Consider the following 69,518-nt stretch of genomic DNA (forward strand, 5'->3'; position numbering starts at 1 on the left):
ACGCCCGGAGGTCATGTGAGCACACCACTACACACACACACACACACACACGGGCGCGTGCAAGGCCACACGCAGGTAAGGGTACACTGAGGGATGTGCACACAAGATCCCTAGTAACATACGAATCAACGTGTATCCACAGCCTGTAACACACGTGTGCACGCATGGAGGCACAGACAGCCGAGCCAGGGGAGGAAAGCAGACACCGTCCCCGCCTAGGGACATTATCCTTAGCCGGACAGACAGACGGGCAGCTTCAGGAGCACACACACGCATGCAGATGTGCACAAACAGATTCCGGCCCCAAGGCACTGAGAGGCAAAGAGAGGCCCTGGGGACGGCCCCGCCCACATCCCAGCCCCCGACACCATGCACACGCCAGATGGTGCGCGGCCACCTTCCTCCACGCTGCTTCTCTGTCCTTCAGCTTCCCACCTGCACACCCGGGGCCCAGGTTCCTTATGTCCTCGGGGCCTCTGGGACCTGTCCCATTGCCCTCTGAGCTGGGCTGGGCACTATTCTTTGCTGAGATAAGTCACAGGGGCAGGGCTATTTTCTGCCCTGGCAGGAAGTGAGAATGGAGGATAAAAGTGGCCAGGAGGCTACATCATGATCTTTCCCTTCCTCTCCTCCACACAGCTGGCCCGTGGTGTCCACCCTTCCGGCGCCTGACCAGGGATGCAGAGGGGAGCGGAACAGAAAGGGATGGGTGATCTGGGACAGAAAGGGAGGGGAGAGAGGCACCCCATCTCTGTACAGCTTCCTCCTGTCTGCCACCCTCTCCATGTGCTTCCTGCCCCCCTACTCCCCACCTCCTCTCCTCAGGAATCCACATCCTTCAGAAGTTTGGAAAGTGGGAATGTCAATCCTCACCCTCCTTGACCCAGAAGACCAGCTCTGGAATAGCTCCCACCTTCTTTTAGGTTCTGGTGGCCAGGCGCCAGGGAGCGTGTCCACCCTCCACCTCCCCCGCACGGCGCGCGCTCCCTGACCTGCGACCTGAGCGGTGCTGGCTGAGCCCACTTCCTCTGCCGCTACACCTCGGCAGCCACGGGAAGATGCGCCCTTTATCAGCAGACGCTGGTAACTGTGTAACGCCTGTAGGTTCAGACTCCCCAAACAGATCCAAACTGTGCTGAGCCTTCAGCGGCAGCTTCAAGAAGTCTCAAGGCTTTGTGAAAAGCTCTGTCCCAGGGCTGCTCTGGGTACACATGAATCCTGCCCATCAGCTTGTCCTGGGTCTGGAGAGCCTGTGGGGTGGAGATAGTACCAGGTCACCGGGCTGAGTGGATGGCTTCCTCCTGCCCTCGGGGCCACGTTCTCCCCCGCTGCTTCCATCCTCCTTCCTCCCTGATCCAGCCTGCTCCAGCTTTCTCCAGCCCAGATTCCTGCTCCAGCCTCTCCCCACCCTTCCCCACCTGAGCCTCTCTTCCTGCCTTTCCAGCACCATCCCTGGGTATTCTCATCTCATCCCTCCCGAAATTTTTTCTAGGAAAAGGCAGAAAGCAAAGGCGACCTACAGCTCCATACTTAAGTCTCCCCAGTGCATGGCTGTCACCTCCCCACCTGCAGACATTTCTCCACCCTGCTGTCAAGAGCTGAAAAACACAGGAAACGTAGTCCCAGTCAAGACTCAGATGGGCTCAAGCCACCCTCCGCAGCCCTGTGCTCTGGGTGGTCCTTGCTTTGGGGCCTGGCTGGGTCCCGCTGCCTCAGAGAAACCTCCTGGAGCCTTTGGCTTCATGGACCTCACCCTGACCTCGGGCAGCACTGAGTGTGCTCCACACGTAGCCCTCACGCCTCTGCTGCCCCCTTCCCCGCGGGCCTGGGCACGCAAGGCTTCCGTGTTGCAGGGGTACACGCTGGGGGCATCAGACAGAGGCACAGCTGGGCTCTGGGGTCTCTGGGTGGCCAGGAGGTGAGGCTTGCGGGTCGAATGAGTTTCTGCTTCCTCCTCAAGCCTTGCTGCCATCTCCCCTTTGGCGACAACTTCAGCTCATCCTGAAGGGACTGCAGATGTGACCTGATGGGAGGGCCCCTTCCCATCAGAGAGGCCCCCATAGACCCAGGAACAGGTGGGCAGCTGCCCTCAGTGGTGTGAGGCAGAGGTATCAGAAGGCCTCACCCGCCCTCCAATATCACCCCCCCAACCCCATGGTCAGTATCTGAAATTTTATCCACTTCATGACACCCATGGGCCACATTCTACCATAGCTGTAGGAACATGGGAGACAGCTGGTCTAATCCTCTATTTCTTTTCTTTTTTTTTAAACTAATTTTACCAACACTTTATTTTTTATCTTTTATATATATTTTTTTGGCCGCGCTGCACAGCATGCGGGATCCTAGTTCCCCAACCAGGGATCAAACCCACACCCCCTGCAGTGGAAGCGCGGAGTCCTAACCACTGGACCGCCAGGGAAGTCCCTAATCTTCTTGTAAAGAAAACGCACTGGGTGAAGGCAGTATCTCTCTAAGGCACCACTAGAACACTTTGGTTCGCTGGGAAGGATAACTGTGAGAGCAGATCTGTGCCTTGAACCCGCCTGTGGAGTTTAATCAGATCAGTTCATTGTCACCAGCAGAGGTCCAGCCCTGGGGTGAGAGGGTCAGGGGTTGTCTCATCTGAGAGTGGGAAAGGGCTGGAAACCATCCCCAGAGGGCCCTCCCTCCCCAGTGGCCTGGGATCCGGGGTTCAGCGTGACAGCGGGGGCCTGACGGGTGAAGGGGCAGACGCAGCCCCCAGGCATACGGGCCCCAGGGTGCGTTGGTGCTTCAGGCCTAGGGGGCATCACCCTCTTGTCTGAGGTCTGCCTGTCTGAGGCCATCCTTTTGAATTCTTCATTCAAAAAGGTTTCCCAGGGCCCAGGGCCCCCTCTCACCTCCATCCCCACCCATGTCTCCCGTTTCTAAAGAAGGGGTGCTGCCCCACGTGCCCCTGTGAGGTTCAACCGCAGCTGGGACGCCCCCATACCTGTGCTCGCCGCGGTGGCTCAGCCGCTGCTCCACGCCGGCTCCTGCCTGCTCTGGGCCGGGCTGGGCTGGTAGGACTTGTTCCCGGTGGGTGGGACACACACACACCTCAGCAGCTCTCGGCAGATCCCAGCTCCCTGCACGCACCCAACCCCGGGCAGGGCAGGGAGAGAGAGAGAGGAGGAAGCAGTGCCCTCAGTGGCCTCCACGGACCGGCCAGAGAAGAAACCCCAGCAGATCATGACACTTAACGCAGCCCCGACTCTCCCCCAGTAATGCCCCCCACCCACCCACCCACCCATGGCTCGCACACTCCCTGCAGTTTCCCGGAAGCCTAACTGGCACACCCACCCACAGATGCCAGATGACTAACCCCCAGCCTCCCGCTGTCCTCGGCAGTTCCCCCTGGCTGTCTCCGTCTCTTCTGGGTTCCGGCAGGTGGTTTCGTTCTTGCCACATGTGGTTTTTACCTCCCTCTGTGTGTGGGGTGGCAGCCCCTAGTCTCTGAACCCTGGGCTGAGCCCCTTGTCTTCCGGATCAGTAGGGCTGGGCAGGTTGTCTGCGCTCAGTACTCGAAAACAAGCTTTGAGTGGTAGGTGAAAAAGGACAGTGCGGTCGAACGAGTATGGGAAACACTAAGTCGAACAGGTTTCTCTGTTTCAGCGCTTCTCAGAGCCTTTGACATGCCTTTAAGAGGTTGACTGCGTGTTGGTAATTGAAGCTGGGTGAAGGGTGCATGGGAGTGCCTTACACTATTCTCTACGTGTGCGTGTTTGAGCTTTTCCATAATAAATGCTTTCTTTTAAACGCTGTATAGCTCCCCACACGTGTGTCCTCCGAACACGTCTGGGGAGATCCCAGGTTATTAAAGGCCGATGCTTCCAGATGCAGCTCCTCCCCACATTCAGGCCGTCGGGCCCATGACTGGACGTCACAGCAAAGGTTTCCTGAGCTCCAGCCCAGTTGTTTCCTTCCTCCTATAAAGAGCAAGTCCTACCCTACTGTCTGGGATTGGTCCCCCTGGACACAATCTCATTCAGCTTGTCCTCCAGAGGGACAGTCCTACATTCACATCTGAGATCATGGGATCAGGGCTTCAGAAATGGAGACACCCACGGCCTCAGGGCCCACATGGTCCCCAAGACACCCACCGGCTGTGACCTTCTTCAATCCAACTCTGATTTCTCAGGGCTTCTCCTCTTGGCAGAGGGCTGCTTCCCTGAGTACCATCCCCATGGTTCCCTCGCCTGCAGATGGATCCAGGGGTTGGAGGGTTGACTCCCCCGGGGCAGGGCCAACGAGGGGGTCAGAACCAAAACAGCCCACACAGGTTGAAAATAAACATTTTATGTAAAGACATCTTTAAGGGAGGTGGAGCTCCCATCGCAGACCTCTCCGGGACGGCTGCCCCAACCCAAGGGAAACGTTGAGTCTGGGCCAAGTAAGAGACAACCTGGGGTCTGAGAGCAATGGAGGGTGTGGAAAGTGGGTGGGGAGAGGGCACAGTCCAGCTCAGCCGGCTTGGCCGAGAGTCAAGGTGCTAAACTCCTGGCTCCATCGAAGCACGAGGTCCTCGCTCTTGGCCGGGGTCAGGACGGTGTACGTCTCATTCTGCAGACATCTCATGCGGGACACCTGCACGGGGATTGGGTGCACGTGGTCCAGCTAGGAAAGCCAGGAGCCCGAGGTGTCGGAAATTCAAGAACAGGAGGTGGGCGGGCGTAGGCACAGGGAGCAGAGGGAAGGAGGAAACTCAGATGTGGGTTTTTAAAGCGGGGAGGCACACCACGTAGCCCGACTCCCCCTTTCAGAAATGAGGAGCCTGAGGCTGGAGAGGAAGTGACTTGGCTCAGACGACTTGGTGAGTAACAGCAAGAGCCAAGACTGAGGCCTCAGCCTCTCAGGCCCAACCCGGCTGGGGGTTCGTCCCTCCTGGCGCATCCACAGGGCCCCTGCTCTGCTGCCTCCCTCCCTCCTGGAACCCTCTGCCTGGGGGCCTGGGAGAGCTGCTCACCCCAAGGCGGGAGGAGTGGGGACAGAGCTCCACGGAGGAGGCTCTGCCCGGAGATGCACCCAGTCTCCACACCCCTGATGCTCGGACGCCACGGGGGGCCCAGAACGGACCAGCCCGTGGGGCTGATGGGAGGCAGCAGGGGCGGGGGGGGCGGGGGGCGGCGGCAGAGGGAGGGGCTCACCTTCCGGTTCCGGTTTCTCATCATGCACTGCTGGCTTTTGAAGGCACAATAGTTCGGGTACTGCACGTATTCTGTGTCACAAATCTAAGCCAGGAGCGGGGGATGGGAGGTGGGAAGACATCAGAAGCCTCACAGACACCAGCCCTGCAGAGTGCGCCCACGATGGCAGGACCAGGGCACAGAACCAGACCCTCTGCACCTGGGGTGTCCCCTCTGCCCTTCCCGTCCCACCCTCAGCCATGGTTCAGTTGCTGGGAAGAAGCCAGGAGCTGGAGCTGAGAAGGGGGTGCCCTGCTGGTCACCTAGCTGGGAAAGCAGCCGAGCGACGAGGGCCAGGGAAGGGGCACTGAGGGCCCATATGCGGGAAGGGGCCCAAGCAGCGGTCCCATCTCAGGGAGCTTCCTAGGGACTGTTCAGTGCGGAAGAGGTCAGAAGTGCCTCTAATGTATGACCCTGGGCCAGTCACTTCCCTCTGTGAACCTCGCCTGCCCATCTATAAATCCAGGGGAGCAGCTGAGGCAGTCCGAGACCCCTTCCAGATCTAGGGGCCCAGGGAGAAGAGCTGGGCGGAGACCTCTCGGCTCAGATAAGAGCCCTCTCTTAAGCTGCCTCTGCTTTTCCTGGTCTTGATTTTTCCTGCTAAACCACAGAAGGGAGGGGCCGGGCTCTCAGCTACGGCAGCTAGTTCCGTGGGGGGAGGTAACTCCGGAGGCGGGGAGCAAAGTTGATCCCATTGAGAGGGAAAGCACTAGAAGATTTGGGAAGGAGCCTCCAGACTTAGGCAGGGAAGCACTGGGTCACCGTCAGCAGCCGTTTGGGGCAGAGATGAAGTCCCCCACCCCACCCCCTGCAGGTAACTGGCAGAGCTGGGACCAGACCTGTCTCATGCCCCCATGGCCTGTGCCCGCCCGGCCCTCCAGGTTTCTACGCCTTTGCTAAGCGCAATCCTGCTCTCTTGGGGGTCTGGAGGGTCTACTGGGGAGAGGCAGGAGGCTCAGTGAGGCCAGGGGCCCAAGCCCCCCTCCACATCCTAGGGTTCCCCAGAGCAGGGGACCAGAGGGAACCGGGGTGAGCAGGGTGGGGCTGAGCTTTGGGGAAGGCGCTGACCTTGGTGGGGAAGTCCCCATCCTGGAAGCTGAGGAACTCAGTCTGGAGCCAGCTGGCGACTCGATTGTCTTCGCAGCCCTTGGTGGCCAGCCGGGCACACCAGAAGTCCATGCGCAGCCCGCCGTACAAATCCAGCGCGTAAAAGCGGCCCGATTTTAGGGTCCCTACCTGTGGCACGGGGCACAGGGGAGAGGTGGGCGTCCTGGCCCCCCTGCTGCCCCATCCTGCCTGGGGCCTGAGGCCCCCGGCCGCTGCAGGCCACCCTCCTCGGTACCTGGGTGCCGACGGACATGCTCTGGGACGCGAGCAGGGGGCTGACGAAGGGCGTCTTGTGGGAGCTGTCACACTGCTGCCGCTGCAGGCTGGCCTCCGAGCGGCACTGCTCCAGCTTGAGGGAGCAGAACTCACAGAGGGCACATGTAGCCACGTGGCGCCGCCCAAGGCTGTCACAGACCTGAGGAGGAGCGCGGCTGGGGGACTGAGGCTCCCCCGCTTCCGCCCTCCAGAGCCGCTCCGCAGAATGTCTCCGCATTAAGTCTTTTCCAGAAGCTCCTGTGGCTTTTCCCTGCCCCCCTCCCCAAGGGTCCTCAAGGACCTCCCGTCGGCTCTCTGTTTCTTCACCCTTTTCCTGGATTATTTATCTACGCACAGGTAATATTCATCTCCCTGCTGGTGACACCCAAACCTTTACCATCACTTCTGATCTCTTTCCTGAGCTCCAAATCTCCACGGCCAAGTGCCTGACAGACATGTAACTTAGCCCGTCTGAAAAAGACCCATAACCCTCCCTTCCTCTCCGCTAATGATAACGCTAACATTCACAAAGAGTCGGCACAGTGCTGCGCACCATGGCGCTAAGTACCGTCATCTCCTTGGGTCTCCACAGGAAGCTTCTACTAGCATAGGTACTAAGCAGGCCTCCGTTGTGTGCCTGACGAGGAAGCCGAGGCTCCGTGGGGCTGGGTCAACTGCTCAAACCCACGTCTAGTGTGTGTGGAGCTGAGGCACTGGTCCTGGTGCTTCCAACTCCAAAACCTGTCCTCTGCCCGAGCACCTAGGCTCAGAACCTCCAAGTTCTTGGATGACATTTTGTATGTGGAGCCCGGTGGGGCTCTCTGCCCTGAGCAAGTCTCCCCAGCCTTCCAGGAGGAAGGAGGATCTCGCCCTGCAGCATCGCCAGTCCAACCCGTCAGCGTGTCACAGTCACAAAATCTCTTACGTCGCCTTCCTTGCTCCTCCTAACAGCACACGGGGGACGCATCATCATGTCCCTGACCCCAAATCATGACTGAATTCTCTTTTCTTACCAAATTAAATACAAATGCTTCAGACTGCCATTCGGGATTATTCACATCATGACCCTTATTACCTCTTTGACTCTAAAAATCCAGTGAGCCCTCCACCACTCCTGAACTTCCTACACTCCAAAACAAAAACAAAAAGACCCAGAAGAACTCTCTCTCCAGCACCTACCACACTCCTTTTGTAACGCTACTGAATCCCTGCTCCCTGCGGGCCGAGAACAGCAGTGTGTTCGTTTTTTTTTTTGGTTCCACGTGGAATTTCTTCTCTTTCTTGCCTCAGAGACTTTGCACAAATTGATACTAACCCCTCTAGCAGGAACCTCTACCAACCCCTTCTTTTGCCTGGTTAACTTCTTTTAGCTCCGGGTCTCAGTTTACACATCAGTTCCTCCAAGAGGCAATTCTCCGATCCAGCCCAACGCGACGTTTGTGCTCTCCATCTGCTCTCTGCACTTTGTGCTTGTCCGTCATGCATTGATCCTGCCACACCGTTCTCCGTTTCCACGTCTGTCTCTCCCACCGGACTCCAGGAGGAGAGGGAATGGGATCTGTTGTACTCATTGCTAAAATACCTAGGACAGAGTTGCTAACATCTCAAATACCTAGCCCGATCAATATTTGAACAAACAGATGAATGGGTGGCATACCAGCTCTCAACAAACATTTGCTAACTTGCACTTTTTGAAAGCCCTGTTTCCTGGGAATAGGACCTGCTGGGTGCTGAGGACACGTCGAGGCTGGGATCTCTCTACAGATCCCTGGAAACGGTTCTATGATCCCTCTGGAAAGAAGAGCTACATCTAAGGTAAAGCCAAGTCCTGCCGGTGGTGAACTGGCTCAGGAGATGACTCAAACCCAACGAGGCGCCGCCACAGCATGAATTCTGGACTGAAATGGATTCCAGACTCCGTCCTGTGACCTCCTCCTTTAAGGGGAGCTGGAGATACCCTTCCAAAGAAGGGATTCTCACTTGGAGAGAATCTCCAATGATGCCTCGGGCTTTATGTAGCCCCGCCCATTAACCGCTCCTGAGGCCCAGAGGATGCCCGGTGAGCATGGAGCCATTAAACAGCATGGTGGGCATACCGACTTCCCGAAACCGAGGATCTCATCCTCCAAGTGCTGCCAGGCCTTGGCTGTAGGGGTTATGACACAGGTGTTCTCCACAATCGAGTAGCACAGTGCCAGCAAGGCCTCCACGTGAGGCAGCTGCAGGAGACTGCAAGAAGACGGCACCGGCTGGGGCAGAAAGCCCACCCACTCTCTTCCCCTCCCCTTAGCGTCTAGTCCTAGTCACACACATTTAGCATGCTGGATGGGGCCCCGGAAGCCTCCAGGCCAACTGCCTCCTTTTACAAATGAGGAACTGAGATCCAGAAAGGAGAAGTAGAAGTTGCAGTGCTCATCAGGGTCAGAGACAACCCCAGAACCCAAGTCTGGTAGCTCTAGGTTCAGGGCGCACCCCACTACTTCATGTAGAGACGGACGTCTAGGGCAGTGCTTAAGCCCATGACGGCCACACAGCAGGCGAGGCAGGCAGCGGCTAGGTGCACCTGAAGCCCAGGCAGATGTGAATGGGTCTGGAGGCCGAAGCTGGCAAAGGGGGCTTCTCATTCCCAAAGACAGCGGGGAAGGTAGGGCCGGTGGGGCAGACAGAACTTCCTGTACCTGCCGGCGCTCTGGGCTTTCCAGATATTCTCCTCATATACATCATTCATTTCATTCATTTCATCCATTTCCTGCACGGATCGGATGACCTCTTGGATGTTCTCCATCGTCATGGGAGTAGACTCCACTTCCCGCACTCGGGGAGTGAAGGAGAAAGGGTTGGAAGTTACAAATTCAGACTGGGTCTTGGGCTCCGGGTCTGCCTGCAACCCAGACGTCACCTCCAGCGCCTGCTTTGTGCCCTGTCCTTCCTCCCACTCCTCCTCTTGTCCCTCCCGCTCCTGCCCTTGATCCTGGCCGCCCAGGGACAGGGAGGATTGTAGCAGCTCCTCCACGCTGCTGTTAAGCCTCTCGGGCCAGGGCTGGAAGGCCTGTTGTTCTGTGGCTGCAGCAGGGTTTGGGAGGGACCAAGAGAGAGAAGGGAAAGGGATGGTCAGGTTTCTGACCCCCCATGTCTTTGTTCGCAGAGGGACACACATAAACGCAGACAAAAACACATAAACAAACACATACATAAACACAAAGGCAGAGAAAGGCAGCGCAAATTGCACATATTCATTCAGTTGAGCATAAAAAACACAGAAGAAAATACAAATATCAAAATAAAAGAACATTACCAGGGCGACAGTGGAGGCAGCGTCACCGGTCCCCTTTCCACCTCCCTTACAAGTGGTCCTCTCCCCTAAGCCACCTCAAATACCACCTTTTGTCCCCCTCACTTAGGAAACACCAGTATTCTGAATACCTAGCAACCAATCCTTTCTAGAGTGAAGATTTTAGCTGGGAAAAGTCCCAGAGCACTTCTTAATGTAGGAAGGTTTTGGGAAGCTAGGGAACATCGGTTCAGGGCAGAGATGTACGTAATGTCAGAAAACATCCTGGGACAGGAAAGCCCTAACTTGTATTCAGAAAAAGCAGGCTCTCCCTTACGTAAACAGCTGCCCATGGCCACCTCCACTGGCTCATCTCCCCACGTCCCTCCCACTGATGCCTTAAACCCTGGGCTCTGGGACTCGTGGGAGGAGAGGCTGGGAGTCTCCCAGGGGCTGGGAGGGTCTCACCTGTGATGTGGGAGGACTTGGGGGAGGTCATCGTCGTGAGCGGCACTTCAGGGGAAGTGTCCACCTTCTTGAGAGTGTTTGGTGAGAGGATTGAGACTGGCTGGGAGCACCCGACCCGCTGCAAGGAGAGAAGCAAAGTGGGAACGCCTTTCCCAAAGGGCGGACTTCTACTCCTGCTTATCCTCCGTCCCTGTCCCTCGGGTCTCCTCTCTCACAGTTCCTGGGCGGGAATGAGGGCACATGGCCCCCGGTGGAACTCTCTAGACCTGAGAAAGGTCCCCTGCAAGATCAGACTCCCGTCTGGCCCACACTCCTGCCTTCAGTCTTTTGCATTTGACTTGAATGACATCACTGACCTGCTGGAAGGGCTTATCTCTGCCTCCTCCCATCCCTCTTCCCTACTTTTCTTGCAGTAACAGGACTGTTCTGACAGTCTGAATGCCCAAGGTGAGACTGTATGCACGTATAATCTGGGTAAATGATGGCAAAGTGGCAGGTAGGGAGGACCTAAGGCTGGCTTGGAGCCACTGCCACCACCTGTCCCTTGATCCTTGACACCAGATCCAACCTCTGTCCCGGCCTCACCTTGGCGTAGTAGACGTGGTTGGAGCAACGGTACTGAGTAAACTGGCAGAAGGACTCAAACCGGGAGGCATGAGGGAGGTCGGAGCAGACAGCGCCTGGGGAAGGGCGTGCGGCGGAAGTGAACACACCAGGGGGACGCCCTCTGGGAGGGGGCACGCCCTCTGGGAGGGGGCGGGACGGGGCGGTGGGCTCCCGGGGTCTGGAGAGCCCAGCGCGCGGGCTCAGTGTGAGGCGACAGCCACCCCCTCGCCCCGGGTCCAGCGAGCACAGGTCTGGCCCTCGAGGCGGGCCCTCACCTTCCGGCACCAGGCCGTGGTTTTCATACTGGTCCAGCTGGACGAGGGTGGGGTTCCGGCAGCCGTGGGTTGCGCGGAGCCGGCAGGTGGTCTCTGCCTTCCAGGTTGGGGTCAGCAGCGCAAAGAAGCGCTCATACTCGGTGGGAGAGAGGGGGCTGCCCGGAGTGGAGGTCGAGAGGGTATCCTGGGCGGGGGCCGGTGCCGGAGGCAGGAGCAGCACTGCGGGGCGGGAAACAGAGCACGGATGGACCCAACTCCGACACCGGGCGAGCCGGCCCGTGCACACGGGGACCGGGGTGTCTGGCCGCCGAGCCCGCGGGCGAGGGCGAGAGGGCTGGGGCGGGGGGAGGGGCTGGAAGCGGCCGGCCCAGGGGAAGGCGGTTCAGAGACGGTGCAGGGAGGGCTCCGGGGGCGGACGCGCGCTCACCCCTCAGGAGTGAGAGAAGGGAGGCGGCGGCGAGCTGCCTCATGGCCCCGGACGGTCGCCCGTGTTCCCGGGACCGAGCGGCCTCTAACGGGCCGAGCCAGGGCTAGCCGGCGGGCGGGGGCCGCGGGTGCGAGGCCGCCGACGTCACAAAGGGCGGGGCGGGCCACGCGGGGGGTGGGGGACGGGGAAACGGACGTTTGGCCGGGCTCGGTCGGAGGGCGGGTGCGGGTCCCCGCGTGTCACGCTCCAACACGAGAGGACAAGGAGGGCAGGAGTGATCACTGACTCGGTGCCTTGGACGGCGGAGCTCCTGTGTTGTTCCTTACGCGTGACGTTTTTTCATCTCAAGGTGATCCCATAAAGTGGATACTGTTACTAGCCCTATTTTACAATCTGCCCAAGAAGGGGTGAGGCCTGGAAGTGAGGCGCGCAGAGATGGCACGTACAACACCAAGTCTGGAGAGGGCGCCTCCAGGTAAGGAGCCGAAGGAGAAGCAAGAGGGGGTTCGGGTGAGGAGGAGATGGGGCATAAGGGGGCTCAGTCTAAGGAGGTGGTTTCCTGGTGGAGGCGGGCCAGACAGCTCACTGGTGTAGGGCAAACTACGTGTTTTTCTGTTTTGTGTTTAAAATAAGTCAGCCTGATACTTAGTCAAGTATAAAGCACAAAATACACATTTACTGGAAATTAAGTGAAAGGTATCTAAGGGAGAAAAGATGCAGAATCGTAAAGGTTTTGGAAACCCTGGTCTGAGGCACAGTCCCCAGGCAGCTCGGGTGGTTCCAGAGAAGTTGACAAGTTGTGGATTCTGGGGCAGAGGTACCACTTCTGGTTCCACATCTTGTCCCACTTCTGGCATGTCATCCTCCCACCTTTTAGCCAACTCAGAGGATGCAAAATATGCTTAGCACATGCACTGAAATAGTGTCTCTACAATAAACACAGCAGGCCAACATGTACAGCTTTTATTCACCGACCCAATTCCTTTCCATATGAGATATCTGCACTCCACCCTGCCCCTCCCACTCACAAACCAGGACGAATCCTCTTGGCACAGAGGAAGGGGTGACCCTTCAGCCAGGGCCACAGCCCAGATGATCTGGAGGAGCCCCCGCTGGAAAAGCAGGAAGAGACTGAAGAAAGTTTATCACGCCATGGCCCCCCACGAGGGGAGGGGATCAGGAGGCTGGGGGAGGGCCCCATGCTACTGCCCCAGTCCTTAAATACAAAGCAAGGAGAGTAAAGAGGACCATCCCTCAAAAATACAGCACCAACCTCAGCATGGAGGCAAAAGGACAGTGGGCAAGGCCCCTTCCCTCTGAAGGGGGCGGGCTGAATGGGAGCACATACCGTTAGTGGCTGCAGCAAGCCCCGTACCAGGGTCTGGGTGCAGCCTCAGCACCAGGAGTGGGGAGGGGAGGAGAGGGGATGACAACTCTGCGCCACCCACCGCTCCCTGACCCCAGCCAGGCATCCCTCGCCCCACTAGCCCGGGTCAGGGGATGTGGAAGAAACTGTTGGGATCCAAGGCCCTTGTCTATTTCTTCTTCCGTTCTTGGGAGCAGCGTGGGCAAAACCTACAGAGGCGCGCGACGGGGGGGGGGGGGTGGGGGGGGGGGGGTGAGCGAGAGGGCGCGCGGGCGCCCTCTGCCGCCCACCCAGCTCGCGGCAGCCCAGCCCCCGCAGCCCTCACTCACCACTTCCCCCGAGGCTTGGTGGTCAGCCCCACACAGGCAAAATGGAACCACTCGATGGAACACTAGGAGAGGAAAAGGATGGGAGAAGCAGAACTCAGGGCCCGGGGGGGCAGAGGAAAGAAAAGAACCCCCCACCCTCCATTCCCCTCCCCTATTCCATCCCTTGGGAGAATTCTTGAAGGGTCCAAGGCCAACCAACTCCAGCTACCTTTCTCCTATCCCGAAGTCCCCCTATTCAACCGTCACCCCCCTTCTTGTACCCAACTCCCTTCATGTCCACCAGAACCCCCCCCATCCTGAGGCAAAACAGTTCTTACATCAGGGTTGTCACAGCCAATCATCTCTCCATAGGAGACCTGGTGACAAAGGCAATAGGTGGGTTCGTTGGGATCCACAGGCATATCCAACACATCAGAGGGGTGGACACTGCCAAAGGTCACTGAGGGCATCCCATACTCAGGGCTTCTGCGTGCCAAGAGGGAGAGAAAGTGTCATCTGCAGGAAGGGAAGCTACAGCTTGAGATGCTCAGAGCCAGCAGAGGAGGAGGTCCTTGTGGGGCTAGTGATCTGTGGCTTCTCCTCTGTATCCAGCAGATACCAAAATGGCAAGGAGAGTTGTTGGCACAGGACACAGCAAAGTGGCAAGGGGCATTGTGGCTGGGGTGAGGTGGCGGGAAAGAGGAGTCTGTCCCTTGGCAAAATGCTCCCTGACACACTCACGTGCGCACAAGTTTTAACTTCTTCTGGGCAGCCTTGGGGGCTTCTTCGTCGGAGTTTTTCCCTTTGGAACGAGCACGGGCCGCCTTCTTCTCCTTTTGAGTCCGGCCTTCTAGGCAAAAGGGGGGGAAGCCAGAAGGCAGGGAGACAGAAGGATGGGTTAAGCCCCCCTCCCCCTGCCCCTCCTCCAAGCCGGTGGCCCTCCCTCGGAGCTGAGGAGCAGGCTGGCTTCTCCCTCGGGGTCCTCGCCCCACCTCTCACAGCCCCGCCCCCCTCCTCACTCTTTTTGCCTTTGCTGGAAGAGCTGTCATAGTCACTTGACTCAATCTGCTTCTCCTTCAGATCAGCCTCAAAACGGGCCAGGTCTGTGTCCAGTCGCCGAATGTGTTTGTCCACCTGGGTGGGAAGGAAGGAGAAGGAAGAGCTACAGGGCTGGTTCCAGTTAAAGAAAACAGGCGGAGGCAGATTCTATGGATCTCCCAGACCCAAAACAGATCCCAACACGGCTGAAGGAGGGGGTCTAGGACCCCGAGGAATAGACGGGAGGCAGGTGGGGAGCCATGAACAGGGCCATACCATCTCATAGGTCTGCATGGCAAGCTGCACCTTGTCGTCACCAAATCCCTTGCACTTGCCATAGGCTTCCTGGATCTGTCTGAGAAGGGCCAATTTCTCCTCGGAGCTCAGGCTGCGGGCGCTACTCATATACTCAGTGGCCAACTTGTCAATTTCAGCCTTCAGGTCTACAACAGAGACAGAGGCCTGGTCACAATGGCCCCTGAGTGGCTAGGTGGAACACACTTCTTCCTCTTGCTCCTTGGACCTTTTCCATTGACCATCATAACCTTCCAATTAAAACGTACTGAACATTACTAGGTACTGTGCCACGTACTCAAGTAATGCAACATGTTCACAATATTTGTTTCAAAGGTGCCTTCGGGTGCTGAAAACATTGCTATCATAGTTGGAACTGAATTTATTGAACCATAATGAGGGATTCCTGGCACCCGGCACTAACACGAAGTGTGTTTTTGTCGCTGTCTGAAAATGCTTCTTTGCAGGGCTTGCTGCCTCTTGAACCATGAACTTTGTCTCAAAAGCCATCTGGTTTCTCGTCTCGAAAACATCCCACGACAGCTCTGAGTGCTACAAACCAGGCTGGGTCATCTGCTGCTGCTGGCTTCCAGGTCTGTACATCTATATCTCATCATTTAAAATTAGGCCCTGGTCCATTCACGGCACAGTTCTTCTACTTACTGCCCACCCTGTTTTGCTCATCGTTTGCAACTTGCTTATATTTCCCATCACTTTTTTTCTGTTTGTTCATTTTAGATATTGCTCCAAACGTTTCTGCAAGGCTGGTGACGTCCCAAGACACTGAGACTTTAATGCCCACTGCCCAATATTTGGTAGTGCTCACAAAACATGTCGATGGAGAAAAAAGTATGACTGCAACACGGGGCAGCAACAGGTAACAGGGAAGACCTGCGCGCACACTAGGTTTACGCCCCGCTTCATTTGAGGCCCTTGGAGGAAGCTGGAAAAGCATGTATGTAGTTCAGTAATCTCCAACTGGTCTTTCTGTGCATGAACTCAAGAGCTGGAACTGTATTACAAAGCAAGGAGCTGGTGCTCAGCATTCAGCAGGGAGTTCTCAGGGGCCTACGTCCAGGATTTTAGATGATGTTCACCTTTTCATGAGTGAACTTACCAAGAGTAACTTAAATCACAGCTTTAGGTATTCTAACAACAGCTTGTTACATCCTTGGGCACAGTTACATGAGGATGCACCTACATATCCATCAGCAGGTGCGGGGGGATAGCTCCAACAAATACCTTTGACCTTGAAGAGACAAACCTGACCACTGTAGTGTGGCCTCAGGCTCTAAATGCATGCCTCAGTGCAGCCAGACTTGCTTAACGCCCAGGCAAGGCCACAGATGGTACCCAGTGCTTCTGTGCGGCTGAAGAATATAGTGTAGAGATCCTGATGTTTGTTAATTGCTGCTCTTCCTTCTTTTTTCCTTTCTTTTTAAGATCTTCTCATGCAGCAAAGTTCCTGTCTACCAACATGAGTTGCAGTCTAAAGCCACAGTGAATTTTGTGACAGTAACATTAACAATCCAATGGAATAGAAACATTCTAGTCTTCCTATAAACGTACTGAACATGGAGAACAGAAATGATTCTAGGCATGACTTTGGTTTTTTTAATTCTTCTTGAGGGAGATATAAAGAGCACAGCATCTTTGAATTCTTGAGGCACTGTCACAATACGCCATGTGTTATGGAAAAGCTGACACACAAATATGGGTCATTATTACTCTCCTTCTAAGAACTGCAAGAGAGAGAGTGAGAGAGAGAGAGAGAGAGAAGCTGCAGCAATCCAGACCAGATGATATGCTAACACCAAACAGAAGAAGAAACGATCATATACACACTCACTATACACTGGACTCCTTACTCTGTACGTACCCTCTGTTCTTTGGTCCAGGTCCCTCATGAGCTGGAAGTTTCTCTGCAGTTCAAATGGGAGGTTTTCAATACCTGGGGAGAAGAGGAGAAATTGAGCCTCCCTGGACGTCCTAGGCCCTACCGCTGCTTTTAAAGAACAGGTCCAAAACAACACTCGGTTTTCCCTCCTTCAAACCGCTGGATTATCTGTTACAGCACTCATCGTTCTGCTCTCAGGAGAGGTCACGTCCGCCTCTTTCCACAACTAACCCCTCCATCTCTACACAGCTTTCCCACCCTTCCTCCCTTCAGTGACTTTACAAATCAGCCTTTCCCTTTCCTTTCTTTCAATCTCTGTCTCCAAGCTCCTTGCCCTCAACTTACAAATACCCTCCTGGCATCCTCCACCACTCATCACACACACACTTCCAACCTGCTCTCCATACAGTAGCCAGAATTGTTCTTTAAAAAATGCAGATCTGGGCTTCCCTGGTGGCGCAGTGGTTGGGGGTCCGCCTGCCGATGCAGGGGACACGGGTTCGTGCCCCGGTCCGGGAAGATCCCACATGCCGTGGAGCGGCTGGGCCCATGAGCCATGGCCGCTGAGCCTGAGCGTCCGGAGCCTGTGCTCCGCAACGGGAGAGGCCACAACGGTGAGAGGCCCGCGTACCGCAAAAAAAAAAAAAAAAAAAAAAGCAGATCTGCTCAAGTCACTGTCCTGTTTATAACCCTCGAGTAACCTCCTACTGCAATATTCCTATTGCTATTCTGCACTTTCTGGCCCTTGCTTCCCTCACACCAGCCCTAACTCACATCAGTCCCTGTCTGTGCTCTCTCTCTGCTGTATCATACTGGCCTCCACTGAGTGCCTTGAACTTGCCAGTGCTCTTCATGACACTTGGCTTTTCACACGCTACTCTCTCTGCCCAGAATGCCCTGCCCAGTCTTCTTCATCCCACCTCCACCATACCTCTTGGACTTCAAATTCCTGTTCATTCTTCAAAGTTCAGCTCAACCCTGACTGCCCCAAACTCCAACAAGTGCCCTGGATTATGCTGTCATGCTATTTTTTTTTTTAAATACGTATTTCGCTGCGCGGGGTCTTAGTTGCAGTACACGGGATCTTTGTTGCTGCGTGCGGGACCTTTTAGTTGTGGCATGTGGGATCTTGTATTTGCAGCGTGTGGGACCTAGCTCCCTCCCTGACCACGGATCGAACCCAGGCCCCCTGCATTGGGAGTGCGGAGTCTTAACCACTGGACCACCAGGGAAGTCCCTGTCGTGGTATTCTGTGTCTACCCTTTTGGGCTCTTATCCAATGTACTTACATAAGTAATTGTGTAATTAGTTATTTGGTATGTCTCCCCAGCTCTCCAGAAGGGTTAGATGCATCTGTCTTCTTCCCTATTTCTCTAGAGTTTAGAACTATGATGTGCATACAGAGGATCCTCAGTAAATACTTGAATAAATGCATGAATACTTAAGTCTCTCTCATAAAAGAAAAATCTCTTCCCATGACTCCACTTCCAACTTTTAAAATGCCTCCACTGCTTTAACCTATACACTCAGGTTCACCACTACCAGTTTACTGAGACTAAGCCATCAGTGACTTACCAAGTCAAACGATGGGTTACTAGTCCCATCCTAAAAAAATTACCTTCGCAGGATCTGGCACCATCTTCTCGTCTTCGAATAACTTTCTTCCTCTTAAGATTCCAAATCTCATCACATACTTTCTAGCAATTCCGTCACTGACATTTCCTTAGCCTGTCCCTTAAATGTTAATATTTTCTTGAGCTTACACTTAATTTAAGCCTCTAATTTTCTCACTTGCTTTCTCTGAACGATCTCCATCTTATTTACTCTTACAGATACAATTACCATTCCTATGCTTAAATCTAAGTTGAATAAATATGTTACTGTTACTCCTGAATTTCCTATCTTGTTGATGATTTACTGTCTACCTCACTTCCCAAACAGGAAATAGAGAAGTCACCTTAGATTCCTCCTTCTCTCTCAACCAGTCAGTCAGTCAATCCTGTCATATTTAACTCCTAAACACTTCTGTCACTCCCTGAGATCAGGTCCTCATCTCTGACCAGGACTGTTATCCCTAACTGATCCCTATTACCAATGTCATCATGCTCCAATTTATCATGCAACATTTATTTTCCTTTATATAAAAAAATCACTCTATTTAGAAAATCTGTTGGTTCCTCGCTATTTAAAGTGCACGCTGGTGGACTTCCCTGGTGGTGCAGTGGTTAAGAATCCGCCCACCCGCACTGGTTGAGAGTCCGCCTGCCGATGCGGGGGACGCGGGTTCGGGCCCTGATCCAGGAAGATCGCACATGCTGCGGAGCAACTAAGCCCGTGTGCCACAACTACTGAGCCTGCGCTCTAGAGCCCACGAGCCACAACTACTGAGCCCGCGTGCCACAACTACTGAAGCCGGCGCGCCTCGAGCCCGTGCTCCGCAACAAGAGAAACCACCGCAATGAGAAGCCCGCGCACTGCAACAAAGAGTAGCCCCCGCTCACCGCAACTAGAGAAAGCCTGCGGGCAGCAACGAAGACCCAATGCAGCTAAAACAAACAAACAAACAAATAAATAAATATAACGTGCAAGCTTCTTAGCTTGGCTTAAACGACCTTGCACAACCTAGCCCCAGCTACCTTCTCCAGTCTCGTTTCCCAATCTTGCACCTCGGAGTCCTATACATCAAACACTCTGGCCTCACTTTTCCCTGGCTTTGCCACAAACCCATCATAACACCTTTGCTGATGCTTTCCCCAACCTGCAATTCCCTCTCCCTCTCCGCACTCAACCTTCAAGTTTCTACACATCACATCCTCTGTAAAGCTTTACCTACACCCCCAGGTAATGAGCCCCTCCTTCTCCAGTGTTACCTACTGTCCTTTTAATGTATTTCTGTTATTTCATTTGTCACACTGTTTTATAAATACTAGCAGAACCTGTGTTCTACTAGACTATGAGCACTTGAGGGCAAGAGCCGGGTCTTATTCATTCTTGTATATCGCCAGTACCTGCCATTATGTCTGACCCATAGCAGAACCTCAAAAAACGAATGAATGACTCTCAACGGTAAGGCAAATGTAAGGGCATAGGGTGACGGACTCTGTGAAGAGGTAGGTTACACAAATAGCATAAACATAACACCAGATTTCCATTTGATGGGAACTGGATCTTTACTCCAAGAGGAGAAGCTTTCCGGTTCATCATGTGACAGTGGTCACTCGTAACCCCCCATCCCCACGAGAAGCCGCTTCTTCGAAAGAACTGGTTGGAGGAGCCGCGAGCAGATCTTCATCGCTGCTCCAAATGGCAGTGGATGATATATTAATACGAAAACGACCGATTCGGAACGATTTTAAGAAAATGATATATGCTGAGGCCAGAGACTCTGCAGACGGGGGCAGCAAATATCTTCCCGGCTATGCCCACCAGCCCTTCAAGAGCCGTCCCCCAGCCCTGCCGCGCAGCCCCTCCCCCGTCTACACCCCAGAGCGAGGCCTCGACCCCGGTGCCCCGCCCCCTATTTCTTCACACCCTCCAGTATTTTCTCTCGCTCAACCTTTCACGACTGTCACTTTCTGACCACCGAGACTTCGGAGCCGTGAAGCTCCTCAGCCCCGATCCCCCCGACCCGTCTGTGACCCCTGACCCCCTCCTCCAGCCTGCTCTTACTGTCCAGATAATGTTCCAAATACATCCCCGCAGCCATCTTGAAGCAAAACAAAGCAACTTCCGCTCCGCCCCGGAAGTGACTGAACGCGAAGGGAGCCGAAGAGCTCCTACCCGGCCTGGAGCCCTTCCGCCCTCACGAGGGGAACTTTCCGCCCTCACGACGAGAACTTCCGCCCTCACGAGACGAACTTCCGGTCTGAGTACAGGGCCCGCCGAGTTGCCTTCGCCTGGCGCAGACACTGGTCCGTGGCGGGTCGGCCGGGTGCGGGGCCGGCGGCGGTGGCCGCCGCGGCCGAGGGCGCCATTTTGCGTCCTCGCTCAAACTTCCATCCCCTCCAGGACGGGGACGTGCGGGCGTGAGAGCAAGGAAACCTGTCTCTTTGGGCTTTCAGTCCACAGAGAGTCCGTCTCAGCAGCTGGGGAATGTGAATCGGCCCCTTTGGCTGAATGCGAAGCTGGCGACCGGAGCAGGTGCCTTCTTCCGCGTCGCTAGTTTCTTAGGAAGTTGAGGAGGCGCCTGGCGATGCGAGGTTTAAATCCTCCCCGTTTCTGTTCACTCGCGCGAACACCAACTCCCCAGGATTATGTTTTAACGTGGAAACAGTTGATTATTTATAAACTCTACTTATAAATACAAAGAACTACTCACACAATAAAGCTGCGGCTCTCCACACCTTTTGTCAGGGTTCCTGTCACTTGAGGACGTTCTCGCTTGTAAAGTGACAGAGTGCTGCTGGCCTTGCCCTCCTGTTTGTCTCCCTTTTTATTCGAGTTTGGGTACGATGTTAACTGGCACCATAATTCTGAAAGGATTGGGGCACGGAGCTGTCACAACGGGGCCAGTTGGATGCCGACCATCACCCTGGTCCGCGACATCACAGCGACAGCTACGCTCCTCGTCCGGATGGAAAGCCACCAAGTGCACGACAGGCCGCCACCACACCAGGGACGCAGAACTCAACGCCCAGAGCCGGAGAGTGTTAGGAAGACAGTTTTGGAGATCTTTGTCACCCCAAATCACACGTTCTTAATAAGTATTAATGTCACATGGCAGCTTTTGGTTTGGCTTTTTTTTTTTGTTTTTTGGACTGTGCCGCGGCTTGCGGGTCGTTCCCGACCAGGGAGTGAAGCCGGGTGGCGGCTGTGAGAGCCCAAGATCCTAACCACTGGGCCACCAGGGAACGCCCACATGGCAGATTTTCAATGAAACATTTCAGCCACATAATTTAGCTCAAATATGTAAAAAAGGGCAAGGTGAAACCCCAGGTTTACTACTGAGCAGGTGGTAGATAGAGCAATAGAATCTAGAAGACGTCCCTCTAATTGCAAGCGGCAGACCCTTGGATTATCTAATCTCCGTGCCTATTTCCGTGTCTAGCAAAATGCCTGGTATCCTGCTTACTTCATAGGGTTGTTGCTGTTGAAGTGTGAGGGTACTCTTCAAAAGAGATGCTGGTTATAATACCTGTGATGAACGTAGGGCTCTCAATGTCAGTTCAACAGTTGGTGAGAACCGGGGGAAACGTAGTAAATATGCAGGAAACACACACTGCACGTTTGGTCATATGTGATACAGTCGTTAGTGTCACACCACGGACTGAGACTATCTTGGATGCCCACACAACAGCCCGAGCCCTAAAGCTAAGAGGTGTTGTTTCATTGCCTATCCACACGCCACCAGCTAATGAGCGTGGCTGCCCGGCAGTCCCACACAGGATGGCCATGTTGTCAGACGTGGGAGCTTTGTCACAACTTTTTCAGTGCTTAAAAGATTTTTAATTTTCAGAAAGGAATCTTGGAGGTGATCTAGCCCAATCCCTTCATTTAACAGCTGAAGAAGCCTTGCGGCCGACACTGGTTGATGGGAGAGCCAGGGCGGAAGTCCAGGTTTCCCGCCCACACTCTGCCCCTCAGCACTACAACTGTCCTGTTTCATTCTTCAATCCCGGTTATGGGTTCCACCACTGGAAACCTCTGGTTTTAGGTGCCACAGGATATGCCAGCTGGAATTAGCACTGAGCCCACAGATGCTCTGGCAGCAGTGCAGGTCCTTCCAGGAGGCCGTGCTTCCATTTCCTGGATAGGGAGAGCTTCGAGGTATCTTGTTAACACACGACTGAACCCTGCTCTTACACCTTAGGCGACACAGTCCTCACAGCAGGATTTGTTATGTAGGAACCCTCATAAACCAAGATTTCACTTCAGAGATTTCAAAGTTGTGCCCTTCTATGGCTAGGGATACACACACGGCCCCATCACACAGCATTCGTTCTTACCGTTCGCACACTCTACTGTAAATCCTTAGTACTGGCCTTGAACGTCTCCCCAAATAGCTGTTTCCCACGCTTATACTCACATCAGTAGCTCCACTGCCTCTGATCCTTTTACACGAATTTATTTCTATACAAGGTTCTAAAAACACCCCTTGGTTTTGTACATAAGTTTTTCTTTTTTTCCTCATTTTAAATTACTTTATAACAACTGGTTTCCTGATTTTTTTTTCCATTTTCTCTTTTCTCTGAAATCTGCCATGATTTAAAAAAAAAAAAAAAAGACGAAAGGAAATAAAAATGCCATTGGCCAGAAGACAGGGTGGAGAAAAACAAAAGGGACAAAAATAAACATCAAATATGAAAATTCTCAGAGATAATGCATTTATAAACACAGAAATGGTTACAACAAAGATGGCCGTGATGAGTGGGTATATATATATTTATATATATATATTTATATATAAATCCGTGTCCGGCAACTGACCGCGGCACCTAGGGAGCTAAGTCCAGTCCTTGCATCTGCCCCGAACTCTCCCTTCTCTGCAGCCCCTTTATCGTGGGGTTTCATAAAGAACCCGCAGCTCCTTAGGTTGGGGACGGGGAGACTGAGCACAGGGCCTCGGCTGGCAGAGAAGGGGAGAGGCTCCAAGGAAAACCATAACCCACACTTCTAAGCCAACGTCGGCCATTTTGGGGATCTCCGGCCCCTTGGGGACCACATCTCGGCCCTTGCCCCTTTACAAATAAAGGGGGTCTGACCCGCCCCAGACCTCCCTCCAGCATCAGGTAGGAAGTGAAGTGAGATCATGAGGGGAAGAAAACGGCTCCCAGGGACAGGGGCACGGGAGGAACCTCTGTTCTTTCGCAGGCAAGAACAGAACAGGAGGCTGCTTGCATTTAGGGCTCCCTCCTCTGTGCCGTCTGGGAGTGCCAGCCTCTAGTCCTCTGTCAGCCCGAGCTTGGAGGATTACGAGGGTGAGGAGAGAGTAAGTGCCCACGCTGGAAAAGTCTCTATGAGGTCATAGCAAACCCCTCCCCTGAGCACCAACCCCCAATGTTAAAAGCTACGCTTAGGCGGGAGGCTGCTGGATTACGCGACCAGCTCAGTACTCCTCTGCCATTCAGGAGGGCTGACGTTCCTTCGGAAGAGGAGCTGAGACAATAAGGATGGTATCCTGTGAGAGAAGGCCATGCCTGAGGCCCAAGGAGATGGAGCCGTGGCCTGTCAAGGAAGAAGAGGACTTTTCCCACCAAGAGGAGCTGGAGAAAGAAGGGACCAGAGCCTCTTCCCCTCTCCCCGGGGGCGGCAGCACAGGTCTCTACGAGCTGGCCAGGTGCTCTACCTGGATGGTGCTGGTGGTGACGGTGAGGCAGATGTCCTTGTGGTGCTCTGCCGTCTTATAGGGGGTCAGGTCGAAGGAGCACTGGGGCGGGGGATTGGGGTTGCTGTCCCCGCCACCCCCGCCCTGGGGGGCCGCCCCCGGGGACTGGAAGTGCGGAGGCTGTGGCGGCTGCTGCTGTGGCTGCTGCGAAGCCTGGGAGGCCTGGGCCTGGGCCTGCGCTTGGGCCTGCGCTTGAGCCTGGGCCTGGGCCTGGGCCTGGGCCACTGCCGCCGCCGCCGCCGCCGCCTGCACCTGCTGCTGGAGATCAGGAGGGTTGTGTTTGCGCATGTGCTTCATCAGGTACGTCTCCTGAGGGGGATGGAAGAGGGGTTGAGGGAAGAAAGAGAAGGAAGGAAGCTCCCTGTAACCAGCACCCCGGGCTGTTACCTTGAACAGAACGACACTTATACAGAGGTGCTCTGGAGCCACGCGGGTTCTCCCCATGAGCCACTTTCAGTGCTCGCACCGGGTGGACAAGGTGGGGGGGGACCTTTAGGGTAACCGTGGGCATTCAGCTGGCACGGGGAAAGCTGTCACTTTCTCAGAGATCTCTGAATGGAACAACCTGACCACCTTTTTCTGGAGTCTAATGGAAAACATCTAACTGAAATCTCTCGTCTCTCACAATTTCAAGACGCTTTCTTTTGTCCTGTGTCTAAGTAAAATGAAGACTCACTGCTGAGCAATCGCTATAGGCTTAAGGGACCAGGCATCCCCCAAATTCCTCAGCTCTACGTCTGTTCAATTTCTGTTCTCTTTACTGATCCCGGCAAGGTGGAGCAAGGGACGGATGGGGTGTATTCACTGCGGCAGCTCTTTATCGGAAAGGCGGGGTGAAGCCGCTTGCGGGGGCGGGGAGGGGGGCTCCGAGTGCTCACCGACGTGTACGCCCGGCTGCAGATGGTGCAGGTGTACACCTTGGCATGCTTCACTGTGTGCGTGGACAGGTGCACCTCCAGCGAGGTCGCGTCCGTGTACGCCCGGTGACAGTTGTGGCACTTGAAGGGTTTATCTTTGTTGTGCTGCCGCCTGTGGGACTGAGAAAACAAGGAGAAATCAGGACGGCTGCACCACTCTGCCCTCCTGCCTCCTTGACCTTAATGGAAAGCCCTGGGCTGGGTGCCAGGCCTCCTGGGTTCTCTTACATCTGAAGGCAGCAGAAATTGCTTCAAATGAAACTTCAGACGCTACCAGCTAAGGGAAGCAGCATCCTGCAGGATCCTTAAAGTCAGAATGACGGCTACACCTGGTCCCACTAGTCCAGTGGTTCTCAAAGGGAGGCATGGGGACTGCCAGGGAACACCAAGACCTTTTCAGGGGGCCCGCAAGGTCAAAACTATTTTCAAAATAATAATAAGACACCATTTGCCTTTTCACTCTCATTCTTTCATGACTATACAGAGATTACACAACGTGTAATATCGTAAAGACTGAACGCAGCAGGTAAGAGAATCTCTCCATCTTCTAGTAAACCAGACATTAGAGAAACGTGCATAAACATAAAGCAATGCCGTTCTTCTCACCAAACTTTCTGCGGGGAGGGAGATTAAGAGATATGTTATTTATGTTAATGTACAATGGGTTTTGTTATTTTTAAACAAATTACTAAACAGTTTTTCAGTTTCATAATGTCTACGTAATTAGGTGTCACCCACATCAACGAAAGCTCTTTGGGCTCCCCAGTGACTGTTAAGAACGTAAAGCGGCCTGAAAAAGTTTGAGAACCACTGTACTAGTCAAACGGCACTGTGACCCCAAGTCTTAGACTCAAGTCCTCGTGTGGAAGGTGGAGCACCTACCTGCAGGTTGGAGAGCTGTGTGAAGGCTTTCTCGCAGCCCGGGTGTGCACATTTGTACGGCCTATCCCCGGTGTGGATTCTGCACGGGACGAGAGAAGAAGAAAGGGGAAGGACATCAGCAAGGCCGCTCAGGGACCAGCGCCTTAACAGGCCTCCTCTGGGAGCACAGGGTGGGTCTCCAGGAGACGCCAGCGGGCCCGACTGCTGCTTGCTGCCCGCACCACTCCACTCAAGCTGGGCTCCTCTCTGCTGGCGGAGGGCCGGGGGCTGGGTGGCCAAGGCGCGGGGATGCCACGATCTGGCAGCCAAGGCAGCTCCTACAGTCACCGGCCCTCACGAGAGTTCAGAAACGTGAGATAAACACACGGCGAGAAAAAAGAAACACATAACACTTCTCCCTTGGCCTCCAACATACAGCCAGAAACTACCCCTTCAGCCTTAACACCAATCCCAGAGCAAGTTCTGGGGTCAAAGAAAAGCACAGAGTTATGCGAACTGTGAAGGGCGGCAGCAACATCGATGCTGGTGGAAGCTCCTTGGGGCTTTTCCCAGCTCAGCCCCTAACGGCAGGAAATGCCTAGTTTAGTACTGATCTGACCTCTTTCCAAACACTATAGGGCCCTCTGCTGAGACGAGCCAAGGACTTGAAGGTTGGCAGAACCCTGCTCCTTGGCAGGGACTTCAGAACCATCTCTGTGACCAGGTGCTTTTCGAGATCCCGGGTATGAAATCCTGAAAACCTCGCAGGACACATCTCCTTGTGAGGAAAGCCCGATTCCTCCTCTTCGAGAAGCAAGCTGTCGGACCACTTTAAGAGGGATCACCACCTCCAGAAGCAGCCGGGAGAGGAGACCTGTAGCCAGCAGGAGTCTGGACTCCAGCTCAACTTGAGATCCCACTGAAGGAGACCATCAGCTCTTCCAGGAGGCAGGCTCGCCTCCGAGCCACTCCAGATTCACGGGACAAAGTACGCATCCTTACGGAGTAGGAGCATTTTCGTCTCACTTGCCGGTTCTCTGTGAACATTTACGCTGCGCTTTGTTGTCTCCTGTACCCCTGGCATCCCTCGGAGCCTTGCTTGGTGCTGTAGGTGTCGCTGAGTTGGTACCCAGCTGAAGTCTGATTATACCTCCTCCCGTTCATAATCGGTGCCCTAAGGGCTAGAGGGATGGTCTTCTCCGACCAAATGGCCCTGCTTTGACATCGAGAATCTTGCAGGATGTGTGCACAGGTGTCTCCAGGGAGGGAAATGAGGGAAGGAAACGTCGGCTCTGCTCCCAGTGAGTTTCCTCCTCCCTCGGATCAGGGAATGTCCCACAGTCACTGTGTCTCCTCGGCGCTGCTTCTGCCCCAGAAAGGCTCTCTGAGCGTCCACTTGCGTCTCCAGTCTTGCTTGGTCTTCCTCCCAGATGCCAGCTGTGCTCTCCTCCGGCCAGCTCTCTCCTCCAGCCGGGTCTCTCCCCCGCCCCCCGCATGCGGGTTGTTGTGTGTGTCCGGGGCGGGGGTGGGGAGGGCATGCCAGCGGGGCGGGGGCAGCAGCCCGCCACTCTCCCTTACCGTGTGTGCTGCTGGAGGTGGGAGAGCTGGCGGAAGGCCTTCTGGCAGTAGGAACAGTTGTAGGGCTTGGCCCCCGAGTGGATACGGAGGTGCTGGGCCAGGTAGGAGGTGTTGGCGAAGGTCTTGGAGCAGTGCGGGCACTTGTGGGGCTTGATGGTCTCCGTGTGCATCTTGGAGTGGATCCTGCCGGAGAGGAGAGGAGGGAAGGGGGGAGGAGGGAGCGGTTCGACACCACGGGCTCAGCTCTCCGCTGGGTGAAATGATGTTTCTTGACGGATGAGAGCACCCCTTCCTCCCTCCCCCACAAACCCGCGCCGGCCTGGAGAGGCTCGTGAAGAGGACACCCACATCTAGGTTGCTGCTCATCTTAAGTCGGTGGCTAGAATGGCAGTGAGATGATGAAGAGCTGCACCCCTGGCTCCTGTAACCTTAAAGATTTCGGTCTCGTCAGCCCTCTGCTTTGTGCCAAGGTTACACACTCACCACAGACACCCTGCTTCCAAACAGTAATTTGAACAAAGACCAACACCGCCTGTCCCCCATGGACCTGAGGTTGAATGCACACCTTGGCTCTGAACTGACGCATATAGTAAAAGCAGGGCCTGCTCTGCAGAAGATTTCCGAACACAGACACAGAGAGAAGCCACATAAATCGTTGCAGACCTTGGGACCGGAGAGCACAATGTTCCAGGCACCACCCCCAAGCTGCAGGGATACGCAGTTTAGTTTTCACAGACAGCAGTGGGAGAGAATCGAGGCTCCCAAAGGGCAGAGTTGCAAGGGACAAAAGAAAACATGTGGAGAAGAGAGGAGGCGTGGGCCACGTGGCCTCGGGGTTAGGGGTCCACGGCAGGGAGTCGGGGGGAGACTGAAAGCAGCCTTACCGGGTGTGCTGCTGGAGGTGAGAGAGCTGGCGGAAGGACTTCTCACAGAAGTTACAACTGTAGGGCTTGGCCCCCGAGTGGATACGGATGTGCTGGGCCAGGTAGGAGCTGTTGGCGAACGTCTTGGAGCAGTGTGGGCACTTGTGGGGCTTGGTCTCGGTGTGTGACTTGGAGTGGATCTGCATCTCCGACTTCGAGTAGAACGTCAGGGAGCACATCCGGCACCTGGGCCAAGGGAGGGCAGCGGTTAGCACCCTGCCCACCGTGAGGGCGTTGCTGAACCCGCCCCTCCACTTCCAAAGATGCCAACCTATCTGATCTCTCTTCTATTCCAGTGACAACGCGAGGCCCTCGAGAGGAGGAGCTCTATTTTATCTACCTTTACAGTCTGCCCTTCTAATACAGCCCAACACAAGTATTTAATAAGTGTTTGCTGAAATGCCTGGACTCCCTAAGTGTGTACATAAACAAGAATTCAACCAGGTAAGACAGGAAACTCTTATTACAGGCCCTGGGCGGACACGGCCTTCACCGAACCAGGAGTATCACCTAGCCTCTGTCTTTCTTCTGCCTGTAACTTGACTTCAGACTTCTAAAGAACCCCTTTCCCCAGTCTCCCGTGGAGAAAGTACATCCCTCAGGTAATCCTCAAGCTCCTGAGGTGACAATGAGGACAAACTGACTAGATTCCTCAGAGGACTTTTCTCCTGTCTCCTCAGATAACTGTCTTCTCTCAGATTTTCTCCTTTCTGCCAGTGATTTCTAGAGGGATGAGGTAAGAATTACCAGGGTTATTTGGAGGGGGCTTTCCCAAACCACATGTCCGGCCTCCGCTCTGGATCTGATGTTCCACCGACTCCCCCCGGCCCCCTGGCAATCAAGTGAGAATTACTTCTGCAACGAGCCAAGGTAACTGCTGGAGTGGGCTGTATCCCTCAAATATGAAGGAGAAAAAAAAGACTGGCAAAATACCGAGCCTCCCCGCTAAACCTTTCCTCTTTCCTAGCTCAATGCCAGCACTTCGGGTTGACAACAGTATCATCTGAATACACTTTCATGCATCATCTGAGCTGGTAATCCTTCTTCCTGCTCTTATACTGCCCAACAATATGAAATAAGGAGGCCTGTGGGCAAGATAAGTCACAATTATTCAGACTTTACTGGGCGAAAGCTATCTATATGTGAGCTGGAACCCTATCACTCAAACAACTCACCAGCACACAATGTGGGCTGAAGCCAGGCCACTGGGGCAAGTCCCTCTTCTCTGGGTCCCCCCCCAACGTCTCTCTCTAGGAGGGGCTTAGGATGGTGAAGGGTGACTTCTGCTTTTTTCCTGATCCCAAGAGAATATTCAGAGAATAACTGAGATGCAGACTAAAAAGAACTCTGAGCTCCTCAGAGAAGAAGAGACCACTGTTACTTGGGGGTATGGTTCCTGTATTAATGCTTCCATTAAAAATCCAATCATTGAGGCCAATTTCTAGTTCTCTAGTCACTTGATAATTCTGAAAGAAATCCGATTACCTGTTTACCAACCCCTGGCTGTTGTCTGGGATGCCCAACCATTGTGTGGGAGGGTGGGAGGTTCTGTTTATAGTTAGCAGGGTCCAAAGGACACAGCCAACAGAAGTCTGGACACCAGGGCTCTACTCAGGGTTCAGTTACAGGCTTGCTCATCAATCTAGACCTCAATTTTCTGGTCTGTAAAATGGAGAGATAAATAACTGCCCCCCAAAGGGCCAGCAAACACCCAGGAGAGTCAATGGTAAGCCAAGCATTTGCTAACAATAAAACCGCATTAAGGTCAGCAGCACCAGTGCTGAATGAGCTCATGCTACTATATACCTCACTAAAACTGAGGTTAGAAAACTAGACACAGTGTCACTTGGAGAGGAACTGCACTAGAGTTACAAAACAGCTTCCCTCCGCTAAGATTTCTCAGACAGGTGGAATGATTTTAGCTCAAGCAAAACCTCATTAGTTTGCCTGTGAATGCTGAACACATAACTGCACCCCTTAACCTGAGATTAGTTATAGAAGAGAAAATCACCCTCTTCCTCAAAGTTTTCAACGAGGGAAGAATCTGCAAAACTTAAACTCACCAATAATGGACTGGCAACAACATGAGCTGTCTCCAGAGGTATGAGTATAATAAGGATAACATAACAATAACACAGTAATAACGGTAGTAATAAGTGCCACCTGTTGTTGTGCCTGACACTGCCGGGCTCCAATTAGGTCCTTTAAACACATTGTTTCCGCTCCTTAAAACAACCTGGCAAGTACTATCCCTGTTCTACAGAAAGGAGCACAAAGGCTCAGAAAGGTAAAGCAATTTGCCAAAGGGCGAACAGTGACTCATTCTCACCTAACCTTAAGACTCCTCACACTAGAGGTATCCAGGGGGAAGCTGGACCATCCTATCATCTGCCAGAAATGTTTAAACACTAAAACTACAGAGAAGCCAAATAAGTACAAGCCTAATGCAAGATGTCAGGTGCTGGGAAAGAAACCCGATTAGGAGAGCTGTGGCAGTGGGCAGTGGCCGTGTCGCTGGGCGCACAGCTCCAGGGGGCACCATTCACACCCGACACCACAAGGGTGCTCCCTTGGAGGCCTGCAAGGCAATGGCCTTGGTTACAGTAACCGCTTTGAAGTGAATTATCAACGCTTTTTCCCCTAAGATGTTCAAAAACACTTTCAGATACTCTGATTTTCCCTCAAAACATTTCCACAGGATAGATGAGGGCCATGACTGGTCTTCAAATTTTACTAGAAATAAGTTGACTTGCCCAGAGAAAAAGAACCCAGTTCCCCTAATACCCAGTCAAATGCCACAGACCACAGGAATGGATGTGGTTGACCCACACCTGTATCGAAACGGGGACTCCTCGTGATTAAAAAGATTCCTTTGGGACCTCAGAGTTCTGAGTTTCTGAAGAAATTGCATTTACCTATAACATAATCAATCCCCCTTAAATTCAGAGTTCTCTTTAGTCACCTGGAGGTAGTGTGTGGAAAATCCTATCAGGGCTGCCCTCCAATTGTACATTCACATTTCTTTGCACATGCACAGTGTGGCAAGTCCAGAAATAGCTTTAATGTGGGTCCGGAAGACAAAGAGAGAGAAACCTTGGCAGAACCAGATGACGCTGATCCACGGGAAGGGCCCTACAGAGTGTCAGGGAGCCCCCCCACCATTCCTGCAACAACCGGTCTTGTTCAGGTGTAGCTCCAAGTCACCATGACCTCACTTTAAGCGAACACATAAAAATCCAAATTTCTACAAAATAAATTTAAAAGGGATTTTCATTTTATGGAATGTATGATACCTTTAAATGAACCAAACTTGTCAAGTACCTTTATAATATGATGTAAACATTGCTCAGGAACACTTTTACTGTGTAAGTGGGGTACACCTGTAATAATAAAGCTGCAGTGAACTTTCAGATTACGAGCTGGAATTCTGCAGTGCTCAATACTTTCTGCATAGCAACACTCCCCTCATTTTGACTTACAAAGATGGATTTAAACGCTCTGAACTCTCCATGGTAGAAGTGTACAACACATAAAAGTAAATGCTACATGATGACTATTTCTCATCTCTTTCGAAGTTCCCAACATTTCAAATCTCATTTGATATATAACTCCCAAGAGCTGGGAGGCATAAACAGAATTCTCCCCATTTTACAGATGAGGAAACTGAGGCCCAGAGAGGGGAAAAGGACTTGCCCAGGGTCACACAGCAAGTTCGTGGTGGAGCCGGGAACTGAATCCATGAGCCCAAGGCTCTGTCCATTTCCTGTGCCGCAGTTCCCTTCGCTCCTAAAATGGGAACAACATTGCCCATCTCGGTACGCTAAGGACAGACCCAGTCTCCCAGCCATGCACATCTACCCCTGTCTGTGTCAAAGCTGTGACGGTGGCTATTCCACTCTGTACACTGGGACCAGACTCCCCAAACCCACTAGGGCCCTTGACGGTTCTCAAGGGGATTAAAAGATTTCCACCTTTCAAAGGGCAGGGAGTTTAGATATGTACTTATTTTTGTATAGTACCACATGCAAATATGCTTATAATGGTTTTTGGCAATGGACGACTTAAAGGAAGTAGAGGATCAAAAGAACTTCCATGAATGAGAAAGTGAGAAAACAGCCATCTCACAAGCGTATATTCCACAGGGGGAAGGGGAGGTATCCTATTCGTTCCACCTTTTTATACAGACCCCTCCCATCATCCCAACCATGCAGGGTCAGGCAGGCTCAACGCTCAAATACGGCCCAAGAACCGGTGGATAGCACACTGGTTAAGGTTAGGGGCTTACCAGAAATGTTTCTTGAAAAAATAGGAATGGAAAATGTAGAAACCAAAAAGGAGCTGGAGACAAGAGTCTCAAACCCAGTCTAAAGCCTCATTACAAGAAAGAAATTCCATTACGTCACCCCAAAATAAGTCAATGCTGAAGACCTCAAAGAAGGAAGGGGTGAAATGGGTCTGCATCCTGGGGAAGAGGAGCCAGAGAAGGGCCAGAAGCTCCACCGTCCTAACCCTCAACAGAACACTTGACATGCACGTGGATCCGAGGCGGAAGCTGCCGGAGCGCGGAGCCCGATGGGGGCAGGGAAGCTGAGAGAGCTGCACCCCACCCTGCCCGGCTCTGATCCTCACCTGTAGGTCTTGCCGTCTTTCTGATGGTCATCGTCATCCTCAGGGGAGAGGACGTAAGGGTCGTTCATCTCGGGAAGCCCCGATTCCAGCATCCGCTTCTTCTTTCGGCCCCGGGGGGGCTTAGCGGCCACAGTGCCGCCGCCGCCACCGCCGCCGCCTCCTTCCTCTGTTAGGGTCGATGCTACCTTCTTGGAGAGGTCAGGGACCACCTGCAGGGCTTGTGAGCCAGGGGGAAGAGCTGAGACAATCATGGGAGCCGAAATGGGGAAGGTCTGAGCAGACGAGGCTGTGGTCACGAGGGAGCCTGAGGGGGATGTGATAACCAAGCCGGGACCTAGGATTGTGAGAAAAAGGAGATGGTGTCATGTTGCCCAGTCCGGATCCTAGTCCTACGTCATTTTCCCCAGATCATGGTCTATTTAACCCCTCACCACCGCCCCCCCGCCCAGAGTATACAGGAAACCCCAAACCCTGTAGAAAGACAATGGTCTCCTAACCCCTGTCCCCACCCCGCCCCCAGTAACGGTGAGATTTACCCCTTGATTGACTCCCTTCTCTTCTCCACCTCTGAGAACAGGAGACTCCTTGATTCAGAGAAGGAAAGAATGTCACCTCCTCAAAGGCAGGGACCGCATCTTCTACTTCTTTGTATCGCCCACAATGCCTAGCGCATTGCTAGGCACACAGTAGGCACTTAATAAAAATCTGATTGAGTAATCAAACACATATCCCACTCCCCATGTCCTTGGCGCCCTCCAGCCTGGGGTACTGATCGTGGAGGATCAACACCTCAGATTGGAGAAGAGCAGAGGGTGCTCACCAGCGGTCATCAGTCCTGTCGACGGCACAGGGACCACCGTGATATTCTGGGTAACGGATGCCTGGCTATGTGGGGTCAGCTGGTCTGACTTGGACTCTGTGTCCATGCTGATGCCCGAGGGCAGGGACACCGAGGCAGGCACTGTCAGCAAGGTGGGGTAGTGGGGTGGAGCCAGCCCACAGCCCTTCTCTGGCAAGAGCTGGTCCTTCATCTTGTTGATGAACATCGTGTTCTCAATCTGAAAGAAAAGGAATGGGACAGTGGCCTCTGAGGGAGAGTCCCGAGTCTGTCTGCTCCCTCGGCACCTCACACTGTCTATCCTCTGTGGGGATCAAAAGGCGGGTGGTTAATATCTGTGCTTCCAGAGAGAAGCTGAACAGAAACGCTGTGTAATTCTCAACGATGGGGGGCCTGGCGAAACAGCATGGGATTTATCTTGCTTCAGTGTCCACGGTAACAGGACTTGCTACTCAGAGCTGAAAAAAGTACCCAGTGGAGAAGAAGCAAAAAACCAAACACCACGTACCTGTCCTGAGACCGTGGGGATGGAAGGCCAGAAGTACGGGTTAGAATTGAAGTGAGATTCTTCCATTCTACCTGAAGAAGGAAACGAGACCACATCACACTCAGGAATCATCTGAAGCAGCTGAGCAAGGGCGAAGGGGCGCTGAGGAGCTCCGGGTCTCTTCCCCCAGGGCTGGGAGCGAGGAGTCAAGGCCTCAGGATCTAGCATATTAGTCCCTCTGGTCAGAGCCACTCACCACTACATCCCCATCCAACAGAGGCTATCCCAGTTCAGATGCTGGTGAAAGAACTTACACACATCTCATTTACCCACACAATGTTTCCTGTACCCCAAATAAACAGAAGTGGTATTTCTTTCTTTGGCTGACAAAAAGAGAAATTGAAGTCCTGAGAGAGGAAGGCTCGGAACCAAGGTCCACACAAAGCAGGTTACCGATCGGCCTGAAAACAGCCAGGGTACCTGTCATTGTTCCTCTCCTTTCACCCCTCAAATCCATCTTTCTTGAAATAAACAATTTCAAGGGGTCCAACTGACATGTCTATAGTTCCCTGTAGCCTGAAAAGGTTCTAGGCCAGAATACAAAATGTCCAAGAGAATTAAAGAATGAAATTGGCGAGAATCAGAATCAAGGTCTTTGGGGTACCAGATGATATCTGGGGACCACGCCCCATGGATCCCACCAAGGTCTGAGAACATCTGTGATGCTGCACTGGGTACCACACACACTGGACTGACCAGTAAGAACCTAGGAGTTACCAGTTTTAAAAGGGGTTCTAGGGAATTTCCTGGCGGTCCAGTGGTTAGGACTCTGCGCTTTCACTGCCGAGGCCTTGGGTTCGATCCCTGGTCGGAGGACTAAGATCCTGCAAGCCACATGGCACGGCCAAAAATAAGGGGGGACTGTTTCCAGCACCAGCACCCCAGATCTCCACCTAAAGGGATTTAGAACAGGGACAATGGTGGGTCAGAACACACACACATTACCAGACTCCTCTGTAGTTCTCAAACACTATACCTCTAAGAGTTCAAGTTCTCCTCTGTACACGGATGACAAGTAAGCTTAAAACCTGGGGAGGGAAGAATAAGGAGCAAGAAAAGGAATCCCTCAGAATCATGTTGCAAGTCACCGATGGGTCCGGAACGCAGGCATCCCACCACTCATTTTCATACTCTGATCGCTTCTCCTAACAAGGCTTAATTGCAGGCTATTGGTCCAGAGTAGCTTCCCAAAAGCCTGGACCAGGAGAGATCCAGGCTGGCAGAGGCAGGGGAAGCGGGAGGAGGACACGGGTGGGAAGGGGAAGGGAGGGAATAAACATTAACACCGCGGTGCTGCTTCAGGCCGAGAGCGGCCAAGCTCCGGGAGGGACAGAAGGACCACAGGACGCTGTGACTTGTAGCCTGGTCACACACATGGTCCCACTGAGGACACGCTGGAGGCGGACACCAGGGATTCTAAGAGATGGGCAGAGAAACTGGGTCTCAAGCAGTGACTAAGGAAACCAGGAAAGTTCTTCAGCAAAGGAGGTGAAGCAAAAGATCTCACTCTAAATGTAACGGTGTTCCTGGTCCTTCTCCAGAAGCCTCATCACATTTTTTGCTCTACTGAACAACACTCTGAATTTTCATAAAACCTATAAAGGGAAGCAGAACTGAATTTCAGCCTATTTTTCCCCAAAAGTAGCAAAGTAGAGTAGCAAATCTGTGGCTACCACAGCTTCATACAAATGAGATGCAACTTTAAATGCCCTGAGGGTCAGGCACAGACCAATCCTGCTTCCCAAGTTATAAACACAGTAAAACCAGACACTCTCCACACGGGTGCCACCTAGCTCCCTGCCAACTTTATAAAGGGCCTCGAGCCTCAGGCCCTCCGGAGGCAATGGACGTTGAGAAACAGTGAGATCACAGTGTAAGGGGACCCGATCTTGCCCAGCTTTGGGGGAGGCAGGGGCCACATCCTGAACTGCCCCCAGGTTCTAAGACAGGACCCATCACCCAGTAGGCAATGCCACACTTGGTGAACCGAGTGGCAGCAGACTTCGCATACGGACACTGAAAGCCAAGCCAAGGGTTCCGACTGGGACCCACAGCCCCATCCCTCTAACCTTCTAGCTGAGATGCATGAAATCGACAAGGGTGGCGGCTGTGGTGGAAAGGCAGTAGAGAATCAGGCTGGAGAGTAAAGGAAAGGAGGATCTAATCATAATATCCCCCTAAAGAGACAAGGAAGTAAATGCATTACGGATGTGAAAATTTAGGAGGGAGGAACTGAGAGCCTGAAAATAAGGCTGTCCTCAGGATTCTGGCGAACAAGGCTCCTCCCCATGCCCAAACTACATCCATTCTTAGTGTCCTGCCAGGGGCTCAGGGGAAGCAGTTTCTGAGTCAAACATGGCCTGTAGGTTGTTACAGAGGGGCACGAAGTGACTTGGAGGACAGTATCACCACCACCATTAGCATCTATTAAGAGCCCACTGTGTTCAAGGTACTGTTCTGAGCACTTTACAAGCGTCGCACCATTTAATCCCACAACAATTCTATGAAGCAGGAGAGTGCAATCCCTATTTTTCTTTTTTCTTTCTCTTTATAAAAACATTTTACTGAAATATAGTTGATTTATAATATTGTGTTACCCATTCTTCAAATGAGGAAACTGGAGGCAAACAGTAAACAGCAGAACAGGGATCTGAACCCAGGACCAAAGAGCAAGCTAGAAAAGGGTCCTACAAGAGACCAACTCAAGTACATGCTCTCTGATGCTGGGGCTTGATTCACAAATCGAAATTTAGACTATTTCCAGAAATGGACTATATACTTTTCAGGTAGTTCTCAATAAATGCTTTCAACAATGAAGTTTTCAGGGAATTCCTTGGTGGTCCGGTGGTTAGGATTCCACACTTTCACTGCCAAGGGCCCAGGTTCAATCCCTGGTCAGGGAACTAATATCCCACAAGCCACAGCATGGCTGCCAAAAAAAAAAAAAAAGCAAACACCAAAAACGAAGTTTTCAATGACAGCAAAATGCAGTGAAAGATGATATTCTCTGTCCACATCCAGTGAAACCTCACCTGGCCACCAAGATAACTGATTTTAGAATGATGGGGTCTGAATTAAAAGGCCAGACTGTCCAGAAGGGGTACATAGAAGGAAAGGCCCCTCCACCTCCCTGGATACCGTCTCTCACTCTGCTTTGGTTCCTAAAAGAACAAAGCTGAAGATCAGAACCACAGCCGCTCCCAGGACGAAATGATAAACGTGTCTGTGGCTCCTGATAAATACATCAGCCCAAAAGGGGATGCACGGGGAGCCCTGCTTGCCCAACTGGAAGCAATAGCCGCCTGCAGGATGACACCGGAGAAAGGGTCAACACTGTCCTGATGCCAGAACGTGATGTAAATGGCGCCCCCTGGGGTTGTGTCACAGGGTGCCCTGGCACCAGCTCGCTCAAATACCTGCCAACTGTTGTCTTACCACTTCTCCTTTCAACTCTCTATTACGCATGGAGGAACACCCACCAAACCATCCTGACATCCAGGTACGCACATACGAACATTCTTAAAACCCGAAGAAAGCAATGATATTACAGGGAAACTTCACCTCTACACAGAGTGCCAGTTTTCTTTTGTTTGTTTTATATTTTGGCCACGCCGCATATCTTGCGGGATGTCAGTTCCTCGACCAGGGGTAGAACCCAGACCATGGTAGTGACAACACCGAATCCTAACCACTAGGCCACCAGGGAACTCCCCACGGAGCATCAGTTTTGATGATTATGCCAACACATTAAAAACAAACCAGAAGGGGTTCACCCTAGACTGGGAAGGAAGAGGCAGGCTTCTATTATAGCCCCAAAGCTCAGGAGAGAAGGAAGAACACGGTAGGTGGAAAGATGATGTTGGCAGATTGAAAATCTGGGTTCTAATTCCAACTTTACTACCGCACCATGCCTCTGCTGTTCTCCAATAAGAAGGGACGTTTACTATAATTAAGTTGGACAGCATTTTCCTTTCAAGAGGTTCAGGAACTACATACTCCTTTTCCAATCTCAAAAGAAATCTTGGAAGACTGAGAAGGTGAAGAAAAAAGACAATATTAAGTTATGTCCATGAAACACATAGGAGGACTTGAACTCTTGCACCAGAGCTCTGTCCATCTGTTCATCCTTCCCCAGTGCTATCAGCCATCCAGGGATAAAGACATCACTGCCTCCAGCATTGCAGTTTTCGTAGAAGTACTGAAGACCACCACTTCTTTCCTGGTACTTACAATTTTTACATTTTTTCCCCCCAAAATAAAGCATGGTTTTCTTTTCTCAAGAAAATAACATTCTCTCACACAACCAACCTTTAGGAAATCATGAAATACACCAACCCAATTTAGTAGCCAGAGGACGGACCGAGGAATCAAAGCTTCCAGAATCTAGGTTTAGGCCCTACATCAGTAAATGACTCTGAGTAATTTACGACTCTCCTAAATTTCTACTTGGGTAGAGGATGGAAGAGTATCAAACCCCTAAAAAATTCATAAGGCACATGGAATTGAGATGGAGACAACACACAGAAGAAAAAGAATAAAATGCTCAAAGTACTCCTGAGGAGAGTTAGAGAAACACTTCCATGTGATGAGGACTATTCGTGACAATTAGCAGAAATTACATAGAGACCACATAATTATAAAGGAACTACCCAAAAGTATCAGATCTATAGCCCGCAGCTTACTAATCACCAACTAGAAGCACTAACAAGAAAAAGAGATGCAAAGAACAACCAACTCAAATTCAACTACAGAAAGAGCTGGAGGGGCTTCCCTGGTGGCGCAGTGGTTAAGAATCCACCTGCCAATGCAGGGGACACGGGTTCGAGCCCTGCTCTGGGAAGATCCCACATGCCGCGGAGCAACTAAGCCCGCGAGCCACAACTACTGAGCCTGCGCTCTAGAGCCCTCGAGCCACAACTACTGAAGCCCACGCGCCTAGAGCCCGTGCTCCGCGACAAGAGAAGCCACCGCAGTGAGAAGCCCACACACTGCAACGAAGAGTAGCCCCCGTTCGCCGCAACTAGAGAAAGCCTGCGCGCAGCAACGAAGACCCAACGCAGTCAAAACTAAAAAAATTATTAAGAAAAAGAAAAAAGGAAAGAACTTGACACATGGATCTCGGACACTCTATTGAAAAAAACTGTTCCAAAATGCACAACTGCAGAAAGGTTGCAATATTAGCTAAGGACTTGAAGTGAGGAAACACACAGGACCATTTCTCCTCAGTTAGGAAACAAATCTTTTTCTCAGGTCCTAAGGGCATTCGAGAAGGTCCACCCCAATAGGATCTGGGGACTTCCTACTGTGAACTCTCCCAAGTACAAAATAACTGAGAACAGGTTTATCCCAATTCTATTGGGAAAAACCATCACACCATGCCCAAAGAGACCAACAGGACCACTACCACCACAAAGCTGGCAATCTGAGCCAGCACCTCCTACCCCGGGCACCACTAGACCACTGTACCTGCACCCTGCAGAGAGAACGCCATAGTGGTTCCCCTTGTCCTGCCCGTTCCACTATTAACTGACGGACCTGCGCATTGTGAGGCAGGAAAGAAAAAACAAACCAAAAAAAAAAAAAAAGTCTGGAGAAGAGGGAATATGCACCTAATATTTAATCACCAACTCGGCTCAGAAACCTATGGGGAATAAATTTTATAAACCAGCCTGGAATTGGTTCTCAGAAGACACCTCTAAGATTATAAGCTCTGAACTCAAACTCTCTTGGGTTGATATATTGTCATTCTCAGGCAACCTAAAACTCAATCACCATCAAACCTCATATTCTGAATTCTTCCAGAGCTACTTCTGGAGTCTACTCCATACAGTTTTATCCATTTTATTTCAAACTACCCACGAATCAGTTTTTTTCCCCCAAACTTCACCCTGCCACGTCAAATTCAAATAACATCACACCACGGATTCTAATCACTCACCAGGTCCACTCCAAACACTGATGCAACGTTAAGGATACAAACTCCACTCTAAACTCAGTTCTGCTTGTTCCAAACACGAGAAAGCCATTCCATTAGCTATGCCACAAAGGCTACAATGGCAACTAGGGCCCATTTATCTCCAAAGCAGAATAAATTTCTCCTTTGGACACAGTGCAACACTGCTTAGTGAGTTCACTTGAGCATCTCACAACTCATTCTTGTTGAGGACTGGTGGGCATGGAAGGTGATGGGGTACAGTGCCAACTTTCGCACAAAACTTCCTGGGTATCCTCAAAAGATAATACGAAGAGGCTGATTTTTCTCCTACAGCAAACACCAGTATTACAATTGCTATTACTTGAACAATTCTGTCACGCTGTCCGCAAAAGAGCCATTTGATTATGACCCCTTCGCCCCCCAAAACTGGAAAAGCCATTAACCCCAAATTGTCTTACCCTCTCTCTCTCTTCCTCCTGTCGTCTTATTCCTTGTCCTTTCCAGGGCTCCTGAACTTTCTGTAAACAAATTGTCTGGGTTACAGGGGCCGGTAAGGGTGCAGCCACCGGAGAACTGTGGAGAACCTCAGGAATTCTTTGACCATCAGCACTCAGTCCAGAAAGCAGGCGGACCCCCGACTAACCATCCAAAGATGCAAGGACAGAACGACAGCAGTGCAGGGCCACCCGCTATGTGGATACAAGGGAAATACATCCAATTCCCAGCAACTAAGACGAACTCTACCACCAGTGCGTGGGGTCCACCCCTGGGCTCAGACACTGGTTCTTCTTGGTCTCCCGGGGCCGCAGGTAACCGGAGGCGGGGGCGGGGGTGTGTGGGGACGGTTAGAGAACAGAAGAGCTGGAAGAAGAGAAGCGTCCCTGCCTCCAAGGATTGGCTCAGAAGGCAAAGCTGAGGACCCGGGGGGGGGGGGGGGGGGGGATGCACAAGCCCTTGTGTCAGGCACAGTGCCAGTTCAGGCCCAGGCACTTCCTCTGGCCGCCCCCCCCCCCCCCGCCGCGAGGACTTCGCCCCTGCCTACCCAAGGCCCTGCGTCAAGAAGTACCTCCCTCAGCACAGTGGTCTAGCTACTGGAGACCCCGGCTGTCCCCCAAACACCTTCGCTGCCCTGAGACAGCCCCTGGGCGCCTTCTCCTGAGGTCGCCCACCACCCCTTCCTCTAAGACCCTTCTTTGGGACGCCCCTCCTTCCTCTCCGGGGAGCTGAACTCTGCCACCCACCAGACAGACACCCGCCCCCTAAACCCCCCCATTCCTCCCCATCGCCCGCTCCTCCACAACCACTTCCGGTTCCGGGACGGACACACGTACAGTCCCATCGTGGACCCCCCCTCCCCGCCCCCCCCCAAGGAAAAGGGGAGGGGGAAGGAGCAGAGAGCTCGGCGCGCGCCGGCTGCAGCGGCGCGAGACTCACCCGGCGGCAACGGCTGCGGCGGCGCCAGAGCCGGAGCCAGAGAGCGGGAGGGGCGGCGTTTGCTGGGAAGGAGGGAGCAGAGTGCGGTGGGAGGACCCGGAGGGGGCGAGGGGAGGGGGATAGCGCCAGGCGAGCGCGCGGGCACGCACTTTAGGCGCGAGGCAGACCCACACACTCACACGCACGGATCGTGCGCGAGACACCCGCAGGGCGGGGGCGCTAGGCAGTGGGTGGCCCCCTCCCTCCCTCCCTCCCCTAACACTCACCCGGAAGTGGTGCCGCAGCTCGTGCTCCCGAGAACCCCGATTCCTCCACGCCCCCTCCCTCCCTCCCTCCCCCCACTGGCTCGGAGTTGAGCCGCGGCTGAGAGAAGGCGGGAGCGCCGGAAACGAAAAGGGGGGAGGGAGGGAAATAGCAATGTTGGGGGGGCGGCAATGGGGAAAGGGGGGGTGAAAATGCAAAGGTCGAGTCACTTCCGGGAGCAGCTAGAGCACATCCGGCGCGGTTAGCGCTCCAGCATACTCAGGGCGGAAGTTACGACAGTAGGGGCGGAAGTAGCTTCTGCCCGGGGACGCGGTATACCCTCCAGGGATGTGACGCCACAGCGGAAGTGAAGGTGGGTTCTGCTCTAAGGGCAGGAGCCGAACCTTCACGACTGCGGTTCCGGGCTTCCGGAAGGGACTTCAGGGGAAGTGGGAGGGTGGAAACGCGACAGGTTCATGAATTATGCATCAAGGTACGAGGGGCGGTATGGATTCTTAAAAGACGGGTCCTGGTTCCCTTCCCTCAAGGGGCGATAGGCAGACGTAGGGAGTTACCATTCTTTTTTCTTACATACTCTCCAGAAGGTCTCAATGCTTTAAATATGAAAGAAAGGAAAAGGATGTGTCAGTAGTTTTCTGAGGTCCCTCCTTAGGCCCAAAGCGTGACTAATTAACCGCCCCCCCCAGGCCTCAGAATCCGACCCCTGCCTAACCACACCCCTTACTCTCTTTGCTTTGGTCTCTAAGTTCTTGTGGCCCTCTTCCACATCTTTATCTCCTACTCACCCGGCTTTACTTTTAAATATAGCACTCACCTCTACCTGATTCTATATTTTTGGATGTCCTCCTCTTCTCACTGGAATATCTGCCCCACGAGGGCAAGGACTCTGAATTGTTCGCTGCTGTATCCTCAGAGCCTGGCACTTAGTAAGCAGTTGGTAAACGTTTGTTGCATCAATGAACAATTAATGTGAACTCTTTCAGGAAGCCTTCCTTGATTGCTCCAACGGTCTCGTTCTCCGAATTTCCACAGCATTTAGTCCGTACCTTTTTTTTTTTTTTGGCTGTTTTAACTATTTCATATATGTGATCTTCAGCAAGTTTGTCAGCAACTCGGGAGAAACTGTCTCATACATGGTACCCTCCCACTGCTTTGTTGAGCACACAGTAGATGCTAAATAAATACATGCTATTTGAGTAAATGAATGCTGCCACCAGCCTGTCCCAGATCTGACCAGAATCCCTCTGGGCTCAGCTCTATTTTGAGTGAAACAGAATCAAAGTGCCTATTAACAGTAATAGTTCCTTGCTTAGAGATCAAAATAACCCCGATAGGAATAACTGTAATGCCAAATTTTACATATAATGAACATAAGACTCTGAAGACTTAAGTGATTTTCCCCAAGGTCACAGCTTCCCCAGGAAGTAGCAAAAGACACCTAAAAATAAAAATTCCAATTAAATGTTTAAGTAGAAGATATGTATTTGTATCTTTTTAAAAGCGTCCGCTCTCTTTATCACATTTTGGGACACTGTAACCTGTCTGTGTCAACCCAATAGTGACACAATAGGATAAGGGTCTTAAGGGCGCAGATGTGACCAGACGTAGTTGCTGTATGGGTTAGAGATCGATGATTTGAGAAACCTTGACTTTGGGGGCAGAGATAGAAAAGTGGGAGCAAAATGGTGGTAATCACTATAAGTTCTGGTTCTCTTTCTGTTCTTCTCCTATTTACAATAACTGGCACCCCCCCAGGCCTCGGTGTCTCCAATTGTCAACCCTGCTGCTGCCCTTGCTATAAGAAGCAAGTTTAAGTGCTTTGAACTCCTTAGAGAAAAGCTTTAGAGAGATAAATGTGGGGCGTAGGGGGAGGAGGGCTGTTAATTTTAGCCTGGGGTTTTCCAGCTGGCACACTGTTTCCATCTTGAATCACTTCCACACCCTGAGCTCTGCCTGGGAGATCCCTCCTCCTGGGGGCTTCCCCACTCCCTGGTTTGGTCTGAGCCACAATGGTAAGCATTCCAGAAAAATGCTTAAGAGAAGCCTGGCTTAGTCATTTGATGCACAGCTCAGGAGGCAAAGAAAGCATACAGATGAGAGATGCTGGTCCCAGTAGTGATGGGTGGCCTCCAAGAAGCAAAGGGGTAGTATGGCCACTGTTTGTGTTCTTGGTCTGTGACTAAGCAGTGACTCCTTTGCCACTCGGAGCCTTCTGAGGACCTCCCGAGGCCCCATAGTTTCAGTTTCAACACTACATGAGATAAAGTTAGGATCCTTCCCCAGGGCCTCCTGACTCTTCCTGGTTAGCATAACAATAGGATTTAGTTTGGGATCATTCCTTTAGGACAACTCAGAAGACTCGGACATCTTTCTCCTCTGTCTCTCCCTGCCGTCTGACTTTCCATGGGGAAGGAGGGCATTTAGGGAGAAGGAACAGGTAAGAATTTCCTGTGTCTTGCTGGTGTATTTTAATTTATTTAAATTTAGGGAAACAGCAGTCTAATCAGGTAATAATTAAGTCCCTCTTCATTAGGGACCTTCATGTGTGCCTTTTGCATATGGATGAGCCCTGGGGTCACACCGTCCCTCTGAAGAGGAAGGTGATAAGAGACCTGTGCTGTCCGGGCACTTCAGCTCTTCCCCTTCTGCGCCTCCTCTTCCCCCCAACCCCCACCTGACAAGGACTAGATTCCGGTGGGGAAGGAAGGGAAAGGGCAATGAGGCTTCCTCTCCCGTCAATCTCCTCCCCCCCCTCCTCCTCCCCCTCCTCCTCAGGTCCGTCCCTCACTGCCTCCAGCCCATCCCAGCAGCACCTCTTCCTGCACTCTCAGGTCTCATCCAGCCCTCTCCCTTCCACCAGCTTCAGGCTGGGGTCTCTTCAGGCCCCACTGGGTTGACGCTGAGCCCGCCTCAGCAGCGTGTTTGCCTCGCACTCTCCTCGCACCTCTGCTTTTAGCTGGTTCATCACTCCTTAGCCCGGATCTGCTTCTTTCTTCTTTTTCTTAGGGAGTCTGATGACCCGAACCCACAAACAGCTCTGATCCTGAGAAATACACTCCCTCCACCTCGCTCACTGTTGTGTGCTTCGTGGACTCAGCCACACTTCACTTGAGTACACAGTAAAGCGCCCCAACCCCTAAAGCACCCACCTACAGATCCATGGACATTCCTGATGCTAACTGCAGAAATAAACACATGGAGGCCAACACAGGCCAGGGCAGCCCCCCTCTTGCACGTGACCGTCTCCTCTCCTCCCTGGAGCGCCCCCATTTCCAGGGAGCAAGTGGGGCACAGATGGGGGTGGGGGGAGAAATGGGACCTGGGTGGTTACCATGGCAACGGAACCTAGCAACAGCTGAGAGGCTGCCGTGTGGGTTTCTGCAGGGCTGTTACGAGAGCCAGACCTAGAACTGGGGGCTCAGAGGTGACTGATCCCAGCTGGGCAGCCTGCTCTCCCTCCTCCAAACGCACCCCTCGATTCCACGCCCACACCCCAGCAGTGCCTCTCAGAGAGGGCAGAGCGGGGAAAGCTAACGAGAGCTAACCGCGGGGCTTCTGGGGGCAGCTGTGGGCGGGGGCGGGTGAGGGAGCAAGGCTGCAAATAAAGCAAGCAGGGCAGCCAGCCTCTTCACTGCGGCTCCCTCTCATCGCTTGCCCGCTGCTCCACTTTTCCTTCTCCTTTTGCCCTTCAACCTCCCCGTGTCTATCAGCGCTCTCCTCTTCCTTTCCTTGCTTGCGCCGTCGCCTGTGCTTCTACGTAAGTTTCCCTTTTCTTCTACCTCCTTTTTCGTGGTCTCTCTTGACCTTCTCTAGCAATTAACAAACCACTCTTCCGGTTTCTCTCTTGCTCCGGCTGCTCCTTGTCAAGACTGCCCCCTTCAGAGTCTCTTCCTTCCATTCCATCCCGAGTCAAAGCCCCCGAATCCCAGCCCCGGGTCAGAGCAGGCCAGGTCACATCGGGTCCGGAGGGGTTACCCGCACTCCCCCCCATCCTTCTTTTCTTCCCTCTTAGCTGCCCATCGCCCCTCCTCCTCTTCTCTCTGTGGGGCTCATAAGGCAGAACCAGGGGACTCAGGTATCTTGCAAAGGCTTTATTTGAAAATTTTGAAACTTACATCCCACAAGAATTCAAGATTATCACCACAAGAAGAAAGAGATAATACAAAAATATATATCACAGCATAGGAGCCAGGTAAGAGAGGGAAGTAGGAAGGAAGGTGGGAAAGCCATGAGAAGTCAGGACAAACCTGAGGGGGGGGCGGTGCAAAAGGAGGGAGAGTGGAGGAACCAAGGAGGGAGGGAGGGAGGGAGGGTCGGATTGGGAGGCAGAGCTCCCGATGGCCTTGAACCAGCTGGCTCCGGTCCCTGGCAGCCTAGGTGGAGTTACGGAGGCCCTCAGGGAGGCCGGCAAGTGGAGGACTGGCTCAGGGGGCTCTGAATTCCAGAGTGACACACACAGACAGCCAGGACAGACGAGACAGAAGGACTTGGGAAGCAAGGGAGGGCACATGGGAGCCCCTTTCTCATGTAGTGCAGCGGGTGACTCCCCAAAAGCCATCTCCCAGACAACAGAACTTAGCAGTGGAGGGGGTGGGAGTTTGCGCCCTCAGTACTCCCATTCCCACAGGGAGCCCTCGGAGCGGGATGGGGGAGACAGCGAAACACGTGACGCGGAGCGGGATGGGACCGCGACAGATGGAGGCCCATGGAGCCCCCAGCTCACCTCCCACCCACCTCCGGGGCAGCATGCAGGGGCCACAGAAACTCAATCAGTGAGTGTTCATGAGGCGAGAGTGTGAGCATGACACACACGCCACAGCGCGGGGCCGGGACATGCACACGAGAGTCCACGGGAGTCACCCACTGACCTCTGAGTGATGGGCCACTGAGCGATGGGTGGGACGGGGGAGAAGACAAAGGGAACAGTGTGAGACGAAAGGGAGGACGTGAGGGATCCGCGGAGGGGAGAGACGTGGCTAGGGAGACTGGCCGTACAAGAGCATAAGTGTGTGCAGTGGCTCGTGAGGGGAGAGATGAGTGTGCAAGGCTCTCATGTGAGTGTGCCAGGGCGGGGCCGGGGGCCAAAAGCCACAGATATGTGAGGCCCCCACCTAAAGGAGGCTGAGCAGGTGCGCTCACCCGCGGGCTAGCGAGTGTTCCGAGGCGCCCACGGCCGCCCTGCCCTCAGCGGGATGGGGGCTGTGCCGGCCCCTTGGCCCCCTGCTTGGTGGCAGCCCAGGCTTGGGGGGATCACAGATTCACCAAGGGAATCCTGAGAGGAAAAGGGAAAGGGCACCGTCAGGAACCAAGAGGCAGGCCAGAATCGAGAGGGCAGTCCAAGAAATAAAAGGGATCAAGTTTAGGAGGGCAGAGTTGGAGTTAAATGGCAGCATGAGAACAGGATGCAGATCCACAGACAGCGGGAGATGGAAGGGTGCCCCGGCGAGGAGGGGTCCAGTCTCCCGGGGTGGGGGGGCAGGTCTGCCTCCTTTCCACCCGCCCGGGAGGGAGCGCCCCAATCCCACAGTCGCAGCCCCAAGGTGCCTCCCCTGCCCGCCCTCCCAGCCCTCTGCCCTGCCCTCCTCACCGGTTCAGCTGGAAGGCTGGAGCCCCCTTGGGCTGGGGCATCCCAGGCCGGGGTCCCCCTCGGGGCTCCTCGTGGTCAGGGGTGGGGGTGGGCGAGTCCCCGAAGGCCCCCAGCACAGTGACCCCGGCTGGGGACAGGTCTGTCAAGGGCTGCTGGCTCTCCTCCTGCCTCAGGGCACCTTGCTGCCCAGAGGGCCTGCGCCGCTTCTGGCTACGGTCCCAGCTGGTGCCCCGGAAGGAAAGAGGTTCTCACACACTCAGGAAGCCCCAAACCTGGGCTTCCAGCGCTGGCCACCCCTAGCCTCCCTCAGGCACCCGCAACATCCTACAGCAGAGAAACCAGCCTCTAACAGGTCCCTAAGCCCCGTGTCCTGAGACCGCGTCCACAAAACCACTTCCTCTCCCCGCCAGGGGGCTTGGGAATCTAAGCCACCCTCTCGCCTGGTTCAGATCCACAGAATGAGTAGCTCCTCCCCACAGACACACAGAGTCCCCCAGAACCGCCTCTCCCCCACGCATACCCAGCAGAGCCATTTCAAACCTCCGCAGCAGGCGCCTGGCAGCTTTAGTTCTAGTTCAAAGTCAGCTAATGACCTGGACGCCTGAGTCTAATGATTCTTGCAGTAAAGTGGGAAGGACTGAGCGACCCGATATTAAGTGTGTGCAAAGGAAGCTCGGATTTTTCTCCCTCCCCCCCAGGCAGCCTTAAGAAGGGGCTCTGCAGAATGGGTCGTGCAGGATACGGGGACAAGGGCTGGCCACCAAAGCCCCCGTGCACACAAATGACTCCCCCCCTCTCCCATCACCCTTGTGTTTCCCCAGAAGGAATCTGCACTCATTTCTCAGAGCTTCCCCCACCCAAATCCTTCCTACCTTTTCCCAAAGTCTTGCCCTAACCCACCACTTCCTATCCCACCGCCAGCAAAACCGCCGCCCTGGCTCCTTCCCTCCTTCCAGCCAAATGTAGCCAAACATTGCTGGGGATGCCAGCATCTCCTCCCCCCACCCCAGCTTACCAGAACTTGAAGATGATGCCAGTGGCCACGAGAACAATGATGATGGAGATGGTAATTGTGACGTAGAGCTGAGGGTCCACACCTGCTTGGGGTAGGGAGAAATTTTTAGGGAGGCTTGAGGTGGAGGGAGCTGAGAGAGGCTGGAGATTGGGTTGGAGCGTTGCCGTTTGAAGCCACATTGCCCAACTCTTTCTGCTCTCTGGAGCCTCCCCGCTTTATTTTTATCATCGGCTTTCCACAGAGTTTTCAGCTCTTTTCCTCCCAAATCCTTTTTCTCCACTTCCCCAAATCTTCTATATATATGGGATGAGGAGGAGGTTCCAAGGTCATAGAGATCTTCTCTCTCTGCACAGAAACTAGGGGCTGGAAACGTCCATCTCCACCCTGGCCCCACCCCCAGACCACTGGCCCCGTCTCAGCGCTCCCTGAGCCGAGATGTCACCCTGAAGGGCTCGTTCATTTCCTCTGCCTGGAATACTCCCACTGTTTCCAAGGTCCCGCTTAAATGTCAGTTCTTGGAGGGTGTCCTGATCCCCAGGCAGAAGTAGTCTCTCCCTTCTCTCTCTGCCTAACAACATGCTGTGCACACCTCCACTAGAGAATGTATTACGTTGACTCATCCCCGAGTGTTTACACATCTGTCTTCTCCAGTGGACCTGAGCTCCTCTGAGGCTCAGATGCATCTTCGTCTCGGCCTCCTGTGCCAGCGTTAGTGCCCGACACATTTGTGGAAGGAGCTAACAGGCAGGAGGACCTCTGTTGCTTCCTTTAGAGTCTTCAGCCAGCCTCCCCACCCCCAAATCCCTACCAACCTCCCCAACTCCCACTCACCTTCCCCGCGGCCCCCGAACAGGACTGGCCGCAGGGTGGCGGGTGCTTCTCCAAGGCTAAGCCCATCTCCATCACCCCGCATGGAGTCTGAGTTGGGGTGTGGGGTGGCCAGCCCATGTGGGGCTGCGAAACCATAGTCCAGGGGCAGAAATCCAGGATTGGCAGAGTTGGGGTCCCCCCCATCCTCTCGAGACACTGTAGGACCCCACACAATAGCCCAGGGGTACTGGGATGAGGGTGGCCCCTCTTCAAAGCCTGATGGGGTGGCCGGGGGCGAGGTGCCCGGCAGGACTTGCCGACGTGATCTTGGGACCCGCGGGGAGCGGCTTGGTGGAGGTGCTCGCTCCCACACGCACACATGGCGTGGGGCTGAGGGCCCTCCCCGGGCACAGGGGGGCCGGGCTGGGGCTGGTGGGGTCCGAGGGGAGGAGGAGGAACCTTGGGCAGGCGGTGGGAGGGGCAGCAACAGCAGTGGCCAGAGAGGGAGGAGATGGGACAGCAGCAGCGCAGGCCTGCAGGAAGGGAGAGAGAGCGGGTGAAACCAAGGCCATCTTGGGCTTATGTGTGCAGAGGACAGGCCGCCTCCCTCCAAGACTCTGTGCAAAAAGTAGATGGGCCTTGGGAAGACTGGTCTCATTTCCCATCTTCCTAGGGTCTAGCCCTCAGGATGGAAGGCGCCGGGTGGGTCTAGGAGGGAAAGGGCCAAGACCCCAGGGAAAGTGGCTTCCAAGCTTCCGCTGCTGGGCCAGACTTACCACATTCTGGACTCCATGTCCGAGATCTTCCTCAGAGATGACCCAGATTTTCAGCCTTTACTGGGGGAGAGAGGGGTCGTCACATCCCAACCCTGCCCTGAGTACTTCCCCAGCTCATTCATCCACCAACTCACTTCCATCTCCCCTCCCAGCTGTGGCTGCCAGCTACGCTGCTGCCACTCAGGAGCCACGGCTGCCTAGCATCCTCTTGCGGGGGGTGGGGAGCGGGGAGGGGAACCCCCAGAGTGGTCCCCTGTCTAGTCCCCAGCCCCTATCTACACAACTTCCCAGGTCCCTGTTACCTCCCCACCCCAGGGTCTACTCTCACTTCTCCGGCTTCCTTCCGTCTCACTTCCTCTGCCCACAGCTCCTAGCTTTTCTTAGATCTTAATTTAGAGCCAAGAACCTTGTGATTCCTTGAGCACCTACCGAGGGAGGGAGGGAGTCTGAGTGGGGGAGGGAAGAGGAAGTCAATCTGAGTGAGTGTGTGAACGTGTGTGGTTGCACGGGGGAGCATCCCCGCCTGCCCACCCCACTTGTTGTCCAAGGCCTTTCTCTTATGATTGAATGGCCCCAGGAATCTCGTCTTCAGGAGCAGGGGAACAGGAGATGGAGGGATGGAAGGAAAGAGAGAGGTGGGCGGGAGGAAAACTACAGAATATAATATTTGCTCAATGTTCCATCATCCAAATGCATAGGTGCCCTCTGAGGGGAGGTGGAGTTGGGGAGAGGCCACCCCCTCAAATGTAGCTCTCCTGGATAAAGAGTCCTGGGAGAATCGGGATGGATGGTTTTGAAAGAGGAGGACACGTTCTCAGAGCTGAGGGTGGTGGATCCAGGCGGCGGCAGCAGGCTCCCCAGTGAATGAGGATATGACACTTGGTGTCCTCTGGATTCTGGGTCTAAATCTGGACATTAAACCCTCTCAGAGAATAACAGGGGAGTAGGTGGGAGAGTCTGGGGAAGGGATTGGGGAAGTGGGCTGTGGGGAGAGATGTGAAGGCATGATGGTCTGAGACAGGGAAGGCTGGTGAGGCGTGAGAAGGGAAGAGAAAGGTGAAGAGGAAGCAGATGAAGGGGGCTAGTCCTGAAGGAATGGACTGGGGGGCGCAGAGGAGATCGGCAGCTGGAGGATGCTGAGGAGGGGAGTAAAGGTCAGGGAGGGAAGCTGAGAGCGTGAAGCGGTCACAGGAGCGGGGAAGAAGGAGGAAGGGCAGGAGGAGGAGGAAGGAAAGGTCCAGGCAGGATGGGAAGTGGAGATCGTGGAAGGGGAAGGGAGAAGAGGGATGGAGGGGACCAGGGATGGGGAGGAAGGAAGGGGGAAAGGAGAGAACATGGTACTGAGGACAACATGAGACAAGGAAGGGACGGGGGACGGAAAACGGGAACAGCAAAGATGGAGGAGATGGAAATTGTTTCTTCCAACGGAAAGGGATACGGAGCTGCGGAGACAGGCAGGGATGGGGGCCAGGTGGGAAGAAGGGAGACGGAACCGGGAAAAGAACGATGCTGCAGGGACAGAGGAAGGCGTGTGAGCCAGGGGAGGGGAAAAGGGCTCCCAGGGACGTCTGTGGCCAGCTGACTCCAGGACCCACTCGCCTCTCCGCCTGTGCATCCCACCTCCCCAACCAACGTCATCTCCAGTCCCCGGACCCCGCACCCCTTAGTCACCCCGTCCAGGAAGCCCCAAGTCCCCTGGCTGGCGCGCCACCCCACCCTCCCCTCGCTCCTCACCGACCTGTTGTGCGCAGGAGACGAGCTGGGGGTGGGGCAGGAGCCTCGGGCTGGGGGAACCGGGCCCCATCCCCAGCGCGGCCGCGAGCCCACCCCTCCCACAGGCCCACGCTCCCTGGACAGGGCTGGAAAGCGATAAGGGGGGCGGGGGACGAGGACCAGGAGGTAGGCGAGGGGTCTCCTCGGGCGGGAGCGCCGAGAGCAGAAAGGGAAGCCGAGGCTGGAGGATGCAAGGAGCCGGGGGCTGAGCCCAAGGCGGGAGGAAGGCAGCGGCGGGGACGGCGACCGCTGCGCCAGGAGGGCAGGATGGAGTCGGGACCCGCGGAGCGAAGGAAAGCGTGGTGGGGAAGGCGCGCTTATGGGCTGGAGGCTCGAGCCGGGCGAGGGACCGCGCCTGGAAGGGCGGGGGGCGAAAGGCGCGGAGTCGGGGAGGGCAGGGCCGGGCTCCCTCGGGCGGGGGCGTGGGGGTTCCTCTCGCTCACCTGCATGCCTGGCGCGGCGGCGCGATGGCTGCGGGAGCTCGGGGCTGCGCCGGGCTGGGGGGTCGCGGGAGCGTGTGGGGCACTGGGCATGGTCGGGGGATTCTGAGGGCAGCGGGGTGCTGTAGAGGGTGGGGGCGGGCGCCCGGGGCGCGGGGCGGCGGCGGCGGGAGGTGCTCGGCTCGGCTCGGCTCGGCTCGGGCTGCGCTCGGCCCGGCGGGGCTCGGCGCGGCAGCTCGGAGCGCTTGGTCTCCGCCTCTCCCCCTCCCGCATGGTTTAACCCTCCCGCTGCCGCGCCTGGGGAGCCGCGCCCGGCTGCGTCCCAGGTGGAGAATGCGAGTGGGCAGCGGAGGGTGAGCACCGTCCGATTCCCCGGGTTCCGGTGGCGGGCTTCTCCACCCTTCACCCCACCTCCATGGACACCCTTGGTTGCCCCGGTCAACCTCTGAGATTCTGAGTCACCCAAAGCTCTGTGACCCCAACTCTGTTTCGCCCCAGCTGGAGAGTGCTGAGTGCTGGGGATGAGGTCGGGGTCAGGGTGGGAGTGGAGACCTTGGATTATCCCAACAGCTTGATCCCCTGATTCCATTCTGGTCCTGCTGCAATGCATTCTCCCCGAAGCAAACCAAACGATCTTTAAAATAGGTAGACCGAGTTGCATTACTCAGCTTTTCTTGCGCTCAGAGTATCAAACTCCTCACCGTGACTTACAGGGCCCTGTATAACCTGGCCCCGCTCCTCCTAACACTCTTCATGCCCCAGCCACACTGGACCTGATCTACGTTACCATAGTTAGAAGGGCTTAACCTGCCACAGGGCCTTTGCATTTGCTGTTCCCACTGCCTGGAATGTTTTACCCTGGCTTTTCACAATGATTCACTCATTTCATTAAAATTTCAGTTAGATCCAATGTCACCTCCTCTGCGAGGCCTTCCCTAACCTCTCTATCTAAATGGGCTTCCCCTGCCCCCACTCTCATCCTGTCCTACCCGCCCCCCCTCCAGGTTACCCTGTTTTACTTGAGTTGCACTTCTAGGACAGTACACTCTTCTAATTTCCTTCACCCTCCCTGGCTTTTCCTTCTCCGTCTTCTGCCTGACCTCTAAATGTGGGAACTTGCTAGGGCTTAGTCCTTGGCCCCCTTCTCGTTCCACATTCTCGGTCCAGTGATGTCATCCAGTCCCAGGGCTTAAATACTATGTAAATGTCAGCAAGTCCTAAATTTATATCCAGCGCTCCAGACTCGTTTATCCAACAGCCTACTTGACATCTCCACTTGGATGCCTAAAGCCATATAAAGCTCCTATGGCTCAAATAGATGTCTCGAATTACCACTGCTGCCCCCCGCCCCCCGCCAATCCATCCCTCTCCCAGTAGTGTTCCCCATCCAGGGGTATGATGGCTTCTGCTTGTTCAGGCGAAAAACCTAGGAAACATCCTTCCTCCCTTTCCCTTTTCTGATTCCCACCGTGTATCTAATTCATCAGCAAGTCCTGTGAGCTCTGCATCTAAAATACGTCCTGAATTCATCTCCTTCTCTCCATCATTGTTATAATCTTGCTATAATCTTGTTGCTTCTGCCCTTGCTCTTTACAAACTAGTCTTCACAATATCTAGTAATTTTTTTATACAGCAGGTTCTTATTAGTTATCCATTTTATACATATTAGTGCATATATGTCAATCCCAATCTCCCAATTCATCCCACCACCACCACCCCCAACCCCCCGCCGCTTTCCCCGCTTGATGTCCACATGTTTGTTCTCCACATCTGTGTCTCAATTTCTGCCCTGCAAACCGGTTCATCTGTACCATTTTTCTAGGTTCCACATATATGCATTAATATACGATATTTGTTTTTCTCTTTCTGACTTACTTCACTCTGTATGACAGTCTCTAGATTCATCCACGTCTCTACTAATGACCCAATTTCGTTCCTTTTAATGGCTGAGTAATATTCCATTGTGTATATGTACCACATCTTCTTTATCCATTCCTCTGTCGATGGGCATTTAGGTTGCTTCCATGTCCTGGCTATTGTAAATAGTGCTGCAGTGAACATTGGGGTGCATGTGTCTTTTTGAATTATGGTTTTCTCTGGGTATATGCCCAGTAGTGGGACTGCTGGGTCATATGGTAATTCTATTTTTAGTTTTTTAAGGAACCTCCATACTGTTCTCCACAGTGGCTGTATCAATTTACATTCCCACCAACAATGCAGGAGGGTTCCCTTTTCTCCACACCCTCTCCAGCATCTGTTGTTTGTAGATTTTCTGATGATGCCCATTTTAACTGGTGTGAGGTGATACCTCATTGTAGTTTTGATTTGCATTTCTCTAATAATTAGTGATGTTGAGCAGCTTTTCATGTGCTTCTTGGGCATCTGTATGTCTTCTTTGGAGAAATGTCTATTAGGTCTTCTGCCCATTTTTGGATTGGGTTGTTTGTTTTTTTTAATATTGAGCTACATGAGCTGTTTATATATTTTGGAGATTAATCCTTTGTCTGTTGATTCATTTGCAAATCTTTTCTCCCATTCTGAGGGTTGTCTTTTGGTCTTGTTTATGGCTTCCTTTGCTGTGCAAAAGCTTTTAAGTTTCGTTAGGTCCCATTTGTTTATTTTTGTTTTTATTTCCATTACTCAAGGAGGTGGATCCAAAAAGATCTTGCTGTGATTTATGTCAAAGAGTGTTCTTTCTATGTTTTCCTCTAAGAGTTTTATACTGTCTGGTCTTACATTTAGGTCTCTAATCCATTTAGAGTTTATTTTTGTGTATCATGTTAGGGAGTGTTCTAATTTCATTCTTTTACATGTAGCTGTCCAGTTTTCCCAGCACCACTTATTGAAGAGACTGTCTTTTCTCCATTGTATATCCTTGCCTCCTTTGTCATAGATTAGTTGGCCATAGGTGCATGGGTTTATCTCTGGGCTTTCTATCCTGTTCCATTGATCTGTATTTCTGTTTTTGTGCCAGTACCATATTGTCTTGATTACTGTAGCTCTATAGTATAGTCTGAAGTCAGGGAGTCTGATTCCTCCAGCTCCATTTTTTTCCCTCAAGACTGCTTTGGCTATTCAGGGTCTTTTGGGTCTCCATACAAATTTTAAGATTTTTTGCTCTAGTTCTGTAAAAAATGCCATTGCTAATTTGATAGGGATTGCACTAAATCTGTAGATTGCTTTGGGTAGTATAGTCATTTTCACAATGTTGATTCTTCCAACCCAAGAACATGGTATATCTCTCCGTCTGTTTGTATCATCTTTAATTTCTTTCATCAGTGTCTTATAGTTTTCTGCATACAGGTCTTTTGTCTCCCTAGGTAGGCTTATTCCTAGGTATTTTATTCTTTTTGTTGCAGTGGTAAATGGGAGTGTTTCCTTAATTTCTCTTTCAGATTTTTCATCATTAGTGTATAGGAATGCAAGAGATTTCTGTGCATTAATTGTGTATCCTGCAACTTTACCAAATTCATTGATTAGCTCTAGTAGTTTTCTGGTGGCATCTTTAGGATTCTCTATGTATAATATGATGTCATCTGCAAACAGTGACAGTTTTACTTCTTCTTTTCCAATTTGGATTCCTTTTATTTCTTTTTCTTCTCTGATTGCTGTGGCTAGGACTTCCAAAACTATGTTGAATAATAGTGGTGAGAGTGGATATCATTGTCTTGTTCCTGATCTTAGAGGAAATGCTTTCAGTTTTTCACCATTGAGAATGATGTTTGCTGTGGGTTTGTCGTATATGGCCTTTATTATGTTGAGGTAGGTTCCCCCTATGCCCACTTTCTGAAGAGTTTTTATCATAAAGGGGTGTTGAATTTTGTCAGAAGCTTTTTCTGCATCTATTGTGATGATCATATAGTTTTTATTCTTCAACTTTTTAATATGGTGTATCACATTGATTGATTTGCATATATTGAAGAATCCTTGCATCCCTGGGATAAATCCCACTTGATCATGGTGTATGATCCTTTTAATGTGTTGTTGGATTCTGTTTGCTAGTATTTTGTTGAGGATTTTTGCATCTATATTCATCTGTGATAATTGGTCTGTAATTTTCTTTTTTTGTAATATCTTTGTCTGGTTTTGGTATCAAGGTGATGGTGGCCTCATAGAATGAGTTTGGAAGTGTTCCTTCCTCTGCAATTTTTTGGAAGAGTTTGAGAAGGAGGGGCGTTAGCTCTTCTCTAAATGTTTGATAGAATTCGCCTGTGAAGCCATCTGGTCCTGGACTTTTGTTTGTTGGAAGATTTTTAATCACAGTTTCAATTTCATTACTTGTGGTTGGTGTGTTCATATTTTCTCTTTCTTCCTGGTTCAGTCTTAGAAGGTTATACCTTTCTAAGAATTTGTCCATTTCCTCCAAGTTGTCATTTTATGTCATAGAGTTGCTTGTATTAGTCTCTTAGGACGCTTTGTATTTCTGCAGTTTCTGTTGTAACTTCTCCTTTTTCATTTCTAATTTTATTGATTTGAGTCTTCTCCCTCTTTTTCTTGATGAGTCTGGCTGATGGTTTATCAATTTTGTTTATCTTCTCAAAGAACCAGCTTTTAGTTTATTGATCTTTGCTATTGTTTTCTTTGTTTCTATTTCATTTATTTCTGTTCTGATCTTTATGATTTCTTTCCTTCTGGTAACTTTGGGTTTTGTTTGTTCTTCTTTCTCTAGTTCCTTTAGGTGTAAGGTTAGGTTGTTTATTTGAGATTTTTCTTGTTTCTTGAGGTAGGCTTGGATAGCTTTAAACTTTCCTCTTAGAACTGCTTTTGCTGTATCCCATAGGTTTTGGATCGTCGTGTTTTCATTGTCATTTGTCTCTAGGTATTTTTTGATTTCCTCTTTGATTTCTTCAGTGATCTCTTGGTTATTTAGTAACATGTTGTTTAGCCTTCATGTGTTTGTGTTTTTTACATTTTTTCCCTGTAACTGATTTCTAATCTCATAGCGTTGTGATCAGAGAAGATGCTTGATACGATTTCAATTTTCTTAAATTTACTGAGCCTTGATTTGTGACCCAAGATGTGATCTATCCTGGAGAATGTTCCATGCGCACTTGAGAAGAAAGTTTAATCTGCTGTTTTTGGATGGAATATCCTATAAATATTAATTAAATCTATCTGGTCTATTGTATCATTTAAAACTTGTGTTTCCTTATCAATTTCCTGTTTGGATGATCTGTCCATTGATGTAAGTGAGGTGTTAAAGTCCCCCACTATTATTGTGTTACTGTCAATTTCCTCTTTTATAGCTGTTAGCAGTTGCCTTATGTATTGAGGTGCTCCTATGTTGGGTGCATATATAATTGTTATATCTTCTTGGATTGATCCCTTGATCATTATGTAGCGTCCTTCCTTATCTCTTGTAACAGTCTTTATTTTAAAGTCTATTTTATCTGATATGAGTATTGCTACTCCAGCTTTCTTTTCATTTCCATTTGCATGGAATATCTTTTTCCATCCCCTCACTTTCAGTGTGTATGTGTCCCTAGGTCTGAAGTGAGTCTCTTGTAGACAGCATATATATGGGTCTTGTTTTTGTATCCATTCAGCAAGCCTGTGTCTTTTGGTTGGAGCATTTATTCCATCACGTTTAAGGTAATTATTGATATGTATGTTCCTATTACCATGTTCTTAATTGTTTTGTGTTTGTCTTTGTTGGTCCTTTTCTTCTCTTGTGTTTCCCACTTAGAGAAGTTCCTTTAGCATTTGTTGTAAAGCTGGTTTGGTGGTGCTGAATTCTCTTAGCTTTTGCTTGTCTGTAAAGCTTTTGATTTCTCCATCGAATCTGAATGAGATTCTTGCCGGGGTAGAGTATTCTTGGTTGTAGGTTCTTCCCTTTCATCACTTTAAATATGTTATGCCACTCCCTTCTAGCTTGCAGAGTTTCTGCTGAGAAATCAGCTGTTAACCTTACGGGAGTTCCCTTGTATGTTATTTGTCGTTTTTCCCTTGCTGCTTTCAATAATTTTTCTTTGTCTTTAATTTTTGCCAATTTGATTACTATGTGTCTTGGTGTGTTTCTCCTTGGGTTTATCCTGTATGGACTCTCTGTGCTTCCTGGACTTGGGTGGCTATTTCCTTTCCCATGTTAGGGAAGTTTTCAACTATAATCTCTTCAAATATTTTCTCGGGTCCTTTCTCTCTCTCTTCTCCTTCTGGGACCCCTATAATGCGAATGTTGTTGTGTTTAATGCTGTCCCAGAGGTCTCTTAGGCTGTCTTCATTTCTTTTCATTCTTTTCTCTTTATTCCGTTCCACAGCAGTGAATTCCACCATTCTGTCTTCCAGGTCACTTATCCGTTCTTCTGCCTCAGTTATTCTGCTATTGATTCCTTCTAGTGTAGTTTTCATTTCAGTTACTGTATTGTTCATCTCTGTTTGTTTGTTCTTTAATTCTTCTAGGTCTTTGTTAAACATTTCTTGCATCTCCTCGATCTTTGCCTCCATTCTTTTTCCGAGGTCCTGGATCATCTTCACTATCATTATTCTGAATTCTGTTTCTGGAAGGTTGCCCATCTCCACTTCATTTAGTTGTTTTTCTGGGGTTTTATCTTGTTCCTTCATCTGCTACATAGCCCTCTGCCTTTTCATCTTGTCTGTCTTTCTGTGAATGTGGCTTTTGTTCCACAGGCTGCAGGATTGTTGTTCTTGCTTCTGCTGTCTGCTCTCTAATGCATCTATTCCTGATAAGAGCCCCTAGGAGGCTCTAGAATGTCCTGTCGCTATCCCTCCTCCTGGCCCCACTTTTCATGTCAGCTTGGTGTTTAGTTCAGCCATTCTTTCTTGAGATTCCTTTCAAAACAGGAGAACTCTTCACACTCCCTGTCACCTTTCGCCAGTTGTGGGCAGTGATTTGACTGTGGATCCAAGCCCCTTTGATTGGATTCCTCCAAAGAAAGTTCAGCACTGGGGATAAGCACCTTTAACTGGAAATGTTGGCTTATCTGCTGCTGGTGTTGGAGGGTCTCCTGCAGAGGCAGCAGGTGGCTGTGGCTCACCGCGGGGACAAGGACACTGGCAGCAGAAGTTCTGGGAAGTGATCCTTGGCGTGAGCCCTCCCGGAGTCCGCCATTAGCCCCACCAAAGAGAAGGTAGTCCTCTAATAATGTTTTGAAAATCTAAATTGTATCATATTCTTGCCTGCTTAAAATATTTGAATGGCTTTTCATTGTGCTTGGAGTAAATCTGAACTCCTTGTTAGGAGAGGCCCTCCAGCTCTTACTCCTCAATATTCAAGCAATGTGCCAGGTCAGACTTCTTGATGTTCTAATCATCTGAAATTATCCTCTTGGCACCCCTGTACTTTTCATCCCCTCTTCCTGGAATGCTTTGCCCCCCGCATCTTCACCTAGTTGGCTCCCTCTTGTCATTCAGCCACCCACTCTGTCTCATTAGTATGTTTCACTGTTTTTCCAACTCATCACTCTCTGAAATGATCTTATATTTGTTCACTGTTTATTGTCTGACCCCACCCAGCCCCACAGACACTAGAGAACAAAGACCTCATTTGCCTTGTTTACCCTGTATCCTTCCTTGGCACCTGACAGATAGTAGATGCTCAGTGTTTACTGCTTAGCGAACTTCACCTGGGACCCCTGTCCACTCCAAGCTCTTCATTCTCTCCTGTGCTCTCCACCTGCCTTTCCGGTCTATCTGCCTGCTCTCCCTGATCTCTTCCCTGTGCAGAATGCTTTAAGCCAAGTCTCTGCTTACACCCCTGCCCCTCCAGACTCTCACGCCTCATCCCCTGCGTTATTACTGTCATTAGCCTGACACACTCGCCTCCCGGAAGGAAACCTGCTGTTCTGACCAGCATCTGCAGTGACTGCCCTCCTGCTTGTCTGTCCCTGACAGCCCTTCATTCCGAGGTCAGAAGACAGTGAGTGAGCCCTGCTCCTAGTGTCTCCCAGTGGCAGGGAAAGACGGTGCACATTGGATTCAAACCGGGCCATGTCAGGCAGGGTGTGCAAATCCTGGGCCCCAGTGAGCCCCAGCTTCATCCTGAGGATATGATGGGTGTGGGTCAAATTTATCAAGTGAATATTCACTGGCAGTGTAAGTGACTTTTACACTGAAGACTTTGGGTCATTATGAATTATTTCTCATATTCCTGATTGATTCATTCTTTTAGTGACTTTTTTTTTTTTTTTTTTTTTTTTGCGGTACGCGGACCTCTCACCGCTGCGGCCCCTCCCGCTGCGGAGCACAGGCCCCGGACATGCAGGCTCAGCGGCCACGGCTCACGGGCCCAGCCGCTCCGCGGCATGTGGGATCTTCCCGGACTGGGGCACGAACCCGTGTCCCCTGCGTTGGCAGCTGGATTCTTAACCACTGCGCCACCAGGGAAGCCCAATACCTTTTTGTTATTGAAACTTCCTATCATGGATTTTGGGTATCTCTCAAGTTATTTAGATCGTTAATGTCTTCAAATGAACTTGTATCATTTTCTGCATACAGATAATGCCCATCTTCTGTTTTACTTATTCCTACGTACTTTACTGCTTTTCCGTTACGGTAAATGGTATTTTTTAAGATTGCATTTTGAATTGCTTTTTGCTGGTATATAGAAACACAATTGATTTTAAATATTGATTTTAGCTTATTAACCACCTTAATAAGCTCTCTTTTATGTATACTAATTTTTCTATAGACTCTTGGAATTTTCTACAGTCATGTCATCTGCAGATGATGGCAGTGTGCTTTTTCCTTTCCAATGCTGTGCCTTTAATTCTCTCTGCTTGTGCTGGCTGGGACCTTTAGTACAATGTTGAATACAAACAGTAATAGCTGGCTTCTTTCTTTTGTTCCTGGTTTTAAAGGAAACACTTCCAACGTTTTCCCAGTAAGAATGGTGTTTGCCGTAGTTGTTTTTTTTTATTATGAAATTTTATCAAATTAAGGAAGCCCCCTTCTATTCCTAGTTTGCTAAGAGTTCTGTCACATGTGGTTGTTGAATTAAATGCTTTTCAAAGCCAATTTTTATTGTGAAATATAACACAAAGATAAATGCAATGAGAACATAAAGTATATTGAACAGTTATAAAGGGAATACTTAGAGAGGGAATACTCATGTAACCACCATCTAGGCCAACTAGAAGAGTCTTGCCAGTATTCAAAAAGGACCTCTGTGATCTTACTCCAACATATACCATTCCCTCCTCATGGTAGATCAGTAGTATTTTGACTTTTATGGCAATCACTTCCTTGATTTTCTTAATAATTTCCCTGTATGTATCCACATGCCTTAACAATATAGTTCCTTTTGTCTGCTTTTGAAGATACACATGTAATAATACTACGTGTATTTGTTATACGTGTAGCAGTGAATTACGGCATCATAGATGGGCATCTCCCACTTTATTAGATAATGCTAAACGCTTTTCCACGGTGGTTGAACCACTTGTCCACTCATTAGCTGTGTAGGAGAGTTTCTCTTGCTCCATGTTCTTGTCAACACAATATTTTCAGACTTTAGTTTAGGCTCCTTTGGTGTATACAGCGATATTTCATTATGGTTTTAATTTACATCTGTCTAATTATTAATAAGGTTGAGCACCTTTTCATATGTTCGTTGACCTTATGGATTTCCTCTTGTGAATTGCTAGTTCAACTCTTCAGTTCACATTTATAATTTTTATGGTTAGGATTTTTTCTTACTCATTTGTAGGAGTTCTTTGTACATCCTGGACACATCCTTTGTCAGTGATAATGTTACAAATTCTTCCTTCTGTTCTGTGGTTTGTCTTTTGATGAACAGATGCTCTTGATTTTAATGCAGTCAAATGTATCAGTCTTTTCCTTTACGGTTAGTGTATTTGTCTTAAGAAAGATTTCCCAACCTTGAATTCATGAATAAATTCTTCTACATTATCTTTTTTTTTTTTTGGCCATGCCACACATCTTGTGGGATCTTAGTTCCCCAACCAGGGATGGAACTGGGGCCCTTGGCAGTGAAAGCCTGGAATCCTAACCACTAGGTCACTAGGGAACTCCCCTACAGTATCTTCTAAAACCCTTTTAATTTGCCTTTTACATTTAGTCTGTAGCATAGTAGGGAATGATTTTTGTATATGGCTTGAGATAGGGGTTCAGTTTTATTTTTTCATATGGATACCCAGTTGTCACAGCAACATTGAAACGTGTGTCTTTTCTCTCCTGCTCAAATGTGCAGATCTATCATAAATCGTGTCTGTGTATGCGTCGATGTTTTTCTGAGCTCTGTATTCTGTTCTAGTGGTCAATTTATCTATCTATCTTGGGCCAGTACTACACTATCTTAACTACTGTGGCTTTGTAATTATGTCCTGGTATCTGGTAAAGCAAGTCTTGTTCGTTTCCAAGAGGCTATTTTTTGCCTTTTGCATTTCCATGTAAATTTTAGAATTGGTTTGTCAGTTTTATCCACTCACAAAAAAAGCCTGTGGGGATTTTGATTAGGATTGTCCTGAATCAGGATGAGGACTGTATGAATCTCTTTAGGGAGAACTGACTTCTTCATGATATTGAGACTTCTAATCTATGAATGTGAAATATCTCTCCATTTATTTTAGGTCTTCAGTGTCTCACAATAAATGATAATTTGCTGCCTGTGGGTCTTACTCATGTTTCGTTACATATATACCTTGATATTTGATATTTTTCATAGTATTGCAAGGGGTAAGTTTTAAAATCATTCATCATCTGATTGTTGTTCATATACAAATATATTAATTGATTTTCTTAAGCAACCTTGTTCAACTCTTATTCTAATAATTTATTTGTAGATTCTTTTGAATGTTCTACATATGCAATCACATTTTGACATTTTCTGTAAATGATAACTGCTTTATTTCTTTTTTAACCTAATTATTTTACCCTTTTTTTTTTTTTCCTTACTCCTCCGTCTAGAATGCCTGTTACAAGACTAAACAGAATTGGTGGTACCAGGCATTCTTCTCTCAGATTTACAAGTTCCCTTCTAGTTTTCTTCTTTTTTTTTTGACCACACTGTGTGGCTTGCAGGATCTCAGTTCCCCAACCAGGGATTGAATCCTGGCCGCACGGCAGTGAAAGTCTGGAATCCTACCCACTAGGCCACCAGGGAACTCCCACAAGTTCCCTTCTAGTTTTCTAAAAAAAATTTATTATTTTTTTTTTACCACAAATGGATGTTGATTTCATCACATGCTTTTTCTGTGTTTATTGAGATGCCTGTGTGATTTATTCCTTTAATCTACTGAAGTGATGAATAAAATGAATGTATTTTGTAATATTAAGCTCGCCTTAAATTCCTGCCATAAATTCAAGCTAGTCTTGGCGTATTATCTTGTTTGCCCTTTGCTAGATTCAGTTTGCTCTTGTTTTATTGAAGATTTTTGTATCTCTGTTAACAAGTGAGATTGGCCTGCAATTTTCCTTTCTCATATTACCCTTTTCTGGTTTAGCTATCAAAGTCATTCTGGCCCCATAGAATGAGTTATGGACTGTCCTTTCTTTTCCTAATTTCTGGAAAATTTTATATAAGGTTAAAATTATCTGCACTTTGAAAGCTTGGTGCAACTTGCCTGTAGGATGTAATTTTTAACCCTGTCTTTTCTTTTTACACCTCACGTCTCATCCATTTGCAAATTCTGTTCACCTCAGCTTTAAATTAAATTCAGAATCCAACTACTTCTCACCTCCACTGCTACCACCTTCATTTAAGCCACCACAATCTCTCACCTGGATCATTGGAGTAGCCTCCTAAATAAACTCGTTGTTTCTGTCCATGCAGCATCACAATATTTTAAACATATGGGTCAGATCCTGTTACTCCTCTGCTCAAATCCTCCACGGGTGTCCATCTCACCCAGAGTAAGAGCCAAAGTCCTTACCATGACCCACAAGGCCTGATAGGACCTGGCCACCCGGCCCTCTCTCCCACCTCAGCCACTACTTCTCTCCCTTCTCACTCTGATACCGACTAGGGTATCAGATCAATAGAAATTGACTAGAGGCCAGACAAGAGATTCAGGCAAGACTCTACTGGGGCTCCTGCAGCCACAGGAGGCAGCGAGGACAAAGGGCAGGTTCCCTTGATTGGTCGCTCCCGAAGGGGGCGGTGAGCTGGTTTCTGATACAAGGTGATGGTAGGGGTGTGTCCCGGGGGGTCAGGCCAGAGTGGTGGTTTAGGTGTGTTGCTTACTCCTTGGGTGGTGTTTTGTGCAGGGGGCGGGGGCGGGCATGCACAGTACCCTGTTTTTGCTCCTGGCTCTGCAAAAGTGAAGTGGCAGTTGAGTTTTTTGGTCTTTTTGTATCTTTTTGTTCATAATTTGTCCCAACTGTGCTTGCACATGGTTATTTTTAGTCCCTTATAGTTTCTTTAGATCTTGTAGCTCCAGGAGCTGTTTGTCCAGTTGCAAGCATTGCAGCACTGCAGCAAAGGGTCCCAGGTCCCAGCCTGTTTCAACTCTGCTCCAGCCACACAGGCCCCCTTGCTGTTTCTCATACTCATCAATATGTTCTCATCTCAGAGACTTGGCACTTGTAGTTTGCTCTGCCTGGGACACTGTCCCCACAGAAATCCATATGACTTGCTCCTTTTTCTTTCTTTAAAGTCTCTGCTCCATTGTTACCTTATCAGAGAGGCCTTTCCTTACGACACACCGTATACAAAAGAGCAAATGTCTCTTGCATTCCCCATCCCCCTCCTTGTTTTTTTTGCTTCATAATTTGCTCCTGACCACTTACGTGTGGACCTATGTATTTACTGCCTGAGTCTCACCACAAGAATGTAAACACCAAGAGGGCAGCTATTTTTTCTATATCCCTAGTAGTTAGAACAAAAGCCTGACAATAAGAGGTGCTAAATATATTCTTCTGAATCACTGATGAATATTTTATTATGTGTCTGACTCCTTAGACATCAGCTTCTCTAGCTTTATTTCAGTGCCTCTTGTTTTCTACCCTTAGCATTAAAAACACAGCACCTGACACATGGCCTTGTAAATAACTGTCACTTAGTAATAAATGAGTGAATAAATGTTACATCCTAATCTTTGCTTAAGTTTAATTAGCTCCCATCCTCCCTTGGAGATCTTTACTTTTCTTCCCACTTTCCCCTTTTTCCTTATTTCTATTCTTCTCTTTCTCATATCTACCCCTCCTCCTCTTCTCTCTCTGCCCTTTCTAATCTCACTTCTTTAGTCCATCCCCCCTCCTTTCTTTCTCCAAATTCTCCTTTTCTCCTTATCAATTGTCCCCTCATTTTCTTCTCTTATTCCTCTCTCTCTCACGGGACCATAAAACATCAGAATCAGAGCTGGCCTTAATCTCTTACTGTGCAGATACTGAAGAGGAGCTACCACAAGATGGCACAATCCGCTTTAAGGCCATAGCTAGTGTAAAGCTGAATGAGTCAGGACTAGATCTCAGACTATCTCTTTCTCCCTCCTCTCTTCTCTCTTTCATTTCTGCTTTTTCTTCTCTTTCTTCGCACAGTGTTGGAGTCAGACAAACTTGCATTTGGATCTCAGTCCCATCACTTATACTGGTGACTTGCAACAAATTATTTAACTTCTGTGATCCTCAGTGTCCTCACAGGTTAACTGAGATATTAATGTGCACCTCAAAGGGTTGTAAAGGTTAAATAAAAAGTTGAACAACAACAACATACACAGACCAAAAAAAAACCCCACAGCTAACATCATACTTAATAGTGAGAAACTCGAAGCTTTCTAAGGTCAGGTACAAGGCAAGGATATCCCCCCTCAGCATTCCTTTTCAACATTGTACTGGAAATCCTTGCTAAAGCAATAAAGCAAGAAAAAGAAAGAAAAGGAATACAGATTGGGAAGGAAGACATAAAACTGACTTTGTTCGCAGATGACATAATCATTTATGTAGAAAGTCTGAAAGAATGAACAACAACAACAACAAAAATCTCCTGGAACTAATAAGCAATTATAGCAAGGTTGCAGGATACAAAGGTTAATACACAAAAGTCAACTGCTTTCCTATATACCAACAATGAACAAGTGGAATTCGAAATTAAAAGCACAATGTCATTTAGTAACCAAAAAATGTGAAATACTTAAGTATAAATCTAACAAAGCATGTAAAAGATCTATGAGGAAAACTACAAAACTCTGATGAAAGAAATTGAAGAACTAATTAAATGAAGAAATAATCCAAGTACATGGATAGGAAGACTCAATATTGTCAAAATATCAGTTCTTCCCAACTTGACCTATAGATTCAATACAATCACAACCACAATTTCAGCAAGTTATTTTATAGATATCAAAAACCATTCTAAAATTTATATGGAGAGGCAAAAGACCCAGAATAATCAATACAATATTGAAGGAGACGAACAAAGATGGAGGACTGACACTATATGATTTCAAGACTTACTATAAAGCTATAGTCATCAAGATGGTGTGGTATTGATGAAAAAATAGACAAACAGATAAATGGAACAGAATAGAGAGCTCAGAAATAGACTCCCATATAGCCAACTAATTTTTTTTTTTTTTTTTTTGCAGTACGCGGGCCTCTCACTGTTGTGACCTCTCCCGTTGCGGAGCACAGGCTCCGGACGCGTAGGCTCAGTGGCCATGGTTCACGGGCCCAGCCGCTCTGCGGCATGTGGGATCTTCCCAGACCGGGGCACGAACCCGTGTCCCCTGCATCGGCAGGCGGACTCTCAACCACTGCACCCCCAGGGAAGCCCCTAGCCAACTAATCTTTGACACACGAGCAAAGGCAATACAATGGAACAAAGATAGTCTCTTCAACGAATGGTGCTGGACATCCACTTGCAAAAAAAAAAAAAAAATCTAGACACAGACTTTACACCCTTCACAAAAATTCACTCAAATGGGTCACAGACCTACGTGTAAAATGCAAAACTATTAAACTCCTAGAAGATAACATAGGAGGAAACCTAGATAACCTCGAGTATGGTGATGCCTTTTTAGATATGCCACCAAAGACATTATACATGAAAGAAATAATTGATAAGGTAGACAATTAAAATGTAAAGCTTCCTCTCTGAGGTAGACAATATCAAGAGAATTATAAGACAAGCCACAGACTGGAAGAAAATATTTGCAAAAGACACATCTGACAAAGGACTGTTATCCAAAATATATGAAAAACGATTAAAACTCAACAAATAAGAAAACAACCCAATTAAGAAATGAACGAAAGACCTTAACAGACCCTTCACCAAAGAAGATATACAGATGGCAAGCTCCACATCAGATGTCATCAGGGAAATGCAAAATAAAACGATAGTGAGATACCACTAGACACCTATTAGGATGGCCCAAATCTGGAACACTGGCAACACCGAATGTTGGTGAGGATGTGGAACAACAGGAATTTTCTCACTAATTGCTGGTGGGAATGCAAATTGGTACAGCCCAGTTGGAAGATAGCTTAGCAGTTTCTTACAAAACTAAACATACTTTTACCATATGATCCAGGAATGGGGCTCCTTGGTATTTACCTGAGGGAGTAGAAAATTTATGTCCATACAAAAAACCTGAACATGGATGTTTATAGCAGCTTGATTCATAATTGCCCAAACTTGGAAGAAACCAAAATGTCCTTTAGTAGGTGAATTTATAAACAAACTGTGGTACATCCAGACGATGGAATGCTATTCCGCACTAAAAAGAAATTAGTTATCAAGCCACAAAAAGACATGAAGGAAACTTAAAGTGAAAGAAACCAATCTGAGAAGGCTACATACTGTATGATTCCTACTCTATGACATTCTGGAAAAGACAATGTTATGGAGATGACAAAAATATCAGTAGTTGCCAGGGGTAGGAGGTGGGGAGAGATAAGTAGGCAGAGCACAGAAAAATTTTACAGCAAGGAAAATACTCTGTATATTATAATTATGGATATATGTCATTATACAGTTTTCCAAACCCACTGAATGTATACCACCAAGAGTGAACCCTTAGGTAAACTATGTACTTTGGGTGATTACGATATGTCAATACAGGTTTATCCTAGGTAAAAAATGTACCGTTCTGGTGTCTGATGTTGATAATGGAGGTTATCTATGCATGTGTGGGAGCAGGGGGTATATGGGAAATCTCTGTACCTTCCTCTCAGTTTTACTATAAAACTAAAACTGCTCTAAAAATATAAAGTCTTTAAGGGACTTTCCTGGCAGTCCAGTGGTTAACACTCTGTGCTTCCACTGCAGGGGGCAGGGTTCTGTCCCTCGTTGGCAAACTAACATCTTGCATGTCACAAGGTCAAATAATAATAATAATAAAAGTCGTTAAAACGTTGAACAAATAAAGGCCTGGCACACAATAGAATATATATTGCCTCTTTTCTCGTTCTTTCCTTATATTTTTCTTTTTCCTTCCCTCTTTAAATGGATAAGGTTGGACTCATTAATTCTTTGGTTCCTTCAAACTTTGGATGCTTTATTATGCCTTTGATTCCTTCTCCTCACTTTCATGTATCAGCTCTTTCATTTATTTCTTCTTCTTCTTTCTCCTCCTTTGCCTCTTCTTCCTCATTTTATTCTTCTCCTTCTCTTTGTCCTTTCCCTGTTTCTGTTTCTCATTTTGTATCATGAACCAAGCCATGTGGACCATAAACATTGAGCTTAAAGTCCCCTCAGCTCCAGCAGTCTACCAGTTCTATGATTTTTTTTTCAGTTATCTTCTTTTTCCCTTTATCTTTCCAGTACTTATAAATTACTTAACTTCCCTGGGCCTCAGTTTTTCCATTTGGAAAATGGAAACAATAATGGATTATTATAAGCATCAAATGAATGAAGTAAAGCTGTTAGCTCAGTGCCTCACACAAAGGCTCCAAGACACTATTAACTTTGCTCTCGTTTGACTTTCTGCGAGCCCGGGATGAAATAAAAAACACTATAGAAATGTTAGTTTATTTTTTTTCCCCCTAAAGTATCACAGTGAATTGGAAAGTTGGCTCCAGGTTTGAAAAGACATGGGTTCCAGGGAAAACTATGAATTCTTATGAGCCTCAATTTTCTGATCTATAAAATGAGAATAACAATATATGCCTTCCCTCCACCTAGTGTTTTTTTCCTTCCCGGGAATTAAAAAAGTCAATGTGTAGGAAAGCATCACCCTATAAGTACATGTGGTAATCATGACAGATGGTGTTCTGGAGCCACAGTGGGGATGCTGTAAAGTTACGAGGATTCAGCGGGATACATTTTTAATTTTAAAAGATGCCTGACCTACAGTAAGCATTCGATACATGCTATAGCTATTACTATTTCCTTTACCGTGTCCACTCTTTTCTCTAGATCCTCCAAAAAAATGAGTGGTTGCGCTACCCAGGTGATCTCTGCTGCTCAACTTCTATTATTGATTGTCCCCGTC

General features: G+C 50.5%; 4 protein-coding genes across 8 annotated transcripts; all 4 read right to left on the reverse strand.

Annotated features, from left to right (window-relative positions):
* Window positions 1-4,304: 4,304 nt before the first annotated feature.
* On the reverse strand, window positions 4,305-11,659 carry ACRBP (acrosin binding protein; the record flags this gene model as incomplete). The annotated part of the gene is made up of 10 exons (XM_082849326.1): window positions 4,305-4,608; window positions 5,169-5,252; window positions 6,276-6,443; window positions 6,550-6,729; window positions 8,666-8,798; window positions 9,248-9,632; window positions 10,309-10,426; window positions 10,894-10,988; window positions 11,190-11,408; window positions 11,617-11,659. 10 exons carry the CDS (start codon window positions 11,657-11,659, stop codon window positions 4,486-4,488), a joined length of 1,548 nt encoding a protein of 515 aa, XP_082705452.1. The 3' UTR covers window positions 4,305-4,485.
* A 905-nt stretch (window positions 11,660-12,564) lies between these two features.
* Window positions 12,565-20,225, reverse strand: ING4 (inhibitor of growth family member 4; the record flags this gene model as incomplete). Of its 2 annotated transcripts, none has more annotated exons than XM_082849351.1 (8): window positions 12,565-13,191; window positions 13,312-13,373; window positions 13,629-13,776; window positions 14,032-14,137; window positions 14,310-14,424; window positions 14,605-14,771; window positions 16,502-16,573; window positions 20,189-20,225. In XM_082849351.1, the coding sequence occupies 8 exons, from the start codon at window positions 20,223-20,225 to the stop codon at window positions 13,152-13,154; spliced, it is 747 nt and encodes a 248-aa protein (XP_082705477.1). In that variant the 3' UTR covers window positions 12,565-13,151. The 2 variants fall into 2 exon arrangements, with proteins under 2 accessions (XP_082705477.1, XP_082705476.1); XM_082849350.1 differs by having other exon boundaries at window positions 14,032-14,140.
* A 1,986-nt stretch (window positions 20,226-22,211) lies between these two features.
* Window positions 22,212-41,917, reverse strand: ZNF384 (zinc finger protein 384). Of its 4 annotated transcripts, XM_082849330.1 has the most exons (11): window positions 41,506-41,618; window positions 40,530-40,589; window positions 34,098-34,168; window positions 33,572-33,809; window positions 32,752-33,085; window positions 31,816-31,908; window positions 28,084-28,308; window positions 27,200-27,382; window positions 25,643-25,721; window positions 24,722-24,880; window positions 22,212-24,152 (listed from the first exon to the last, which is right to left on the reverse strand). In XM_082849330.1, exons 3-11 carry the CDS (start codon window positions 34,161-34,163, stop codon window positions 23,781-23,783), a joined length of 1,749 nt encoding a protein of 582 aa, XP_082705456.1. In that variant the 5' UTR covers window positions 34,164-34,168; window positions 40,530-40,589; window positions 41,506-41,618; the 3' UTR covers window positions 22,212-23,780. The 4 variants fall into 4 exon arrangements, with proteins under 4 accessions (XP_082705456.1, XP_082705453.1, XP_082705454.1 ...); XM_082849327.1 differs by lacking the exons at window positions 27,200-27,382; window positions 31,816-31,908; window positions 41,506-41,618 and adding exons at window positions 33,288-33,335; window positions 41,772-41,917; XM_082849328.1 differs by lacking the exons at window positions 27,200-27,382; window positions 31,816-31,908 and adding an exon at window positions 33,288-33,335.
* Window positions 41,918-47,019: 5,102 nt separating this feature from the next.
* Window positions 47,020-49,974, reverse strand: PIANP (PILR alpha associated neural protein; the record flags this gene model as incomplete). The annotated part of the gene is made up of 5 exons (XM_082849348.1): window positions 47,020-47,041; window positions 47,357-47,578; window positions 48,372-48,453; window positions 49,203-49,714; window positions 49,958-49,974. 5 exons carry the CDS (start codon window positions 49,972-49,974, stop codon window positions 47,020-47,022), a joined length of 855 nt encoding a protein of 284 aa, XP_082705474.1.
* Between the last annotated feature and the right edge of the window lie 19,544 nt (window positions 49,975-69,518).

This window comes from Leucopleurus acutus (assembly GCF_964270905.1).
Source record: "Leucopleurus acutus genome assembly, chromosome: 11".
In the NCBI taxonomy this organism is placed as follows: Eukaryota; Metazoa; Chordata; class Mammalia; order Artiodactyla; family Delphinidae; genus Leucopleurus; species Leucopleurus acutus.

Coding starts and splice junctions, on each gene's coding strand:
- ZNF384 (XM_082849330.1), bottom strand. CDS start 34,163: ATGGAAGAATCTCACTTCAATTCTAACCCGTACTTCTGGCCTTCCATC. Junction 33,086..33,571: donor GACAGGACTGATGACCGCTG/GTGAGCACCCTC, acceptor TCACAATCCTAG/GTCCCGGCTTGGTTATCACA. Junction 24,153..24,721: donor GCAGCCGGGCGTACACGTCG/GTGAGCACTCGG, acceptor CATCCCCCTCAG/GAGACGTACCTGATGAAGCA.